Raw genomic sequence first — 61,314 nt, forward strand, 5'->3', positions numbered from 1 at the left:
GGGTGTCTGTTTAACAAATGCAGGTGGAATAGCACAAAATAAATCGAGAGATCGTCACAAGTACAATCATGACACTACCTATCACACACTCTTGGAGTAACAGTGTGGAAAATGTGGCAAAACACTTGACAAATGAAACACCAGATATCGCTAAAACAATGCAGCAACAATAGAATGACGTCACAGAAAGAAGACGTGAGAAGTTTTCCAACACATCGGTTTGGTCGATCCAAATTAAGTTCACACAAGAAGGCCTTTGCATCCTGAACTGCTGGTGAAAGTGGATGGGACTTGCAGGGCCAGCTAGAAAACACGTCTTTTTTCTATTCAGACATGTAGTCTGGGATCAGGGGTGACTTCTTTCCCGAGGAGCGTGACTGACAAGCATGTTAACTAATCAGAGAGAAGCCGGAGATGCAGCGGCGCTAATGGAATGTGGCGGATTTGCAGAAGCAGAGAGTAATATAACACATTAACACATTGAGTGCCCAAAATGTTTTTTTTTTTTATTACGAAACTAGACACTCTAATATACCTTATGTGTGATAAACTCGACACTTCTCTCTCGCTCTCTGGGGCACGTTTGACAAAGCAGAGCGGTTTCCCATAGAGAGATCGAAGCAGTTGAGATTTTAACGTTTCTCTGAGTTTTTAAATGGTCAATATCGGTTTGACCACAAAGGGCATTTGACACACAAGTTCTGTGGCAACTGCTGTGAATGTGACAATGGTCTGTTTCACTGTAAAGGGGCTAGATGCAAGTTGGCCATTTTATACTCACTACTGCCACCTCAGGTCATACGTGTAACTGCACCTTCTATATTAAGCTCGTGCATGACGGCAATTCGGACCCGAAGTGACACCTTTCTGAGTGACAGTGCAGGATTTTAGAGGCAGTTCTGGTGAACAAGTCTGGGCTCATTCTACACATTAGGACATGGCTGGAACATGTGGGGGAGGAAAATACATCATTTACATTTTTTTAAAGGGGGGGGGGGGTATTATGCAAAATCGACTTTTTCAAGCTTTACATCATGTTATTATGTCCCTCCCTCATTAAAAACATGCCTGAAGTGTTGCCTTGGCACATTCACGTATTTTTGAGTCATCTGTAAAAACTCTGATGGCGGCCATTTTAGGGATAGCTTTGCCTGAGTCCTCCTAGGAACGCCCCCACCTCCCGGAGACGCCTCCGAGCTTTCGTCACCAGCCGAGTAACCAACCACTGCTCCTCAGCAGAGCCCCCTCCCCACTGATGCCACAGACAGCGTGTGGAGGGGGCGTGTCTGAAAGGGTCAGAGGTTCTTAAAGAGACAGAGGCCTATTTCAAGACATTCACTACAGCCATTTTGAGAGAGACATTTTATACAAGGCAGTTATTCTAATTTACTGCATTTACAGACCAACAGAAGGTTTGGTCATCATTGTAGTGTGATATAGACTGGTGCTATGTGATTGAAAAAAGCATAATACCCCCTCTTTAAACTCTGTATAGTCCCTTTAAATGAAACATCGTGCTTTTAAATTGTATTTTATTTATTGTGTACAGCACTTTGGTCAACTTTGGTTGCTGTAAAGCGCTTTCGAAATAAAACTTGATTGATTGAATAATAATCCAGGTCTCTGTCTTTGCTGTAAAAGCCAAAGCGAGGTCGAATTTAGTTTTAAAAGTGCCCCGGAGCGTCTCCTTTTCCACCAAAGTAAAACTTTTTAGTTTCTCTAAACTACGCCAGACTACACTGTAAAAAGCCATCCATTAATAACTCTTGAAGGATTCTATTGTTACTTAAGCAGGTTGCGCAGTGTACTGCCATCTAGCTTAATGAGTAAAAGTGCTGGACCAAAGGGATGTAGATGTTTAAATAGCGATTCAGACGCTTTTTGCATCGAAGCAAGAATCGCGAGACGTAAAATTGCGATATTTTGCTGAATCGAAACACCCCTACTATAAACCATGGACTTTCATCTTCTGTTTCCTCCTTGTGTGAACATGTCGCACTAGCGCTCTGAAGCTAACAATAAGCTGCGATGTGGGCATCCCTCCTAATTAAGTCTAGACTCTAAACCAAAGCAGTACTTTCAAAGGTCATCTTTTGGCCTGCCGAGTAATTAAGACACTCCCATAAAAACCCATTAACCCCCCCCCCCCCCCAAGTCAATGCTAGTTTGCACGTACGTGACTGATTTAGCATTTTGGTGGGAACCAGTGGAAACATCGATAAAGGAAATCGTAAAGTTAAGCCATCTGCACGGTCCAATTACGGAGTGTTTTTTTTATTTTGGTTTCATCGCCATCTGGCCTCTCCTCCTCCTCCTCCTCCTCCTGCCACTCCCCTCAAGTCGCTCTCATTTAACAACAAAAGATATATGATTGTTATTCCGCCTGCTTTTCTGTTTCAATCTGATTAGGAAATGGGTCGGCTAATGTTCCCTGCATATAAATGACAGAAACAAGGCGGCAGTGTAGAGTTTGATTAATGAAGGAAAGAGAGATAAGTCTACAAGCGCCGGCTGGAATTGTTTTTAATCACTTAGCGTCTTCCTTATCGCTGCATGACAAATGGGATGAAGGACAAACTAGTAGGGTATGATTTTTTTTATATTTTTGTTGTTTTAAAAATCAGGAAAAGGTTACAGAACCATCTCTAAAAGTCTTGATGTTCATAAACCCACGGTTAAACAAAATTTCTGTAAATGGAGACAGTTTGGCTTCACAGTTGCTTCACTTCCAAGGAGTGGCCGTCCTGTAAAGACGACTCCAAGGGCACAGCGTAGAATACTTAATGAGGTAAGAAAGAACCCTAGAGTGTCAGCTGAAGACTTACAGGCACATGCCAACATCTCTGTTGACACATCGACAATATGTATACCACTAGCTGAGACCCGGCCTTCGGCCGGGCCTCGCTAGTCTCCACATTTGATAGTCTGAGATTATGAGTGATTACAAAGAAATGTCCAACCCGTCACACAGTTCAGCTGGAGACCAGTGGTTCCCAACCCAGTCCAAAAACTATGGCCACTACAAATGAGTAAAAGAATGAAGGCAAAAAAAAATTTCAAACAAACTGCAATTGGAGTGTTTGATGCACCCGTGCTCCTTTCTTATAAACTACGACAATATGTTCGCTAAACTCGGGGAACAGGATGCAAGAGACAGTGGAATAATTATGGATAAATATTAGGGGTTCAGCTGTAACGGTTTGGTTGACGGTGCAGGACCCGTGGTTTGGTGCATCACGGTGCAAGTGCAATCAAACAAATAATGAGTAGGTTTTGAACTGAAATAGCCTAATGATCGTTACTAGACAGTATTTATAACCTTACAATAAAATGGGCAATGCGTTCAAAGCTGCTTTAGAATAAAATGTACCTCTGGGCTCACAATACGTGAAAGCAAAATAGAAAACAAATGGTCCAGCAGCAAAGAAAAAAAAAAAAGAAAAAAAACTACGCAGTGCAGGCCATGCGCCCGTTAAGGTGTAGTGTCATTGTCGCTTTTACGCACACGGAGGATAAATCAGTCGTAGCAGCGCGTTTGATTAGAGGCTCGTGTTTGAGCAGGTTTTGGGCACGCACGCACACGCACACACATACACACACGCAGACACACGCACACATGGCCCTGTTTGGATGCGCGCGCACACATACATACACACACGTAGAGCACACACACACGCGCGCACACACACAGCGGCCTGTGTGGATGCGCGCACACGCACGGCAGTCAGATCTCGTGCACTCGCGTTTTTGTGACAGCGGGTTGTCCTCGGACAGCAGCACCGCCAACCACGCACACACTCACTACTGTCGCCAGGCTTCCTGGTGTTCCCAAACGGTCTCCCATCCCAGGTCTAACCAGGCACTTCCCTGCTTAGCATCGAAGGAACGGTCTCCCATCCCAGGTCTAACCAGGCACTTCCCTGCTTAGCATCGAAGGAACGGTCTCCCATCCCAGTTCTAACCAGGCACTTCCCTGCTTAGCTTCAAAGTCGGTATGGGAAATAAACATGGCGGCGCCCAGGCGGCGGCCATTGAGATAGCGTTTTCTATAATAGATTGGGAGAACACCACGGAGGAACCCGCTGCTGAAAAAACATTTCTACACGTTTGAAGTTGCAGTCGGATGCTCCACAGCAGCACTGGCAAAATATTCTGTCGAGTGATGAACTCAAAGTTGAATAGTTTGGGAGGAACACACAACGTCATGTGTGGAAGAAAAATAGAACAGCAACAACATCAAAACCCTATCCCTACTGTGAAGTCTGGAGCAGGAGATTCATGATGTGGGGCTGTTTTGTTGCCTCAGGGCCTGGACAATGTGCTATCATCCATGGAAAAAAAAAAATCACAAGCTAATCAACACGTTTTTTTAGAAAAGCTTGAGGCCATCTGTCCAACAGCTGAAGCTCAACAGAGGATGGAGCTGCAACAAGACAATGACCCAAAGCACAAAAGCAAATCCACTGGTTTCAGAAGAATAACGGCCCAGTCAAAGTCCTGACCTAAACCTCATTGAGATGCTGTGGCATGACCTCAACAAAGTCCTTCACACCAGACATCCCAGGAGTCTGCTGAACTGCAACAGTTTTATAAAGAGGAATCGTTCAAGATTCATCCTGGTCGTTTAGTAATCTTCAACTACAGGAAACGTCTGGATGAAGCTATCGCTGCCAAAGGATGGTCAACCAGCTATTGAATCTAAGGTGACCTCACTTATTCCACGCCGTCCTGTGAATGTTTACATGTTATGGCCAGTAAAAATATTATAACATGTAAATGTTTGGTTGGTATTAGTTAAATTTATTCATTCTTGTGATTTTAATAAAGATCAGACCACATTTTATGACCAATTTAGGCAGAAATGTAAGAGATTCCCAATGGTGTAATCACTTTTTCCTCCCACTGTAGCTACAACAACACAACAGCAATCGCTAGTTTAGCCAAAACGAAAGTACCGTTCAGCTGACTCCTTTTCAAGAACAATAGTCACAGGGTTGGCGGTTCAAACCCCACCTCCCGCAGCTGAATGAAGTTTCAAGTTTCAAGTGTAATGGTTTTGTATAGCCCAATATCACAACAGAAGTTGCCTCACATGGCTGCACCAACCATTAAGGCAATAAAACAGAGCAATAAATATGACAATTAAAAGTTCAGGTGAATCCAGGCAAATATAATGTCCAATAGCGACGAGCGGCGTGGGCGTCCCCCGTCCTTAGACTCTCCAGCACGGCAAGGAAAAACTCAAAAACCCGGCAGGAGAAAAGAGAAACCTTGGGGAGAACCACAGAATGAAGAAGGAAAGGTGACATATAAATTGAGACCATTTACTATATTTTGATTCGCTGGTTTTTAATGAAAAGCAAGACTCTTAATCCCCACTCAAGGCAATTAACAAAGAAATAGCTAAGCCGTAATTACTTCTGAGCTTTTTATGTTCTACAGCGCATCACTTCAAAGGTCAGGCAGCTTAAAGGTGGGATGTCTTGCATTCATACTGCTGAAATATTATTATGTCTTGCTTTAAGAAAATTATTTTGCACCTGAAGCCACGTAAGCTATAGCACGGGAGGGCATCCTGCTGCCCCCGCACCGGTATGCGGTCAACACAATGGACAGAAGTGGAGCAGACAGCAATAGTGTTTACACCTGTGCCAGTTATTATAAATGAATCTGAAGGAACCGCACAAACTCTCCATCATCTCCACAACGTTATGTTCGGATTTGGAGCTGTTAATGCATCTTTCTCACTCTGGAGTTCTTTCATTAGAAACAGCCGAGTGTTTTTGGACCCAGGAAGACAGAGCCATAGGAACAAAAAAGAAAAAAAAAAAGAAAAGTTGGTGTCCCTGAAGGCTGCTTTGTGGCAAATTGGCTTCTTAGAATCTGCACCCGCGAGTATATCGATCCAACACGCCGCGATGACAGCTCTCTCCGCACATTATTGACTTTTTGTGACACTTTTCAAAACCAGTGTGGCCTGCGTGTGCCAATAACTGCAGCTACTGTATGTGTCACTTTATTTTTAAACCACATTTGGCGGCGCATTCCAGGGCATACGTAGCAACTGGGGTAAAATACAGAAATATCAATGGAACTAACGATCACGTAAACACAGCACAAAAGTGTTAGCATTTAGCCTCTCCTCCTCTCCTCTATAGCTCTAAGCGAGGTGAAGATAGAAGCTACCAAGCTCTTCCACGTTTTCTCTATTTAGAGGGACTAGATGCAAGTTGGTCATTTTTATACTCACTACTGCCACCTCAGGTCATACGTGTAACTGCACCTTCTATATTGAGCTCGTGCATGAGGCAATTCGGACCCGAATTAACACCTTTTTGAGTGACAGTGCAGGATTTTAGAGGCAGTTGTGGTGAACAGGTCTGAGCTCATTCTACACATTAGGAGGAAAATAAATTTTTAACCTTCTTCATTTGAAAGCTAAGACTTACAGAACTCATCTATACAGATCTTCTTCCTTTTTCTGCATTTTCATCCTTGTTTTTGTCTCAATATTTGTTGCTATTTTTACACTTTCTTCAAGAAGCTTATAGATTTGGGAGAAAATGTGCTCAGTTCAGGTGGGGGGCTTGGAGGTTTGTAGAAACCGCAGCAAACAATATGATCGCTTCAATTTCCTGTAATAACCAAATGTGTCAAGCAAAACCATTCCTCGTATCGGGAGACAATACACAGGTTTTAAACCTGCATTTCTTCTTCTCTTGTCAGGCGTCGGCAATAAACAGTCAGCACTCAAGGATTTCCATTATTTACATGAACAGCTCTGAAATTACATGCGAGGAAACATAATGCAAAAGGTCGCACACGATGTCACGGTAAGAACGCCGCTAATTATGGCAAGAAACGTCCCTCTCAAAAGATTCCAATTACAAAACACGCGGTTCATGAGAAAGGATGTGATTGCCGCGTTTACAACCGAACACATCATTGTGAGAGCGCATATTCAAATTAAGCAACAAAAAAAAGGGCCGCTTTTCTCACAAGGACGGCGACTCCATCTCCCCAAGGAAAATCCCGGCAATCGCCTCTGAATCTTCGCTTTTGTTGCGAAGAAAATTAGTTCTCGTATCTCTCATCTCGTCCTCCGTGACCGGGGCTTAAGTCTTTTTTTTTTCCCTCCCTCCCCAAAATACATCGCTCTCCGTCCCTGCGTCACGGGATGGGAAAAGTTTTTTTCAAAAAGTGTCCCGGGATGAACTTCCAGGTCGGGTTATCGCTGCGCCGTCTTTGGGGTGGGATCTCCGGGATGCGCTCTCACACAGATAAGTGTATAATTAGATCCCGTCAGACGCTACACAGGCTGCACGGTCCAAACAGAGATACCCACCTATTTATGAAAACAGAGATTATTTTGACTTTGTGGGATCACGGTTTTCAAATTCTTTCTCACAAAACGCAGGGTTGAAAAAGAGAGTAAGGGAAGCACACGCTGTGACTCCACTGGGATGCAATAATCAGGCTGTTGTTGACTTGTGGACAATGCGTTGATTTAGGGTTGATTCTGTGATGTTTTGTTCAGTCGGATCGTCTCTAGATCTTCACTAGATCATAGAAATAAAAAGGAGAAGCTGCGTTCGATCCTAACGTACGCGGACAGTTAGCAAGCCGGCTAGTCCATAAAACTTTCTGTTTGTTTTGGTTTGTTAGCCTCTTCCTATAGCTGTTAGCATTTAGCCTCCAAACATCACAAATTATAGAAGATCTTACGTTTTCAGGGTTCAATTCCCACCTGATCTTTCTGTTTGGAGTTTGCATGTTCTCCCCGTGTCTGCGTGGGTTTCCTCCGGGTACTTCAGTTTCCCCTTCTACTAAAACATGCACAATAGGTTCCCCTCTGGGGCCAGGACTCCCCTGAAAAAGAGATTCTTAACCTCACTGGGACTTTCCTGGTTTAATAAAGGTAAAATAAAATAAAAATATGTTGCACCTGCGGACTTCGTATTATGTGCGGCAAACGCACGTTCAGATATCTCGTACGTCCTCCATACGTGTAAGGCGTTCATGAGAGTGCATTCATCGCACAAAAACTTATTCGCACCTCATTCAGAGGTGCCAGCGGCCATTTGTACAAAGTTTTTGCAATATGTCGAGGGGAAGAGGGAAGGCGAGGAGAGAACAGGGGCATTTCCTCCCTTCCCCTACACCCCTGCACTGCGGCCTGAGTGCGGGCGCCTTCCGAACGTCACTCATCAGAGAAATTGTAGCTGTTACTTTCAGACGCACTTTACCTCTCCCTCACAGACTGCACAGCCCCTAATGTTGCAAAAATCACAAGTTCGACTCATCATACTTTTAAATAAAAACAATTTTCCCTGATGAGTTTACAATGTTATTCAGATTCAAATATCTTGTATTTACATTATATCATTTAGCTTCTTCAAACTCACAAGTGAGAACTTTCCCTCATCCAATAAAATCATATTAAGTCTCCCTGTCGCTTTATTTGTCATCGTCTACATGACGATAAAGTTGTTCAAATGAACACTTAGGTGCTCCTAAATAAACGTGGATCTGAGGTTGTTTGGTGTGTTGCTCGTGGGACTGCTCTCCGGTGTAACACACACCTGTTAAGTCCGCATCGATGCAGATTGAGTGCTCTGTTTCGGACAGAACTCCACTCCGCGGGCACGAGCAAACTGAGTGTTCGGGTGAGGGAGGAGGGAGTGGTTTCGGGAAGGCCCCAGGTGTCAGAGAGGGAAGAGAGAAAAAGGCATTATGCCTGTTGAGACTCATTGCAGCAATTCAACAAAGGTGTTTGGATCCATGTGAATGCATGACATGTAGTCACCGTGGCATTCTCTCTCCAACTTAGTGACTAATCCATCTGTGCCTAGTTGTAGAGGCCAATTTACACACAGGTTTGGGTATCAAGCCAAGCTACGCTCTTCTATGTGTCCGAGAACAATCTCTTCAAATATGGAGTGATTGAAAAAAAGGCTTTGGGTGCCTTTTGTCTGTGACAAGTGGAATACAAACTAAATTCTTTTACTTTCATATTCTGCAGGTAACAAAAAGCTCTGCACGCATGCTATGCTAGCACAATTCCCATCCACAATTAAATGTTTATAATAAATCTAATTGGACTTTCAAAAGTATAACAAAACTTAAAGGGACTATAAGGAGTTTAAAAATGTTAAAATTAAGTATTTTCCTCACCCTACATGTTCCAGGCATGTCCTAATGTGTAGAATGAGCTCAGACCTGTTCACCACAACTGCCTCTAAAATCCTGTACAGTCACTCAAAAATGTGTCACTTCGGTCCGAATTGGCGTCATGCACGAGCTTAATATAGAAGGTGCAGTTACACATGTGACCTGAGGTGGCAGTAGTGAGAATAAAATGGTGAACTTGCTTCCAGCCCCTTTAAGCAGAGAGTGTTTCATAAACATTTGTTGAGATGAAGGAGCTATTTTAACATGTGTTAGCCGTCAGCCTCAAGGCTAGAACAATTACAGTTATAAAAGATTTTATATTCTGAGTAAAGTTTTTGAAAATGTTGTAAGTGATCATTGAACAGCTGCTTTCTGTTTATTTATTTCAGCGAGACACGGCTAGCTAACAGAGCCTCTTCTCCAGCATATTGGAGTGTGTGGTGGCAGAGTCGTACCCCTTTATGTACTTCACTCCTGAGACAACCATTCAAAAGGGATTATTACACTTTTTATCAGATTCAAAGCCCTGTTTCCTATGGGGTCACACAGAGTTCTCCTGCACTGTAGGCTTTTCACAGATGAGATTGTATAAGGATTTCTCACATATGCCTGGTTCTCTGTTCGCTCAGTGAACAGGGGCTCAATACAGCGCAGGCTTATGCCGAGGTGTGACAACCACGACTTTACGCACTGACGCCTCTTGACAGGTTGCTCGGTGACAGGATGATGTAACGTCCCCGTAGGGAAATGTTTGTGTATTTACTTATTGAATCGGGACAGCGCATATCAATGAACATCTGCAACGGTCGCGGGGTGAATGCGACAGAGGAGAGGGATTCAGGTGTGGTGAAGTTTGTTGTAAAGTAAAGGAGCGACAGAGGGTACATCACACTTTTACACTCAGTTACTCGGCCCTCAAGTAGTAGTAATTGTGTGGGTCACTTTTACTTTTACAAGAGGTAAATTACTCCGAAGCAACGTTACTCTTACTTGTACTCATATTTTTTGAACGCTGGTTAAGTAACATTTCCTAAAATCAATTCTCTCTGGCCTTCTCAGCGGTCAGTCTCTCCTGGCCATTGTGACCTTCAGCAGAGAAGCTGTAAAGCGATTAACAAGACAAGCCAAGAAAACTCTATTCTACTGTAGGAAATACAGTTTCTGCAGGAAAAGAGTGTGTCTGAGGAGCACGATTACTGTATGTCCAACTTCAAAGATCAATAGTAGAATAAAGCCTTAGGTGGGATAAAATGATTCACTTTTGTCACGATTCCATACGTCTATATAAAGATGCAGTTCAATACAAGTAATGAGTTGAACAAGTCACATCAAATATTATTTGACTAGATATGTTTAAAGGAACAGGCCAGGGTTTTTCCATACTGAGAGATGTTCCTACCTGAGCTTAGACGAGTTGATGTGTACCTGTCTGGTCTTTGTGCGCAGTCACGCCGAACAAACAAAGATGTTGTTAGCATTTGGCCTCTCCCAGTATATTCCTATAGCTCCAAACGGGGGTGAAGTTAGAAGCTACCGCGCTCTCCCACGGGCACAAAGACCAGACAGGTATGTATCAACTCGTCTAAGCTCAGGTAAGAACATATCTCAGTTTGGAAAAACGCTGGCCTGTTCCTTTAAGTGTAAAATATCCAGGTGCTGAGCTCTTTAGACCTTTGAAAATACTGTATTTAAGTTGAGTTTTTAGTTTAGTTGAGTTTATTTAAGCTGCTTACGTTCTTATTTTCTTCTAGAATTCACATCATCACACAGTAATGGAGGCTCAATAGGAGTATGAAGTGAGAAAGCTTATGTGCACCGACACCATATTCAATAGTCAGTAGGTTTCGCTTTAACACATGCAGCTGCACGCCTTCCCCATAGGGAGCACTCCTCATAAAAACATGTAAGCCTTTCACAAACAAAAAACAATACTTTGACATTTGATACAGCTTGTTCCCCCTGAGTTTACCAGATAAAGTGTTCACAACAATATTTTCATGTGATCGACTGTTTTCATGTAGACAAGCCGTGATCTGCAACCACAGAAGGCTGCAGCACTTTGGCAAGGACTGTTCCAACAGCTTGTGTGATTTTCTTGTGTTCATTGAAGGTGAAGCTGTCGGTGCCGACAATACTCGACAGCTTGTCCAGGTGATGCCGCCGGAGATGACCACTCGTGCTTCCAGTTTTATCTTTATTCACCATTATCTTCCCCCGGTCAGTAATTTATAGTCGATAAGCAAATCCAAAATCCTGCCACAGCTGATCTGTGCAAAGGTGGCACATTCAAACTTTGTTCTGTCGGTCTCGTTGCTCGCCTTGGCCATGACTCGTTTGCTCCAGAACAACAGCAGCTAACACACTCTCCGTGGAAGTGCCGCTGACACTTCAACAACAATGAAGTCTATCTTGTTTGTTTATCCCATTTTGGTGCATGGGTCGCTGAAGCAGGGCCGAGGCACACAGTGGTCAATGTTGAAGTTTTTTTCACTGAACAGTTTTATTTTCGGAGAACAAAATAGACCAAACTCACCCTTTGTGATGCTTATTTTCTGATGTCTTTTCAACAGTGAGCTGGAGGAATCCCGGAAATAACTACAACAAACAATTCATTCACAAAGCATGAAAGGCGACTGAGATTAAAGACGGGAGAAATATACAGGAGCCGACATTGCAAAACTTCAGGACCCGTTTTCTCATAATGAGGTTCTCTCTTTACAATCTCGCTTTATCTCTACTTTAGCGGCTCTTCCAAAATTTCCAGTCTTGTACTATGTTGAAGATATTTTTTCCATGAATCTCCATCCATCCATCCATCCATCCATTTTCTTCCGCTTTATCCGGGGCCGGGTCGCGGGGGCAGCAGTCTCAGCAGAGATGCCCAGACTTCCCGATCCACACACACCTCCTCCAGCTGTTCTGGGGGGACCCTGAGGCGACACCAGGCCAGCTCAGAGACATAGTCCCACCACCGTGTCCTGGGTCTTCCACGAGGCCTTGTCCCAATAGGACATGCCTGGCACACCTCCCGAGGAAGGCTGCCAGGAGGCATCCGAAACAGATGGTCTAGCCACCCCAGCTGGCTCCTTTCGACGTGAAGGAGCAGTGACTCTACTCCAAGCTCCCCCCGAGCTCTTCACCCGATCTTGAAGGGTGCACCACCACGAGGGACGAGATCGAACGCTTTCTCCAGATCCACAAAACACATGTGGACTGGTTGGGTGAACTCCCACAAACCCCCGAGCACCCGATAAATCCCCAAGAATCTGTGTTACTAATAAATCAACAAAATAAAACCACAAATTCAAACCTGGCCCTATCCATTATTTGCATTTTGTCGCTCAAAATATAGACAAGTTTTGTTCCTCTTATTTTTGTCGGTAATCTGCAGCAAACGTTTCAAACTGATATCTCCAAATTCATTCAGCTATAGATACCTTCATACACCTATAGATTCTACAGTGTTTCTGAGTGTAATGGAGTCCCTCTCTCAGATGGGAGCCGGTGTCTATCTATCCAACCAATTAGCAATAGATTATCGCTATTACGTTTCCACCATCTCAGTTTTACACAACAGGTTTATATATAGTTTCAGTTCACTGATCCACCAGCCACTGAAACCTCTCCTGAGCCTAAGACAATTTGTACAGGATGGTATTATGTTTTTCTCTGGGGATTGAGAGAGTGTTTCATAAGACTCGTTTATGGAGGCTGTGCACCATTATAAGGAAAACAGCGATGCTTTCTTCACTTGGCAAGGTGAACGTCACAGAATAGTTTGTGTTGGCAATGTTCTACAGTTTCGCTCGAATGTCCCGGTTCCATCACGGCGGATGATCTTGTGCAGATTTTTTATTCACGTTCGTCCCGACAGAGGACTCTCTAGCTCCCAGCGCTCGGGGCCGATTATGCAACGCTGTCACCAAGAGCCAAGGTTAGGAGCGGCTGATAAATCATGTCGCAGACGCCGGGCGCCCACTTTTCACTCACTTTGCAAAGTTTTGAAACTATTTCTCACAGGAGGAGTCGGAAAACTACTGGGTTGGAGGTGCGGCGTCTGGGAGAGTTTAAACGGTGACTTGCATGTCTGATTGAAGAAAGCAAAAAGACAGTCCGTTGAGTTCTAAACCATGACTCTGAGTCTGATCTACAACATGTGTGTAATAGTGTCCTAGAAACAAGGAGAGAAGAAGCAAGAAGAAGCTTCTAAACAGTGAAGCGAGACGTCCTCTACTCAGTCAACCCTCAATAACTAACATTTTAGTGCTGTTCCATTCTACATAAAGTAGTGGTTAAACCTGCTAAATGCACCCAGTTGAATGTTTCGCACATAGACTGTGAAAACATGGATGAAGCATTAGCTATTAGCTTCTGAAGCCTAATAAGAAATGGGGTCAAGGTCCAGAAGTTCCTTGCTGTAATGGACTTTCCAACTTTGAAACGTTTTGTCCCTTGTTAATACATCATTGAACCTTCTATCTTTCGCTATTTTTATTTTCACTCTTGCGTGAATGAGACCCTGCCCCTTATTTATTTTAGATTTCTGCGTAACCCAAGCTTTCCCATGGTCCTCACCACTGGTTCTGCTCCAATAAGCCTTATGATCCTATATTAATCAATCAAGTCCAAAAGGAACACGCCCCTGTTAGCCCTGCAGTGCTCAGAGAGAGGAAGTGGGAGCAGAGGGCAGCTCCTGCACTGAACAACAATCTCCACATCGTGTGCCTCAGATCGCTCTTCATTTTTTTGTCTATCCGCCTCATAATCACGGAGCAGCGAGGTCAACAAGCTAATCGTTTTTTGTGATCTAAAGATAAACCTTGAGGGTCGGACATGAGTGCCATGTGTTTTTGTTACAATATCTCAGCTCTGTATTCTCTATGACTCCAACGGCTCCTCTTACATTTGTAAAGTATAAATAAATAAATGGAAAAAAATGGAAAAAATAATAAATTGCACATAACCCATAATGCTTTGCACCTTGGGGGCCTTTGAGTGCGAGTGAAGCTACAGCCAAACAATGATGAAAAACAACTTCTGCTGGGCTCGTAATGGCTCCAACAATCAAAAACGTGATTCGGAACTACAAAGCTCTGCACACAAGGTTAACAAGAGCTTTTTTCTTCCCGATCAACTTTTCAAAATCAATAGATAAAAAGGTACAGACTTTCTTATATATTAGTCTCTTCGATGACAGCTCACACTGCCATATTGTTTACAGCAGCGAACCCCCCAAGGCGCAATGCATTATGGTATTGTGCAAGTAGCGAATATCAAAGATTGAGGAAAGCGCTTCTCTTTGGTCCTCATGACAGAGAGCTGACATTGCTGTAATACCACCCCCTGGTGGCCAGAGGTGAATCCTAAAGACACTTGGCAGGGCCTATGACCACACCTTTTCGCCCTTTTAAGGAACAGGCTTCGTAGACTGAGCAGCCATGTTTATTTCACAGGCCACACGGGAACATTACTATGAATGGGGCTGAATGGCTAATCATTGATTTCTTCATGTGTACTATACAGTCTCTACTGTATATAATAATAATAATAATAATAATAATAATGCATTGGTTTTATATAGCGCTTTTCTGGACACTCAAAGACGCTTTACATTGCACTATTCATTCACTCCATACTCGGTGGTGGTAAGCTACTATTGTAGCCACAGCTGCCCTGGGGTAGACTGACGGAAGCGAGGCAACCAGTCTGCGCCATCGGCCCCTCCGACCACCACCAACCACTCACTCACTCACGCATTACATTCGCCAGGCTTCCTGGTGTTCCCAAACGGTCTCCCATCCAAGTACCGACCAGGCCCTTCCCTGCTTAGCTTCCAAGGTCTGACGGGATTGGGCAGAGCATAGGGGGTATGGCCACAATACACAATATATGCCATACACTTTGTTATGCGGCCTACGAGGATTGGAGTTTTAATACCGTAGGACGTAGGTTTCAAAAGATTGTTTCAAAAGATGTTGTCTGGGGGTGGGGAGCCACACTATGCCTGTATTCCATTATTTTTGCACAGATGAAAGCAAAGGATTTCAAATTTCAAAACATTTCCTCAGAGTCTTTGATGTATTCAGCTCAGATTTCCTTTTCTTTTTTTAATGCAATGGGATGCTGAAAAATTCATGCCAGTATCTTGTTTCTGAAATTGCTGTTTCTTGCTCCTCTGCTCCCCCGTTCTCAGGGGGAAAGCACCGCCGCTGGGCCTGAATAATGACCGTCCACCGACCCCCGCCCCAGCTGCATTAAAGACACGCTCTGACCCAGTCATTTCACGAAGCCAGGCGGTTTACTCAGACACTATATCGGCTCCTCCCCAATTACATGCAATACAGGGAGAGACGAACCAAGAGAGAACACGATTGGACCATGAGGATAGACAGTGTGGAGAACATGCCAAATCAAAGCTAGCTTACACTGTTCATACAGTGAAGACTCAGGGTTATTTGTCACATGGGGCATAAACGATGGGACATTTGGTCGGTTAATAACTATTTGTTGCAATATGATAGAGAAAAGAAAGCGAGGTCTACTTCAAGGCAAGGGTTCAAGCTTTCATTTAATGCAGGTCTGACTCTTTGAGGTTTTCTGTTGATGAGCAGCAAACTCTAGGAAAAAAAGAATAAATAGCCCCGGTCTCCCCTATTTTGATGGACCAGGACAGAATTTAGGTGCACGGCTTTAGAGAAACGTTTCCTACAAAAACAGGATTCACTGCCGATACTCAACAATACCATGATTGTTTTCAACATGTCTGAATGTGGAAGGTCATGAAATGTGATTTGGCGGCACAGTGGTGGTTTGGGCCTCACATCAAGAAGGTCTGGGGTTTGATTTCTGTGAGTTTTTTATTTTGTTTGTAAAATTTTGACTAAAAGGTGATTTGACGAAATACACTTTTTGTGAAAATGTGATAAAATAAATATTTCTACAGTCACGGTTATGCTTTGGAGTCAGAGTGTGACATAAACAGATACTCCTTTCCATCTCATGTTGACCATTGAGGTTGACCGTAAACAACATGAACAAATTATAATACAATGTAACCTTCCTGCTTATTTTTTACACCACACTCTTATGGGGACAAAAATGTTTGTCAGGTAGGTAAAGGGCCTTTTAACCAGAGCCGGTGCTGGCCCTTCTGGGGCCCTAAGCAAAAATCCACAGTGGGGGCCCTGCAGTCACATCCCATGGTTTTTCGACGACGGTCAAAAACAGTTCCACTGTGCAGTAAAGCAGGGCAGAGGTGGAACATCACCTCAATTCAGGCCCTGCCCTCTCTGTGTGAGAACCACTAACCACTAAGCCACTGTGAGACTAGGATGTTGGACTACTATTAGTCTATTTCCCACACTTTTTAAAATGGTAAATGGCAAATGGTCCCATTCTCTCATCTCTGGTCCCTGAACCACAGTCTGAAACCTGGACCGTTATTCGGTTATTTCTTTCTGATCACTGAGAATTAGCCTTTGAGTATCCCAACTCATTTTATACAATGCACATTCAGAGAACTAGAGTTACTGTAAGTAACCGTGTGGATTCAACTCCTGTTTGAGACAAAAAGGTCACGTAGAACGGCTTCACTCTCATCTATTTGCCAAACTACTGTCCTGATTCTCCGCTAGAGACAATAAGAGGAGAGCGCTGTCAGAGAGCCTGTCCCCGCAGTGAAACAACACTGGAGTTTGACTGAGATACGGGGCCCATGCGTATAGGAAAAAACGGCTCTGCTTTTAACAAAACAAATTTGTTAATTGAATTCAGTTTACGTATGGCCGGTAAAGGGCAGGTGCACCAGCGCAACCAAGGAAAAATAGTCACACCCAGAAAAATGTTGGTCATAATCACGACCAAATTATGTGCACTCTTGAACTCGGACGTGACCTCTGGACGTGCAATCGAAGAGTGAAATCCCCTTGGGCCAAACCGGATCACTCACTCTATAGCTTTTCTTGTAAATGTGTCAGTGAGTATTAGTGACACCGGCTCTAACCGCTGAGCCATCAGTCCTGTTCCACACTTGAGTAACCTGGCGCTCCTCCCCGTGTGTTTTCATGTCCCTCTTATCAGTGGTGGACCTTGCTTGGGTCAGAGGTCAAGGCCCACTGACTGCGTGTCAACTGACTCTTCCAACGCTCTCCAGAACTGTTAACGTTACGACTCCATCGACTCCCCCGATCGCAGACGTGTCCCCTGTGCTTTTCTTACCATTACTTCCCCCTGTCGGAGTTTGCTTTGATTCTATTGTTGGCGGGGTGCGCTGTGGGAGGTAACAGCAGGGGGCGCAATGAATATTTAAATCTAATATTTTATCCGAGGCTACGTTTGGGATTTGTGAAATTAGATGATATCTACTTCTGGGTTCCAGCTGTGATAAAATGGCCGCATTGCTTATTTAAAGCGGAACGGTGCTGCAGGCAAAGCGGATAATACTTTGTTGTGTTAAGCCATCGGGGTTTTGACACAGAGAGGCTTTTCCTGGTGAAGTGGATTGAAGAAAGAGTTAATACAAAGTGGTCAAAAGGATATAAGCATGTGAAGTGAAACTGCTGGATATTTTGTTGAAGTTTATTTACCGTCAGTGCGGGACCCGGAGACATGAACTCTATGTAACTAAATGTTTACAGATTCTGTTCAAATGTGTCTAACGTGACTTAACAAAGTAAATACTTTTGGTGGGTGACCAAGAAAAGGCTGGAGAGCGACTGGTGTCTCCCGAGTTACTGGTTGGAGATCCCTGGTCCAGGATCAAGAGACAGAGGATTCCTTTTTTTTGTGAAGGCTTTATGGTCGGTTTACACGTGATGACGGCATGTCGTGAACGCCACAAATCTACACTGGGGATGGAGGATCACAAATGTGGATGGAATTTGATGATTTAGGGCAGAGGCTTCACCCACTGTAACAAACTGTTGTGAACAGTTACCACGTGTTATGATTTGGGTGTTGGGCATTGTCTCGTCCTGGGAGCCTGGGAACACCCATGCTGCTGTGTGCGCTCGAATCATTTCGAAGTCTGGGGACCATGGCCGAAATTTTGCATGTATTTGGAGACCAATCACAGAACGAGGAGGGACAGGACGATGCTATTCAACATACGGAAGCTTGTAGTTTATTTAGGGATCCAGCATGAGAGCAGCAGACGCGACGCCATCTTTCAATCAAGCTTTAGGCCGCCTTAAATAGTTAAGCTCGAAAGTTTACAGCATCATCGGACACAATTGATACGATTGGCTATGGCTACGAGCAGACGCATGATAGACTGGTAGATTGGTAGCGCCCAACATTTGACTATGGAGAATCGTAAACTACACCTCTCCTACGAGAAAATGAATTGGTCCCCAGAAGAAAAATCAGGCTATCGTCCTTGCAGGATTCTTATAAAAATCAAGAATCGGATGAATGTGGTGCCAATAAATATAGATAAATATAAATAAATCCGCCTCCTTTCTTGTCATTTACTAAGTTAATGTGGCAGTTTCATTTGTAAGAGAAACCAAAACTACACAAAGCTGCCTTCATTTAGGCCAGGGGTAGGCAAGTCTGCGTTGCAGAGGCCGATTTTCATCATTGCTCAAACACCCAAGGGCCGAACCTCAACATTATAGCCTAAAGTAAAGAACTATTTTCTGCAAATGGTAATGTTTTACATCAGTGGTTCCCAAGTGGCAGGGCTTTGGGACCTGCACCATTACCCTCGGATGATAAGCTAAATAAAACTGTAATTTGTCATATATCGTATAAAGTCTATTTAGTTCTATCTCATTTTTGTTGAACAAGCAGTAGTTATCCCATTAAGACTGAAATTATGATCAAAACATTCATTTTAACAGACACAGTGTTTCCATGCAGTTTCAGATGGAAAATATTGAATAAAAGTTCCCTATAGACTCGCGACCCACTGAAAATGGTTCTGTGACCCACCTTTGGGTCCCGACCCACCAGTGGAGAATCACTGTTTAACATTATGACCAAGTAGGATGTTCTGACTGGACATTTTTAATACTCACTATTTCTCGCATTTTTAGACTACTTTAACAGCTATTTCATCTCTTATTTGCACAATGATATTTCACATAATCATCTTGGGGGCCAGAGGTTCTGTGCTGGAGGGCCGGGTTTGATATCGCCTACCCCTGATTTAGGCCATATTGTTAAATAATATTGAAACATTGAGAAATCGTACACTGGTACATGCCTTTGCTTCTGATTTGTCCCACTTGTATACTGCATTGTGTTGCATTTTGTGAAACGTGTGAAATCAGCAGTTTTGCTATAACACTAAAAACATTGTATCTGGTTTGTCCAATGCAGTCCATATCAAATAAACAAATAATAATAGTTTAACCTGCGCCTCTGCTACACCCCGTCCTGCACGCTCCCTCCATCCCCCCCATCGGTACAACTTGGGTTTCTATAAATTCTGAGCTGGAAACGTGAGAGAAAACAGTGATTACGAATGCTGTGCGTATATGCTCTCACGATCAAATCAAGCCTAGGCGTAAATTCAACCTGGAAGACAGATTTCAGCGTCACCTGCCTCCAGCCGTTGATCACATCTGTGAGGGTCACACCTCCACCTCAGCCCGTCAGCGCAGAGCCACACGTCCGTCGCAGCCAATCATCGCCCTCGCACCAGCCACCACCCCTCCACCGCCTCTTCTATCCACGGCTTCACGCTGCTTCATCCTCCACCGGTCTCCCATACCACCACCAGTGTCCAGGGGAAGACATCCCTAATGCTAACTTACCCATCCATGGTAACTTTAATCATATGTCGATGTCTGCTGCCGGGGTATGATCATCAAAAATACATACAGTGCCTCTCGAAAGTATTCATACACCTTGAACTTTTGCACATCTTGTCATGTTTACAACCCTAAACATAAAGATTTTATTTAGATTTTTTTTACTGAACGTTCACACACAAGTAACAGACAACTGTGAAGTGAAAGCAAAATGATACATGATTCTGTTATTTTTCAAAAAATAGAAAAGTGAAAAGTGGGGCGTGCATAAGTATTCATACAGCATGAATGAATACTTTGTGGAACCCCCATTTGCTGTAATAACAGCACAAGTCTTCTGGGGTTTGACTCTACAAGATTTGCACATGTAGAGACTGACATTTTAGCCCATTCATCTTTACAAAACAGTCAGATTAGAAGAACGTTTGTGAACAGCAGTTTTCACATTATTCCACAGATTTTCAATAGGATTTAGGTCAGGACTTTGACTGGGCCATTCTAACACATTAATATGTTTTTATTGAAGCATTCCATTGTAGATTTATCTTTGTGTTTAGGGTCATTGTCCTGCACAGCATGATGCTCCCCCCCGTATATTTGACACTGGGGATGGTGCACTCAGGACCATGAGCAGTGTCAGATTTGCTCCATACATAACATTTTGCATCTGGGCCAAAAAGTAACAATTTTTCATCTGACCAAAGCTCCTTCTTCCACATGGAGCTGTGTCCTCCATATGACTTCTAGCAAACTTCAAACAGGATTTCTTATGGCCTCCTTTCAATAATGTCTTTCTTCTTCCACTTGTCCATGAAGGCCAGATTTGTGTAGATACGACTTATAGTTGTCCCATGTACAGATTCCCCCAGCTCAGCGGCAGGACTTCACAGCTCCTCCAGAGTTATATTGGGGCACTTGGTTGTATTTCTTACCAGTGTTCTCCTTGTTCGGTCTGTTAGTTTAGGTGGACGACCGTGTCTTGGTAAGTTGGCAGTGGTGCTTTACTCTTTCCATTTCTGAATGATGGATTGAACAGTTGCTCCAGGAGATGTTTAAATCTTGGGAAATCTTTGTATAACTTAACGCTGCTTTAAACTTCTCCACAGCTTTATTATCCCTGACCTCTCTGGTGTTCTCCTTGACCTTCATGATGTTGTTTAGTGACCAATACACTCCGACCACAGCTCTGAGGGCCTGAAAGAACAGCTGAAATTATACTGAGAGTAGATTACACACAGGTGGCCAAGGTGTGAACATTCTGCAGTCATTAGGAATGTTTTAAAGGCAATTTAATGCACTCAGAAAATGCTGTATGAATACTTATGCAAGCCCCACTTTTCACTTTTCTATTTTTTTGAAAAATAACGGAATCATGTATCATTTAGCTTTCACTTCACAGTTGTCGGTTACTTGTGTGTGAACGTTCAGTAAAAATCAGTAAAATCTTTATGTTTAGGGTTGTAAACATGACAAAATGTGCAAATGTTCAAGGTGTATGAATACTTTCGAGAGGCACTGTAGGTCAATAAATCTTTCCAGTGGCTGCTTTTGTCTCTGTTTGAGTCTATCCAGGTTGAATTATGAATCACCACTAATCATCACGAACAGGACACGCTCTGCCGCGACCTCCGCGAATCGAGAGGGAAGGAGGGTGAATCGTGACATTCATGAAAGATCCCTTGCCAGCCCAAAAACAGCCTCCACGAACATCACGAACCGACGCACTCTGTTGGGAACCCGATAAAAATGTTTCGAAGTAATGCTCCGAATGACGCAAAAATGCCATTCGTAATCCATCGTGCCTATGTGTATTAAACCCAGCTTTAAAAATGTGTGGAACTTTTTACTAATATGAAATTAAAGATTCATTTTTTGCCACAAAGCCTTTCCGCGCTGCCTCCCTCTAAATATGCTACATATCTATTGATCACTAGGAAAATAAGTCTCCAAATCCAAATGTCCGACCCGTTCATAATTGCTATTTGGGAACATCTTGTTTTGCAGCCTGAAAGCAGCCCTTGTCAGTGCAGAGGAATAATCTAATGAAGTGCTCCACTGCTTGATCTATGCGGCACAAAACATGATTCTTTCTCTTTTTGACGCTAATTGCCTTGAGCTGCTCCCAAGATGAATACAACGCAATGTCTTTTTAAGAAAGACTCAATGTGACGCTGCTTTATTGCTTCCCATGAGGCACAGAGGTTATAATCACTCACTGGCCATAGGAAACCCTTCATACATCACATGAAAGTTATAAAGGGCTTATAGATGACTTACATATAAAGGGGCTAGATGCAAGTTCGACATTTTTAAACTCTATATAGTCCCTTTAAAGGGATATTTCAGGATTTTTGACATAGGGCCTCATTTCCTAGTTATCCAGAGTGTTGCTGATTTCTGGAGATATTTTTTTTCTTTTATTCATGCAGTTCTTATATTTGAAGAGCTTAGTGGCGCTAGGCTAGTGCAAGGCTAGTACATTTCTATGGTATCAGCTAGCCTGCATTAAAAACAGGGTGACCCGCTCCACAGAGCACCTGAGGCAAATCACTTATAACACCAGACTAAGGATATAAATGTCTGTGTCGATAGAATCATTATAACTATTTTGCATTTAAAAAAACTTATATTTAAGCAGCATCAGCTTCGTGGTTGTATAAGCTACACAGCGGTGGAGTGATCTGTGAGAAAATAGTCCCTCAAAATACGGTAATTCATGTGATGCAAGGTTATATTCCAAAAATTATTCTATCGACACAGACATTTATATGGTTAGTCTGGTGTTATAAGTGATTTGCCTCAGGTGCTCTGTGGAGCGGGTCAGACTGTTTTTAATGCAGGCTAGCTGATACTATAGAAATGCACTAGCCTTGCACTAGCCTAGCGCCACTCAGCTCTTCAAATATAAGAACTGCATGAATTTAAGAAAAAAATATCTCCAGAAATCAACAACCCTCTGGATAACTAGGAAATGAGGCCCTATGTCAAAAATCCTGAAATATCCCTTTAAGTTAAAAGCTCGATTATTTGGCTTCTTGGTGACACTTTACAATAAGCCGCACAGATAATGCATTTACACACAAGTTGCCGTCACTTCCGGACTACAAGTCATTACTTTTTTCATAGGCTTACGCTCATGTTCTCAAAAATGCGCCTGGGTCCAAAAACACGGCTATTTCTGATGAAAAGACTCGGCCGATGGAGAGCTGAGGCGGTTCCGTTCGGACTCATCTGCACAATAACTCCCTATCACTGTCATCCTCTGGCTCTGTTCGCGGTGTTTGAAGCACAGCAGGATGCCCTCCCGCGCTACTGCCAACGTGGCTTCAGGTGCGAAAGAAATGTGATTAATTCTCACACGGCTGAAATAGCCTCAGGCGATTCACCACGAACCCAGTTCCCTGGAATCTCCGTGTGCTCAGACTGGGACGAGGAGGGCGGCTCGAAACACGGACACACTCAGTTTCAGTCAGACTGGGCACACACAGTTTGAACAAATTGTACACAAGGTAATACTATAATGAAGATGGAAATGACAACAGGGAATGAGCAAGATCACGGAGTATATTGTGTGTATTAATGTGGCATTTTAAAGGTACACTGCGTAACATTTTGGACTATACTGTTGCCATCAACATAAAACAGGCTCCTAATGACTAATGACCAGCTCAACACAGAAAGTGCTATTTTTGCAGTGGGTAATCAAAGAATGGATTTGGATGAGGACCTAACCTGTTTAAATGTTAAATTCTTTAGTCACATCTCCATGGAGACGAACTGGAGACGTACCCGTAAAGTTACAATGTGTAAGGAGAGCTGAGCCGCTCACAGCAGAAGCACATGTTTGTTTGTACATTTTTAAATGATGAAAATATCTGTCATAAAATAAATGCTTGTATTTCAATTTTATTTATTTGGCAAAATTCTACGCGGTGTAGCTTTAACATAAAACCAGTGACAATGTTTGGCATTGGAAACCTTCTGAAAAAAATATATTGTGATTGCCTTTTTTCTTGCTTTGTGACATCATACATGAAACAAGACCATTGTTGTAGTTGTGCTTCGTTTTTGTTAATTATATGAACAGTTCAAACAATGGTTTGTAAGGTTGGTCTGTGTTAATTCAGCCGCATTGAAATGTAACAAGTTCTCTTCTGTCAATGAGACTAATCTCAATACGACGTTGCTAAATGTATGATTAATAAAGTAATTTGCTATAGGCTAAAGTTATTTCATGAAAGGATGCAGGTACATGTGCACTGTGTGTATGTAAAGGCTGCTCACGGTTCATTATGTAGCTTATCTTTGTTGCTTCGTAATTAGAATTCTCCCTTTTGGGAATGTGCAGCGCAGAGCTTCAGTCATGTAATCTTATGTAAGGTAAATGCCATCATGAGTGCACGTAATCCATGTTTTGCTGCTGTTCTTTGTTGTTTTGTTCCTTTTGTGTTATGTCCTTTTTTTTATTGTATTGTGTAATGAAAATGTTGTCTTGCTTTGAGTTGGGGGTGGTCACTCATTGGCTTCTTGCTTCATTCCACTCCTTTCAAAGAACTGGTCACCGTTTTTTCCACACTGAGATATGTTCTTACCTGAGCTTAGACGAGTTGATGCGTACCTGTCTGGTCGTTGTGCGTGTCCTCAGTCACGCAAAAAGACCAAAGATATTGTTAGCATTTGGCCTGTCCCAGCATATTCCTATGGCTCCAAACGGGGGTGAAGTTAGAAGCAATGGGCACGCACAACGACCAGACAGGTACAAATCAACTCGTCTAAGCTCAGGTAAGAACATATCTCAGTATGGAAAAACGGTGGCCTGTTCCTTTAAATAAACAACGAACCTAAACACGGGTAGACACAATGGACGTTACCAAGTTTCTGTGATCAACACTATCCACGAGGCACCAAAGCTGAGCCCTGCCTGGAGTGTGACACTTCCGCCCTGGTCTGTGTGTGCTGCTGTAAAGCGTGTCAGGATGTGCAAACTCTGCTCCTCGGCTGTTTGTGCGCAGCCTAAACACGGCGGATAAAGTGCGACTTCCCAAAATGCTCTCCGGCTTTCCCCTCGGCCGCTGTGGGTCTCCGGGTTCGCCCCACTCCATCCCTCAAGCAGATGCGCGCAAATATTAGAGCACTTTTCATCAAATCAAAAGTGTCTTGAGGACGACGGGCCGAAGCGCACATTTACATAAACGCTACGCCTCGAATGTTTGGAGAAGCAGACTCGAAACAAATCACATCCCGTGTTGATTCAAAACGGGAGACAGAGTTTTACAGCGAACATGGGACAAGTCTGTATTTGAATAACTGAAATGAGTGGTTACGCACAAACGGAATCAAGGCTGTCAACTTGGAGAAACAGGAATTGGAAAGCTATGCATGGGAGAGAGCTATAAAGCCTACTACAGCCCCAATCGTTTGTGTGTGCAAAATATCTGGACTCGTATCCAAAAAAGACCGAGCTCTCATTGCAGTACATTCATCTACAAACTGGCTATTGCCATCAGATCTGGCAGCCCAAAGTGTGAGGCTCATTCTGCTTTCTCATTGGATAATTGTCCTAAGAACAAAAATCAGAAAAGTGAAGCATGGGGGCATCGGTAGTTGTTGCACATCTGCTCGGGACTGCAACGGAACTCAGTTGGCAGCTCTCACTATAGATCACATGTGTCAAGGTCAAGGTGTGGCCCGCGAGATGATTTAACGTGGCCCTTCGAGGAGCATGAATTCCTGATCATGTAAAAAAAAAAGTTTGTCTCTAGCTCATTCCTGTGCAGAGTTTTGGATTTTTAACTAAATAACCAGTTTGCTCACTCCAGCCACTGGGGGGCAGCTTAAATTAAAAAAAGGAAAGCAGAGGACGCTGACATAATAAGAGATGAGGATATAAACAGCATAATTCAGCCACGCGGTAAATGGTCACTCCTCCTGGAACTACCACCTTAACGTGGTGGAGGGGTTTGAGCGACCGAATGATCCTAGGAGCTCTGTTGTCGGGGGCTTCGTGCCCCTGGTAGGGTCTCCCATGGCAAACAGGTCATAGGTGACGGGTCAGAAAAGAGCGGTTCAGAAGCTCCTTATGAGAGCCCAACAGGCCCGGTTAGAATCATGAGGTCGTCATTCTGTGGACCCACCACCTGCAGGAGGAGCCATAGGGGCTGGTGCAATGTGATTTGGGCAGCTCCAACAGCTGCCCCTACAGCCCGGCAACGGACAAGTGGAAGAAAATGGATGGATGGATGGATGGATGGATGGATGGATGGATGGATGGTTCGTCTACCCCAGGGCAGCTGTGGCTTAGTTACTGCCATCAAGTGTGGAGTGAATGAATAATGATTTAACTTGAGAAACATATTTATGAGGCCACTGTCCTTTATACTACATGCGGCCCGCGACCCGCTGTGGGGCCTGAATTTCGGCCCTCGACCCAAACGAGTGCTACACCCCTGCTATAGATGATTGATGTGGTCCATGAAAATAACCACATGAACTGCCTGTCTGCATACACTCCACATACTGCAAATATTGGGTAAAATTTGAGCCAAAATGAAGTGAGTGACAAAATGATTAGCTCAAATTTTCAAATAGAAACTAATATGATGTCAACTATTCTAAATTAAATGAGTTGTTCTTGCTTTGTCATTTAGGGAATAAAAATGAATAAATAGTTTTGTGACTCTTGACGACTTTAGCTTGGTTTGAAACAGAACAAAATGTCTCTTTTGACGTTGAACGGCTCAGAGCCTGTGTGAGAGTGCTGTGGATTAAACCCACTCCAAGGCCACACATGCCAACACACATGTGCAGTCTACTGGCTCCTGATCGCACACACTGTTGAGCGTCACCGACACACCACAGCAGCACGAGAAGCAGTTCCCAGCTACAGCCCAAATGTGGTCCTTGGCGGCAGAACGCTACCCATCAACAAGCCGGAACAAGAACTGCCCCGGGCATTTTGCACAGCACTGGCATAGCTCTGTACCGGTCACTCAAACAGGCTAGACTCCTATATGGCCAGCATGCTTGGATCCACCAGTGTGAGACGCGTGCCCAGACTGTGGTGCCTCACTACACTGCATTCCAAATTATTAAGCAAATTGTATTTCAGTGTCAAAAAGGGAAAAAAATCAAGTTTTTCAATGAAACTCATGGATGGTATTGAGTCTCAGGGCTCTTGAATCACTGACATGAATCTCAGACGCCTGGGATGATTCGTTTTCAGGTTAAGCCCAGTTAAGGGAAAAACTACTGAAAAAGGATGTTCCACTTTATTAAGCAGATCATCAATTTCAAGTAATATGGGAAAGAAAAAAGGGTCTCTCTGCTGATGAAAAGCATGAAATAGTTGAATGCCTTGGACTAGGTACGAAAACCCTTTGATATTTCACGAAAGATAAAGCGTAATCATTGTACTGTTAAGAGATTTGTGGATGATTCAGAGCAGACACGGGTTTGTGCAGACAAAGGCGCAATATGGCCGGTTTCAGCCAGACAAACACTTCAGTCTCCCGAACATCAAGGTGTAGGACCCTCCAGAGGCTGCAGTTGTGCATAAACCTCCCCTAAACGGTTAATTGAAGCTCATGAACAGAAACGGCTGCAGTGGCTCAAGAATACATGAAGACTAATTTTCAAACTGTTCACTGATGAGGCCATGTGACCCTGGATGGTTAACTCAATGGAGTAGTGGATGGTTGGTGAATGGCCACAATGTCCCAACTAGGCTGTGACGTCAGTAAGGAGGGGGCGGAGTCATGTTTGGGTCAGAATCATGGTGAGAGAGCTGGTCGGCCCCTTTAGGCTCCCTGAAAGTGTGAAAATGACCTTTGAAAATTATGTAGAGTTTCTGACTGACCACTGTCTTCTATGCTACAAAAAGAAGAGCCGTGTTTTCCCGAACAAGATCCTCTTCATGCATGACAACGCACCATTTCCTGCTGTAAAGAATACCTCTGCATCACTGGCTGCTATGGGCATAACAGGAGAGAAACTCATGATGTGGACCCCCTCCTCCCCTGACCTCAAACCTGTTTAGAACCTTTGGAGCCTCAACAAAAAAACAACCTCTATGAGGGTGGGAGGCAGTTTTCATGCAAACAGCAGCTCTGGGAGGCTATTCTAACATCCTGCAAACAAATCCAAGCAGAAACTCTGCAAAAACTCACAAGTTTAATGGATTTAAGAATTTTGAAGCTGCTATCACACAAGGGCTCCTATGGTAAAATACAACTTGACCTGTTAAGATGTTTTTGATTGAAATAGCTTTTGATTTCAGTAAGTATGACCTCCTAATGCTACAAATACAACAAATGACCATTTTCAGTTAATTAGAACCTTTAAAATGTATTGAAGCAATGACTGCCAAAACATCAAATACTGACCCATTAGAAGAGCTGGTTTGTAGCCGAGCACTTCCACAAACTAATCTTGGACAATTTAGGGGCTGATTTCTACATATTTCTACAGAATTAAAGTTTGTTATACAGGCAGGATTGAATAAGTGTGGAAAAGTGACTACTTGTAGTGGTTCATTTCAAAACCATTTAAACCCAACTGTATTACATAGATTAAAGGTAGGGTACGTATGTAGCATGCACGTTTACTGTTGCAATGAAAATGAAGGAGTCACAGTACCTTGCACATGTCTAGATGTATTGCCTACTGGTGAGATTCTTAGGATCTGGCAGGGCTTTCTCATTGGACAATTGGAAGTGGGTGGGCTTTAAAACAAAAAATGTAAACATAAACAACTTTTATATCAGGTCAAACGTGTTTTTAATGATGAAAGACATTCTTACATTCCCTGCCAACATGATATTGTTTTCACTGTGATTTGTCAACCATGTTTAAATAATCCTCTACCAGTTAAAGACTAGAAAATTATGCTGACTTTCATTTGACAGTTTAGAGAAATGTCATTTGCATAATAATTTAACGCAGTGTACACAACCCACGGCATCTCTTCAACTGTCACTGAACTGAATGTGAAGGCCCTATATAGATCCAGTTCCTTGGTTTGGACAACTAATAAACAGCTATTGAATGTGTGAACATGTGAACTGTAGACTGTTTTCTGTCAAACCAATGTCAGATTTGAACATGTTTGCCTCACATCATGGGGGACAAAGACACCGGGCCATGTTTGTGAAATATGTACAAAAAACTCTTGCATACGACTCGATGCGACCTCGATTGTCCCACTCCAAAAGCTACAATCCCAATCTGGTGAAATGTGCACTCCAATGAGGACACTTCCAGCCGCCCGCGCACATGGTGATGACCCTCCAAAACTCCACATGGGCAACAAACAAAGGTTGCTCCAATCTCAGCGTGTCTTATCACAAAGACATCCATCTCGCGGCGGAACACAGCTGCCTGGACGGTATTATTAGAAAGCACTTTGGGCGGACTGTGCGGCGTGGGACCATTTTCTCATGGAGGAGGTCGTGGAAGATGCCCAACACGTGTTGAGGCCGGTTGTATAAAGCAGATGGGAGCGCGAGGGAACGGGAATAGATGGAGCTGCGGGAGGTGATTGTTATCTGAATGGGCTTTTGAGGGAGAGAAGATTGGAAAGTCGTAGCGGAGGACGGTCCTGATGGGATGAAATCGACATTCATTCACTTGGCATTGCTTTGGAGGTAAGTGTTTTGAGCTGGGGGGGGGGGGGGGGACAAAGGTTGGGAATCTACAAGACCAAATTGAGACATATCACACGGAATCAGCTGTAAACCATGTTATAACACTAAAATGCCGTGGGGGAAAAAACAGATTTTATTGTGTCATAGATGGAAGACGAAGCTGTCACATTTGCGAGACACTGCAGGTGAATAGAGGGAAACATTGAATTTAGACACATCAATTTGAAACTTTTACTTTAGATGACTGAGGTTCAAATACAAGTTCGAATTCATTGTTTTATTTTGTTGAAATATTATATATTATTTACAAAGATTTACTTCTTGCTTAGTTGTTTTTTTTTCGACTTTCGTGCTGCACATGGATACCAAACGTCATGAAATGTCAATATTTGTGAATGTGTAAGCGTGGGAAAGTTGAGAAAAAGTCAGAAAAAAAGCATCATAAAGGGTGAGTTTAGTCTTTTTTCACTTTGACAATAACACATTGAGCGCCGCGCTGCAGAGTGCCAACAATCCAGACCATTTTTCATTTGTAGCACCACAGCGTATTCTATGTTATAGCTATGGACACATGCTATGGCTCGTTTGAAAGGCGAGACTCTAAGCTCTCCGTAGGTGAAAACAGTTTAATTCTACGTGCCTCGGTTCCTGACAAATCTAGGCTAAACAGAGGCTAGTTTTGATAAAAATCACTGATTTTTTTCTTGGAACTGAGATATTGCGTGTTTTATGCAACACTCTTTCTGATTAACTCCTCTCTCCTTCTCTCTGGGCGGACACTAACGTTATGGGAAGAGGCAAATGCCTGAATATCTCCGTTTCAAGCCAATTTTCAACGACAACATTGTTGACACGTTTTGAAACATCGCGTGTTACCGATCGCTTTTTACCGCGTGTGCATTTAAACAGCCTGGTTCTTGGATTGAAGACTTTAACAGGATGTTTCTCAGCCGTCCTTGGACCGATTTTAATGATGATGCATTGGTTTTATATAGCGCTTTTCTGGACACTCAAAGACGCTTTACATTGCATTATTCATTCACTCCATACTCGGTGGTGGTAAGCTACTATTGTAGCCACAGCTGCCCTGGGGTAGACTGACGGAAGCGAGGCAACCAGTCTGCGCCATCGGCCCCTCCGACCACCACCAACCACTCACTCACTCACTACATTCGCTAGGCTTCCTGGTGTTACTAAACGGTCTCCCATCCAAGTACCGACCAGGCCCTTCCCTGCTTAGCTTCCAAGGTCTGACGGGATTGGGCATCGCAAAGGCGGTATGACCACAACCATTTAAAAAACTCAGAGAAACGTTCACATCTCAACTGTTTCGATCTTTCCATGAGAAGCCGCTCTGCTTTGTCAAACCCAGAGAGAAGTGTCGGCTCTTCAGCTTCACTGCGCAACACCATGAAAAAAAGAGAGAGAAAAGACACACCATAAAATATATGAATTGTCCAGTTGCGACTTTTTTACAAGTTTTTATCATCATTTATTTCACTTATGTTCATCACAGAGCTCCCAAATCCACACATAAGGTGTATTAGAGTGTCTAGTTTTGTACAGGAGAAAACGAGGTAAGAATCATTCAAACATCATTGGAAGTGTTCTAAAGAGTTGTGCGCTCAAAGTGTGTTCATCGATTTGCTAGCATGCAGTGAGAGCTTGTTTTGTCCAGCCCAGTTATTCACTCCAAAAGAAAGTCTGAAGCCTCACTTTAAAGTGATATTCAGAAAACCTTATACAAGCGCTTTATAAAGGTCACTGCAGCTGGAGCACTTTCACACCGAGAGATTGATTTGGGAGAACAGGCCAAAACAGTTAAAGTCCAATTTCCATTCGATCCTTTTATAGCACTTCATTGGATATTCTCAGGTATTTGCTGGATTTTCCAAAACATTTCTCGGATCCTTTACCCCCAAAAAATCGAACGAAATGGGAACGCATTAGCCCAGTTTACAAAGGGGGCAAAGCTGTTTTATCTGAAACGGTGCAGCATTGACAGCTCTTTGTTTGGAGTTTGGACTTTAAACTTTGACGAACAAAATTGAAACTATTTCTCAACATTTGTCCAGCATTCGTTTGTTCAAGCTGAGGCTTAACCTGACACGTTTGTGTCTCGATTTATATTTATAACAGAGACGTCAATTGATTATCACTCTGAAAGTCATGAAATATCATTAATCAGTTCATCAATAGTTCTCTGTCGACAGGAGACACTCTTATGCATTTGCTCACATTTACAAGTTCAAAAATCTACGTGAAAAGCTCAGCTGCTTAAGAACAGTACTTTTTACTTCTACTACTACTTTTTACTCGTCAGCAAAATAATTGTTGCATTTTTTCCTTTGTGAGTAAATATTCTAATGCACCTTATTCTTTAGAATTATTTTGTTTTTGTTTTTTCGTATTTTCAGCCATTTTCTTGGAATTTTCTTTGTTTTTATCACAATTTTCACCTGATCTTTTGCTTTGTTTCACACAAGTAATGTTGTGATAATAAATCAGCTTTATCATTCAAACAGTTACTCACAGTACTCAAGTCATTATTATTATTATTATTATTATTATTAAGGACGTAAAAACATGGTCCATTGAGTAAGAAAATTAAATCATAATAAAAATGCAATACAATCTATGTACATTTGACAGAATATCAGACAAATAGACAGGATCTCCAGTTTAGCTTCCCGATGGCCCTGTGTACAAAACTGTTCCTCAGCCGACTGGAACTGACCCGTAGATTCCGCAAACCATATTGCGGGCATATATATTCGGAAGTTTAGGAAGCCCGGCACTATATGGGCACTCGAGCACCAGATCATCTGCATCCATTAAGTGGTTACAAAGACAATATCAAACAAAGCATCCCGTTTTACAGTTATTTAGCTGCACAGGCAAGTCATCATTGTAGAAGATGGGTGTAGGACCCTGACGAACCATGGCGGATCTGGCGGACATTTTCTCCAAGTGCTTTTTTACTCTGACTTGACAATTGTTTGGGACACTACTTTATGACAACGATTTCCAAGTAAATACTTTGGCTACTCTACCCACCCTTTCAGGTAACATGTGCTGGAGATATGATGTGATTAGTTTGCCAATAGTCCACAGTGGCTGAATCATCTATTGATTAACCTCTTAACCCCCTCTTGAACCCTGCACATTTTCTCCAGTTTTGGCTTAAATATCCCACTTTAAAGCTTCTTGAAAAAAGTAGGATATCAGCCTGTGTCACAAAAAAGGATGAAAATGCAAAACGGCAACATAAAAGCAATGAAAAAGCTACGAAAATGTTTGTTTATATACTTGATTGGCCCTGTAGAGAAATTCATCCAGGAGCAGTGGGACCCATCTCCATGTGGAGCCAGGCTGGTGGTCAGAACAACCTGGCTGAAGGATTCACCTATTGTACATGTTTTTAGTGGTGTTTTTAGAGTACCCGGAGGAAACCTACACAGACAGGGAGAACATGCAAACTCCACATAGAAAAGCCCCGTCCTGGTGGGAATCGAACCCGGGACCTGTGTGATGAAAAGAAAAATGGAAATAGATGAATTGAAATGAGTTTTGTCTCAGCTTGAAAGCTAAAACACATCCCTCCCGTCCCTCTTTATCTACGCCATTGCCTAAAAAGAATTGCACCATGGCGACAGTTCTTCTTTGCGCAACCAGTGGGAGAAAATCACTGGCGCGCAAAGTCCAACTTCATGTAGTATCATCCCTCCCTCCCTCTCCATTCTCGCTCGGTTCGCTTCGGTCTGGTCCCCCCGCTGATCCCTCTGTCACCGACACCCGCGGACCCGTCCTGGCAGCGTGACTCAAAAAAAACGTGTGGATGTGCCGGCTTGGGGACACCGACGCACGGCGCGCATAGGCTGACGTACTCCCTGTCACCCCCCCACACACTCACACGCAGACTCTCTCTCTCTCTCTCTTTCACTGTCTCTCTCTCTTTTCATCTATCCAACACGTCTCTGCTCCCACTCCGCGCGCGCTTCACTCCGCTCCACCACGCGCTCTCCTGCTCTCCACAAGTCGGATTTACGCGCGGATGCTTTGGGGGAAAAATCATTTAAAAAAAAGAAGAAGGGGAGAGAAAAAAATGCCTTGAGAGACTTGGCTACACGGTCGTGAACGCGTACAGGGAGCCTTTGGTGAACGTCGTGCGTAAAAAAAAAGAAAAGAAAAGAAAAGAAAAAATAGAGAGAGAGAGAGAGAGAGAGAAAAGAAAACTGCGAGCAGCAGGTGGATGGATGGGTAGATGGATGGAGAGGGATGCGCACAGGCAGCTGGTTCTCCACTCCACTGAGGGATGACAAGCGGCGATGGATTTGACGCACGGATGAAGTAAGTACGCGCGTAAAGGGGAGATTGGAGTTTGTTGGAGTTGGGATGTGGGGATGTCGTGTGTGCGTAACAAAGATTTTAGCCTTAAAATTTGGTGGCGTGATTTGGCATATGAAGTGGTGGTTGCACTGGTTAAGGGGAGGCAAAATGTTTTCGGTCTTCATGTTGGGCCACATTGGTCCCTGAACAGTAACCCGACAGTATCTCTACGTCAGCTCCTACAGACTCCAAACTAAACAGGATTGAACTGACCAATCTTTTGAAAATTGAAGAAGGATTATTATCTTAACGTTTAATTCCTAGCCTGATTTATTGAAGTTTTAATTTTAAAATACAAGGCAGAAGTTATATTTTTCCATTTTTTTCAAACAAAACACAGTTTAGTTTCAAACTAAACAAGAAATCCAAAACACCCTCTGAAAATGTCAACGAAATAAAACAATAAATTTGAATTTGGCTTAAAAAATTGGGAATTTGGCATTTTTAGGCTTAAAATGCCTTCTTTTTGTATGAAAGCATAAAATGACTGAAAACTTGCAATACATTTTCCTCTCATATTCATGCCAGTAATCCACAGCAGAAGTTTCAAATTGATATCTTTAAATTTAAGGATTTTCCCTACTCACCTGCAATGTCTCCCCTTAAGTGCATTTTAGATATTTTTGGCTGAGTGTCATTTTAGAAGTTACCGATACTACGTTTAGCATTGTCCTTATCTCATTTGGAAGAAATTTCAAGAGATAGAGCTGAGGTTCTCAAACTGTGGGCCTCTTCATTCCCCCATAGCTTAACTTTAAAAATCATGCTCAATAAGGCCAATCCATGTGAATATATTACAAAAATGGGGCTTTCAACAAGGCTTTTCCACCAGCTCTGAGAACAATGTGGGGAAAATGAGCGGCTTATCAGTACACGTCAGTAACCAAACTTAAAAACCGACCCACGTCTGGCTGCTTAACTCAGTCGAGCCTAGATGGCACTCGACTGCCTCTGGGGTGCACCTCAACGCCCGACAAGAGGCCGGTTTTTTGCAGTTTTGTTTTTTAGCAAACAGCATTTGTCTCCACTTTGATCAATTTGAGAGTTTATTGCCTCAAAATTGCGTCAACGATTTCCCAATAGACCAGAGTCCGGCGGCAGAAACGTGATCTGCACTTTGCACTGGACGACCCGTGTGTGCCACTGCTCTGTAAAGGAAAGAAAGGTGTGTTGTTGTTTTTTTACAAGACGGTCAAGTGACTTTTAAAAGAATCTTGGCACGTGATGAATTTGCTTTGACTTAAGAAACATCTTTTCATTTTGTTTTTTTTGTTTTTTTTACATAATGTCATATTGAAGTGGTTCTCAAACTGTGGTCTGTGTGCAGAGGGGCAAGTAGGTTCGGAGCAGAGTCAAACTCCTCATTTTGAACACATGAAGGTATGTGTTTTTCTTTACTGAGGTAGAGATTATCCAGTACTAAGAAAACCGCAGTCCAGAGAGTGTCTTGAAGGGTGCTCCGTCACAGCTTTGTCTTAGTTAGTGCCTGAAGGTGTGTGATGATGGTCGGAGAGGCTTTAGGCGCAGATTGGTGGTCATCTAGCAAGCCTAGCAACACCATCCCGACTGTGAAATACGGGGGTGGCAGCATCATGCTGTGGGGCTGTTTTGCTGCGGGAGGGACTGGTGCACTTCACTAAATAGATGACATCATGAAGAAAGAACTCTATGAGGAAAGATTGGAGCTCAAGACATCAGCCAGGAAGTTAAAGCTTGGGCACAGATGGGTGTCTTTTATATCATGTATGTAAACATCTGGTTCCCAATGTAAGTTCTTCTAGTGTTGGTACACAGAACATCTGCAGACAAAAGGCTGGTTCCTGACCTATAATGGGGTCAGCGTTTGACAGAGTATTGTAGTGTTCAGCTATATAAATGTTGCAAATAATGTGCCAAAAATGAGCCTTTAAAAGCTCTATGTTTTTGCATTTCTTAGAGCAAGACACATTGCTTCTAAAATACCACACCATAATAGTTTCACATTGAACATTTTGATTTTTTTGTAGAATTATCTGCTGTTCCCAGCCCACTTCGGGCTGTTCTAAATGAGTGTAATTTGCACTCTTGTGTTCTAAAACGGTGAATGTGCTGCCAGTCATGGACAATGAACTACAATTTGATCACACAGCGATCATTCATACCCCCATCTCGCCTTCCTCAAGGAGGAGGAGGAGTTTTTCGAGTTCTTCGGGGCCTGTCAATCAAAGCCAAAAGCTCAAACTTGAATAATTCAGTGAACAAAACCCAGCATGGTTAAAAATACGATACTCCCCACAGAGATGTCACAGTATGATATTCTATCTTTGGATAGAATAATATTCTTCGGAGAAAGTTGTTTTTAGGAGATGTAAAGTCTCCATTGGTTTCAATATTAACACATTGAGTGCCGCGCTGTAGAGTGCCAACAATCCAGACCGTTTTTTCATGATTTTTGTAGCACCACAGCATATTCTATGTTATAGCTACGGACACATGCTATGACTCTAAGCTCTCCGTAGATGAAAACAGTTTAATTCTATGTGCCTCGGTTCCTGAGAAATCCTAAGATAAACAGAGGCCAGTTTTGATCAAAATTACAGTTTATTTTTTCTAGATTCTGAGATAACGGGGGTTCAATGCATCTCTCTCCTTTCTGATTAACTCCTCTCTCCAACTCCCTCCTCCTCTCTCCTCTCTGGACTGACAATAATGTTATGTGAAGAGGCAAATGCAAATACTCGCTTCAAGTCAATTTGTCAACGACAACATTGTTGACACGTTTTGAAACACCGCGTGTTATCGATCATTTTTTATCGCGTGTGCATTTAAACAGCCCGGTTCTCAGACTGAAGTCTTAACCCGGATGTTTCTCAGTCGTCTTTGGACCAATTTTGATTTAAAAACTCAGAGAAAAAAAATCGATATTTCCATGTGAAGCTGCTCTGCTTTGTCAAACGCACACCAGAGAGCGAGAGAGAAATGTCAGGTTTACAGCTGTTCGCAACGCAACACCACGCCCCCTGACTAAAAAGATAAGATAAGATAAGGGCGACAGTGGCGCAGACGGTAGAGCGGGTCGTCTCATGATCGGAAGGTCGGGGGTTCGAATCCCACCTCCTGGAAGTGTACACTGTCGTTGTGTCCTTGGGCAAGACACTTCACCCACATTGCCCCCAGTGTCTGCGTACATTGGTGTATGAATGGGTGAGTGGATCCTCGCTGTAAAGCGCTTTGAGTGCCTAATGTAGGTGGAAAAGCGCTATATAAGTTGAGACCATTTACCATTTACCATAAGATGATACTTTATTGATCTCACAGATGGAGAAATTGCATTCGATGAGAGAGCATCCGGCAGAAGCACCCATTCAGTGCGCACCACTCTTTTTCCACTCTTTTTTGTCTTTGGTGAAAGATCGTTGTGTCACGGTCGCCATCTTCACTGTTTTGGTCACAGGAGGAGCACTACAACAACAACAACAATAATACATATGAAATGACCAGATTGTGACACAAGTTTTTGATCATCATTTATGTCACAGATGTTCATCACAGAGCTCCCAAAACCACATTAGAGTGTCTAGTTTCGTGATAAAAAAAACAAAAACACATTTTTCCGTTTTTGGCACTCAATGTGTTAAAAAGCTTCTTCTGGAGTCGCCTCTAGCCACAGGTGGGTGATATCGAAGCAATGTGAGTACCTCGCCATGAGGACCAAAGAGAAGTGCTTTCCTCGCCCATTGAGCCCAATCCACATCAGCAGCTCATTTTGGACTGCAAGTAAGGGCGGAGTTGGTTTATATCTACTTTAACCTCTTAACCTCCACCTCGACTGAGCACATTTTCTATAGTTTGGCTTTACCCAATTTAAAGGCTTCTTAAAAAAAGTGAAACAAAACCGGTGACAAAAAGTGATGGAGAAAGCAAGAAAATGCAACAGAAATACGATGGAAAAAAGGAAAAATCTTACCTCAGTTTAGTCTTATAGCTTTCAATAAGGGCATTGCACTGGCCTGGGCTGTAAGCTCCTGACAAGAAGCTTTTAGATTTGAGTAATGCTGGACTAGAGAAAAGGCACTCGATTAAGGCGGGGGTTAAGAGGTTAATTCCCGCTGTTTACAAATGTCGATAGAGTGTGAAAAAGATGAGGACGGACGCACTGGTGTGACTGAGGGAAATGTTGGGCTCAAATAAATCAAATCAAATCAAAACCTGTCACAGTCGACCAACGTCGTGGCACTCTGGAGCCCGGTGGTGTGAAGCAAACCTACTACAGTAGAGCTGTGCATACACAAACAAGACACTAGTGATTCACCTAAAAAAATGTCATCATGTATCAAAGGAGACAGCTTATGCTAATGTGGGTTTACATGACAACCGTTTTATAGAATCTCATTAGACTTTAAGTGAGGCACAATGAGAGGTCTTTATGAAACAGCAGGGGCCCAATGCTTGGAAAAAGGAGAAATCTTATGTAATCCGTTCATTATTTAACATGTTGCATGATAATGAAGGGATGAATGCAGATTAGTTGCCTTCATTCATAATGAGTTTTCCCTGGCACGTGTGCACCGTCTTGCCTCTTGATTTCACATGTTTTCCAAGTTATCACTCCTTTTTCATCACACAAAAATCAGCATCATGCAACCATTTCTACGAGAAGTTGAAGCTAATATCAGCAAATGTCGTGCATATGGTCCCTGATCCGAACCTGGGACCATCTGGTGTGTGGTTGTAGCGTGTGTCATCGCGATGTTGAAGGAGAGTTGTTGTCGTTATCTTATTTTCTCGATGTCTCTCCCGAACATGCTCTAATTCACGCCTTGTCACGCTCGCAGAAGCACTCTTTCGCCTCGAGTGCGCCCAGTGACTCACTCGCTTCTGGGGGAATAGAGCTTGCGTTTTAGGTGTCTAAGTAGTTTCTTTATTGCCTCGCCAGACAGAGACATTTACTCTGCGATGTTAAGCGATATAGAATGAATCTCTATCCTCCAGGATGCACAGCCGCTGCAAGTGTCTGCTTCATTGTGTGCACCTCTATACGTCAAGCGGGTCAGCTCACATGCGTACTTAAGAGATTTTCTATCTTCAGTTTTTTCGTGAAAACAGGAGGTAGAAAATAGGACAAGTTTTGCCTGCAAAGAAATAAATGAGTGTTAATGCACCAAATGTCCTAAGCTTTGGTTTTGTTTTGCTTTTTAAAAGGATTTTCAGATATTTAGATTTATTTGATATTTTATTGAGCTTGATCTTGATTAATTTCTGGTATGACATCAGTGCCACCCATCACCATAGGATGACAAGCTGCAACTTAAATGAGAATTAAATCTGTTATATATCAGTGGTTCTCAAATGCAATGGCGTCGAGAGCATAGACAAAAGATAGAAGATATAACCGGTGGTCCATTCAGTCTCATGCATAGTGGTCTGTAAATTCACATGGCTGCTCAAAGGCCTCCTGCAAAGCCTGCTCCTGAAAAGGGCAAAAAGGCGGGAAGCCCCAGGGCGGACTGGCTACGATCCTCCGCAAAGCTCCAAAGTCAGTCAATCATAGATTTAGGCTTCCACTTGTCATTGCTGATGTACAAAATCCACGGTGGTAAAAAAGAGAGAAGGGCTTTCCTCGCCCACTGGTCGAGACCCACAATCACAATGGGATGACAAGCAACGACCCACGTACAGAAATATGAGGTCAAATATTGTCTTTTCCTATAATATTATTGTTGAACAAGCATTAAATAAGCCATACATACAGTAAATATTAAAAGAAATGTTCAGTGGGAAAGGCACAAGACCCATTTTTGGGTCGCAACCCGCCAATTGAGAACCACTGTTATAATATAAAGTAGTACAAATTTCCATAAACCATTATTGACTTAGAATTGGACAAATCCATGCATCCATTTTCTTCCACTTGTCTGTTGCCGGGTCAGGGGGGGCAGCCGTTAGAGCTGCCGGAATCACATTACACCAGCCCCTATGGCTCCTCCTGCAGGGGGTGGGTCCACAGAAGGACGGCCTCATGGTTCTAACTGGGCCTGTTGGTCTCTCATAAGGGGCTTCTGAACCGCTCTTTGTCTGACCTGTTTGCCATGGGAGACCATACCAGGGGCACGAAGCCCCCGACAACAGAGCTCCAGGATCATCAGGTCCTCAAACCCCTCCACCACGTTAAGGTGGCCGTTCCAAGAGTGGACACATATAAATTATATTCATAAAATAATATATTAAGTCAATTTTAGCCCCATATCCATTAGAATTGACTTAAAGATATTATTTCGGGACCTAGGCATTGACATTTGACGTTTTGTAATTTGAAAGTAACATGAAATACATGAAATGCATTTTTTTATTATGGCGTGGTTTACAACAACTTCGCTTCATGACGTGATAAACACACTTTGAACCGATATAATGTGGGATTATGGGCTTTAAAAAATGTGGAGGACAGTTTGGGGTTTTAACAGTGATGTTGTTGTATCCCGGGAGTACAGAGCGAAGCACTGACACTGTAGAAGACGAAACGGCTCAATCAAACAGGACTCTACACCGTGCGAATGTAGTGAGATACTACACCAGGTATGCTTTTGACGATGGAATAACGTAATGACATGGTTTAAAGCTCAAAAAAGTCTATTTTGCACGATAAACGAGCCTATACAGCGCCAGGCAAACTGCTAAACTCTTTTAATTACAGATGAGAGAAGTTTGTTTGTTGAGTTTGCTTAGAGTGATGCTGGATTCGAGAGTCTTCAACGTTTGAGTGACGTGAGTTTACATCTGTGATTGGTGGTTTTGGGATCGGCTGTGAGCAAAGTCCCAGACGCTTCGGCTTTTGAACAGAAAGTAGGAATCGCGGCATGACAAAGTGCCCTTCATGGACCAAAATCTGGAAGCACATTTCCATACGGGGGCAGTGAAGTCAAAGAAATGGTCTAAACATGATAAGGCATGAAACAAAATGAACCACACAACACCCTTTATGTACAGTACAGCCACATGCCTCAGTAAATCGATTTTGCTCACACGTTTCTCCTATCAAGCATGCTTTTGTCTAATTAATGACACACAGTTTGCGGTCTAACTAGGAACGGCATGAGCGCTCGCCACTGGGCCTGCGATGTAATTAAGAGGTCGCAGGTCTCGGCGTAGCAGCGGGGCGGCGGTGGGGGATATTTCTCGCCCTCGGTTATCGACAAAGACGAGGAATGAGCACTCGGCGGCAGAACGACGGCTCCCCGCGGACCTGCCAACGCCCGCCCCGAAATTAATGCCGCGGTCGTGCAACATAACAGCCGTGTTTTCCCGCTTAAAACGTCTCATATAATTGCGTTGTTTTGCTGCTTTTAATTGCTACTTCTCAGACCTCCCGTTGCTGGAAAACTCTCCAACCTAGCATTAGCATTATGAGGGGGGCTTTTCACCCTTCGGCACACGGGATTGGAGCGGCGTAATGGGGTTCAAGCTGTTCTCTGTTGGCGCGGGCCCGTGGAGACCAGTTTGTGTAGGTGCGCCGTGTTGGACTGTCAAAGAGGCAATGGGAGCTGTGCGGGCTTGTGCTTAAAGGCTTGGATTGAGAAGCCCTTATCCTGACGCGGGCTTAAGAGTTTTGCGTCATGTGGTGTCGGGGATGTTTGAAGCGAGTCCATTTGGGGGGGCAGTAGAACAAAAACGTACAGTGTAGTTTCATCAGCTGAAGGGTAGTCGCTTCAGAGCTGGATGAGTACGCGTTTCCTCTAGTTTTCACGCCGTGAAAGTCGGGGCGGACCAACCGAAGAAATGTGCTGATTTAGACTCTCCGATGACAAATGCACTATCATTTGTCCCCACAAGTTTTCTGCTAATTTGATAAAGTGCTGACCTTTTTTTTTGCCTTGAAATGCACAAGAGAAGGAAAGGGTATTTATTCTATTTATGAGTTTATTTGACAGGGACAGTCAGTATTCGCTGCAGAGCTAGTTCTCAACTGTTGCCCCTGGGAATAGTGTATAGTGCCAACAGTTATAAAACATTTAGAAAAGTTTACAAGTTAAGGTTACATACACACGACCTGTTGTTTATTTAACATCAGTTATTATAGGTGGCCATAGCGCCTTTGCGGTCCCATCAGACCTTGGAAGCTCCGCAGGGAAGGGCCTGGTCGGTACTTGGATGGGAGACCATTTGGTAACACGAGGAAGCCTGGGCGAATGTAGAGAGTAAGTGGTCGGAGGGGCCGATGGCGCAGACTGGTTGCCTCACTTCCGTCAGTCTACCCCAGAGCAGCTGTGGCTACAACAGTAGCTTACCACCACCAAGGATGGAGTGAATGACTAATGCAATGTAAAGCGTGTTTGAGTGTCCAGAAAAGCGCTATATAAAACCAACGCATCATTATTACTAGAAGAGCAGCTGTTGGAATGGTCCTGATCTAATGAGCACATTGTTGATTTGATTTGAACCAGTGTTTTCAATGAGTCTTGAAGGTGTCACAGCCCCGGCTGAAAGAATAGTCTGCTCAAAGGTAGTATATGTACTTTCACAGTTTCCTTTACCCATCAACCAAGTTTTATGAATTCAGTTTCATGAATTCCCTTCATTCCCATGGTGTGAGTCCATGGAGTATTTGATATGCAGAGCAAGCAGATTGAAAGAATTTCAAATTTTCAAAATGCAACAGAGGCGGTGCGTCTAAAAGTGGTTTCATTTGTGAGAGACCGTTCTCTCTATGCAAGAACACCAGGGCATTTCACATAATTATGTAAATTATATATTATGTTAAAACAGCTCTAAATGTTATTCTATTTTCCCTTCATTGCGTAATAAAACCACATTTAATAGTGTTCCAAATATTGCAGATTAAAAACTTTTCTACAACCTTCACTCATCACCTATAAAATATTTATAAAGCTATTCTAAACATTTGTTAATCATTCATAAGCACATACGCATATTCCACAGTGCTGCCACTCGTTCTGCCACATTATGCAACAAGTCATCGGAAAATCAAGAGAAAAAAAGGTTTTGCAAAAAGCACGTTACTACATTATGTGGTTTGATTATATATTGACTTAAATCTATTGTGAACTGTTTTTACGTGGTATCACGAATGGCCGCCTCTGATAGAAAAGGGGCAGACCATTAATGCAGCTCACAGAATGTTGAGTGTGAATGAGCAGCGACTCTACAACGAGCTCGAGTCCGTGAGGGGACTGATCCGGTGACCAAGTCCGTGCAAACCATTTTTGTCCTAAAAAGGATTCGACGAAGACGTTTATTATTCCGGTCAGCACATTCGCGGTGACGGTTCATTCTGTCTTTCTTATGTGTTCCCCTGCTTTGCTGCGTTGCTTCCCGTAGCCTTTGCTAGAGGCGTGAATCTGAAGTGTGCTGCGGCGCTCTCCACTTGTTTTGCCTGACAGTAGGGACACTGCGTGCACTGAAGCCTTTTCCAACACGCCCGATAAGAAATCCCTCTCATCCCACACACGTTTCCTAATCTCAATAATAACCTCCCTGACGGACGACCCTGACATTTTTAAACCCATGTGGATTTGTCACTCTTGCAAGAACTCGTACTCTTGATTGGAGCTCGAAAATGGCATACACAGTAAATTAGACAGTAAACTTTCATCAGCCTGTCCCTCTGTGTCATCGGTCCGAGGCGGCGACCGGGCCGGCGACGAGCGGTTTTTGATCCTCGGCTCACCTCAGGCCGAGCTGTTTGTCTCTCTGATCAGTTAAATAAACATGGGGCTCAGAGGCAGGCTGCCCGATCTGCGGCGTAGGTGTAGCTTTGCATGTATGCAAACATGACACCGGGCACGCACTGACCTCCACGGAGGATTTAGGCTGGACTCAAAAGCTAATCTGTAAAATACACAGTGCAGACACGAGCAAAAACACGACCTAACCTGTTTCATTCTTAGATTTTTTTTGGGTCAGGTCTTTAAGCGAAAAAAGAAAAGAAAGAAAAATGACTGGAAGAAGCACACAAAAAGTTACTCGTATTGGCTTTTGCTATGAGATCTTGAAAAACTGCCATTGTTAAGCTCCTCTATGCCAGCACTTGTAGCTAAGGCAGACAATAGCCATCTGTACTTGCGTGTTTAGCATTGAAAACATTTATCTTCTCATCCAAGAGGCGGCTGCACTGGTTGGACTGTCTCAGTTTTATTAGGGCCAGACAAGGCAACTGCATATAGGAGGCAGACTGACTTTTATGTCTTCATTTCTGTTCATTAATGGGCTTCTTCTTCTTCTCTAAAATGGGCTCATTTTCTCTCCTCTCTCAAACCAAAGTGGCTGAGACTTGATCTCAATCACGGGCACAATCGTGTTAATGAAACACACCCAGATAAAGACAACAGCCTGTGAAAAAGCTGATTCCTCTCAAGAACAGATGAGGGTCGTTTCCTGTGGACTGCCACTCACACGATGGGCTTGAACTATTATCGTGCTAATTACGATCAATGAATTACTGGGAATAAGGCCGTTTAGCTTGTTACTTGCCGACTGAAGTTAGGTTTGGGTCGGGGGTTAGGGTTGTGATTAGTTTAGTTTTAGGAACGGCAAATGTGATGTAAGTTGTGTTCCACTCACACAGATCTTGCACATATTTTTTGGAAACTATAAGGTCTTGGCTTTCACATGAGTTCTCACACTGGCATAAAGGTTGTCACAATGGTTGCAGTGCTTTATGACCGCGACACATTGCTCTCCATAGCTGCAGTGCCTCCATATACGGGCGGCAAAACAAGCTAGTTTTTCATTGGACAGCATTGCACTTTACACACAATTTAAGCAACTGTAAAGCCTGGTTTCTATTTTTTTTAAACTTTCTACAGTAAGATATTGGTCCTGTTTTAATGCTGGTGTCGCAGCCGAGGCTTTACTTCAATCAAAATTGAGTTACTTTAAAGGAGGGGTATTATGCAAAATCGATTTTGTCAAGCATTACATCATATTATGTCATTCCCTCATTAAAAACATGCCTGAAGTGTTGCCTTGGCACATTCACGTATTTTTGAGTAATCTGTTAAAACTCTGATGGCGGCCATTTTAGGGATAGGTTTGCCTGAGTCCTCCTAGGAACGCCCCCACCTCCTGGAGACGCCTCCGAGCTTTCGTCACCAGCCGAGTAACCAACCACTGCTCCTCAGCAGAACCCCCTCCCCACTGATGCCACAGACAGCGTGTGGAGGGGGCGTGTCTGAAAGGGTCAGAGGTTCTTATAGAGACAGAGGCCTATTTCAAGACTTTCACTACAGCCATTTTGAGAGAACAATTTTATACAAGGCAGTTATTCTAATTTACTGCATTTACAGACCAACAGAAGGTTTGTCCAACTTGTGCGCTGGGTTGGCACTTACTTTAACCAAGCGACCGGCAGATCGAAGCGACCGCAACCAAACTGAAGGAAGGGGAGGAAGGAACTGGATCCATCAATTACAGCGCTCCACACATGATTCGCCCGACACAGCGTCACGCAAGGAGGCATGCGGCGAAAGCGTGGTCAGTTGCAGCTTGGTTCCTTAGTTAACCAGCGGAAGTGTGCACCACCACACTGGGTTAATTACAATTAAAGAAACCAGGCTGGCTTTCGTAAGGAACATTGTACTTTGATTGACAGGTCGGAGTGTATTATTTATTATGTCTACGGGCTGTACACTCTCCTGTCAATACGTTTTGGATACGCACCTCACCCTAAGCAGGCAGAAAAGAGGCTAACAGAACAGTTCTCTCTCGTTTTCTTGTTTCTGGCAGACCAAGTTTAGAGTCGCGCATCAACACCACCAGTCAAAACATTTATAATTTAAACATCGTCAGGGGTCGGTAGCCTGGTGGAGCTAATGGCAATGCATAGCAACATGTATGCTAACTCCCTGGGGTATAACAACTGCATTCTGTCCGTTTTCTATGCCTATGGGACGTTAGCCGTGTCTTGTAAAAACTGAACGTGGCAGAAAACATTCATGAATAACTGCATGGAGTTGATGATTGAGATTTTTGTTGGTGAAATCGTGCGGACTTTTAAACCACTAAATTGTCCGAAATACCAAAATATTCTTGGCTTTGGCTCGCGTTGGCTTTGTTTGTACATTCATAATTGGCATAATGGGTGTTCTTATTTATTTTTTGTCAAAACAGGCAAGACGAGGCAGCTTGCAGATTCATCAAGACTGGTGTGTTTTGGACAATTGGAATGTGAAATTGCTGCGTGCGCGAAAGGAACGTGTGAAGAAAAAGGTTTGGCATCGCTGAATGTGTTCGTTCATTAAAGAAGAGCGGGGAAAAGCAATGAAGACAAATTTGGGGACTTAAAGTTTGAGAAACGCCAGGGCTAAACTTCATTCACACTTACACGTGCCAATGACAATGCTTCTGTGGTGCGATCGTGACTGCCAGACTCTGCTGCAAAATCATCACCAACTGTCCTGTCCTACTCAACTGACGGTTGCTTGCTGGGACAAAGAAAGTTCACAGGTTCGATTCCAGGTCAGTGTCTGGCCTTTTTGCGCTGAGTTTTTTGAGTTTTTCCAGTTCCCAACATCAACGTCAAAAACAGTAACAGTATGCGAAACCTCCAACTAACTAACTAACACATGTTCAGCGCTTTTTACCCTGTTTCAGTGTTGTTCTCTCATCGCTGGAGGTGTATTTTGACTCACTTGCGCGCCCTCCCATCCCTCCGGGTATAGATAACGGCATCTCGTCATAGAAGGGGGCGTGGCCTTGCCGAGGGGGAAAATGGAATCTTTTGGGAAACACAAATTTGTTTTGTTTTTTAATTTTCTGGTGGAATATGAACTTATTTATCACACATGAATAAAGTCAAGTGTAAATCGGGCCCATATGGATATTTTCTCACAGCGGATTGTTTTGTAGAAGTGAAAAAACAGCAGTTGTAGCTCGCGCTAGCCAACCGTTAGCATTAGCCCGATGCTAACATGTAGCATTATGTTAGCATTCTCCGTTATTTATGTATTTATGGGCTGTTGAACCACTTTGCTCCTCTCCAAATGTATATTTTCTCTAATTATTCAAAAACTACTGTAACAAATGCTGAATTATGAACAGAGTTTCTATACTAAATAATGATACAAAGACATGGGGCGGAGCAAAGTGGTTCAACAGCCCATAAATACATGAATAACGGAGAATGCTAACTTGATGCTACATGTTAGCATTGGGCTAATGCTAACGGTTAGCTAGCGCTAGCTACAACTGCCGTTTTTTCACTTCTACTGAACAATCTGCTGTGAGAAAATATCCATATGTGCCCGATTTACACCTGACTTTATTTGTGTGTGATAAATAAGTTCATATTCCACCAGAAAATGGCAAAAAAAGAGTGAAAAATTGTGTTTCTCTAAAGATTCTATTTTCCCCCTCGGCGAAGCCACGCCCCCTTCTATGACGAGATGCCGTCTGTATCTATACAAACCTTTTTCACACACACACTCAAACTTTTACCCCACCGTCTACGCACACACCCCTACACACACACAACTACATATATATAAGGCTAGGTACAGATGGAAAGTGTGGAAGCCCCATTTGAGGAGCCGTCTGCACCGGGAGCAGTGTTCCAGCACAGCTACAGGGCACTGACCCAGGGGATCCCAGAGGAGGCGAGGCAGAACCATCACACCTCCACCTGAGCACCCCCACAGCCACAGCCTGTCACTGCTCCCGATCGAGAGGGCCCCACTGGGAGAGCCTAAAAATATAACAAACCATCTAAAAACCCTCATAAGAGTTTAAAATCCCGAAGTAAAGGCAATTAATGAAGCTAGAAATAAACATTTAGCCCTGAGCTCCTCCTCAGGTGGTTCCAGAGGCGAGGGCCGTAATATTGGAAAGACGCCTCGCCTTGAGCCTTTTTGTTGAATTTAGGAATAACTAGGAGACCCCTGCCGGAGGAGCGAAGGGGCCGTGAAGGTTCGTAAGGTGAAAGCAGTTCTGAAAGATAAGAAGGACCAAGACCATTAAGACATTTAAAAACCATTAAAAGAACTTTAAAATCGATCCTGAAACACACGGGGAGCCAATGCAGCGATTCTAAAACCGGTGTAATGTGGTCCCGCCTCCTGGTCTTCGTCAGGACACGAGCTGCTGAATTTTTGTAAAAGTTGTAGACCTGAGATCCTCTTTTTGGGAAGACCAGAAAGCAGGGCATTACAGTAGTCCATACGATATCGAGAGAATGGGGCGGACTCCGGCTATGTTCTTTAGATGGTCAAAATGTACTGTATGTGCCAATCCAGAGCGTCCCAAACATGCTCAATGGGTTCAAAAAATTCAAAAAATGTAAAATGCACCTGTGTTCATTGTCCATTTCAACAACCTGATCAACTTTAGGGAGATGTGCTGCAAATGGCAAAGGAGGTACATGGTTTTCTGATCTGAATCTTAGAGAGCTTGCAATTTCTCACAGGGACCGCAAAGTTTACCAAGGCAGCGGATTTCTAAGCATCTCATATATCTCCTATAATGTTGAGGAATACGCAATATACTATTTACTTTGTCAGGCTGGAACTTATTTCATTTTTCCTCCTCCGGCTGCTAGGCGATTTCCTTACACTGTATTTACTCTCGGCATCGGCGCTGCCGCTGAGATGAAGAGGACTATACATCTTTTAAATGATCTAACCTTATCAGATTCATGTGCACTGATAACTGCACTTCCCATCGGCCATAACCTGGTTCAGTGAAATTCTATTGGTATTTACGTTTCCACCAAGAGCCTAATGCAGTAAACAATGTTAGTAGATTTGTTTCAAACGCCTTCCAAATGGTTTCACTCTGAGGCAAAAATAGGAACGAGGTGCAAACTGGCTGAAATTGTACTACAGCTCTATCTCTGCGAAGGTTTTGGAAAAAAAGGACTCTGTTTTTGTTGTTCACAGGACCTGTTCCGTTTAGTTCCACATCCAATATCTTCTTACTAAAGCACCATCAATTCTGTGATCATTCCATTGACTCAAAATGGTTTTGTGTTTAGTTTCTTCTTACCTATTCTTCTTTCTTTGTTTCTAGGTCTACTGGAAGTGACGGTTCCTGCACAATGGATTTAAAGACGTTTTGATTCACGCCCCAAACAACTCAACCTTCCCTAAAACCGCTCAAAACGTTTCACCCCCAGATCCGATTTGTCGACAACGATATAATTTATCGTGCTCCAGAAGTCCGCGGTCCACTCCCAACTTTTGCGCAGAGCCATGGCGGTCGAACAGTGGACGGTGAACTTCCCCACCAGCCCCCCGAACATCTCCATCCCCGAACCCTTCATGTACGACGGCTACTTCCCGGACAACGACTCCGACTACAACATGACCGAGAGGGTGACCATCCACCAGGACACCACCAGCTCGGTCGTGATCACCTTCATCTACTTCGTGGTGTGCACCATCGGACTGTGCGGCAACGCGCTGGTCATCTACGTCATTCTGCGCTACGCCAAGATGAAGACGGTGACCAACATTTACATCCTGAACCTGGCAGTGGCGGACGTGCTGTGCATGATGAGCCTGCCGTTCATCGCCCTGCAGCTGGCCCTGGTGCACTGGCCCTTCGGAGAGGCCCTGTGCCGGGTCATCATGAGCGTAGGTGGGTGCCAGAGCTTCTTGGTTTCCGTCGCATGACTTTTTCTTGCCTTGGACGCAAATTTTGTGTGTTTTCACAATTTAAAACATTTATAACATTTGTTTTGAATTCCTAAAAGCCGACTAAATTTCGACTAAATTTAAGACGAATTTAGTCGACTTTGCTTTGATAATATTCATTATAATCATATTTAATCTTGTTCCTCTGCTTCATGGAGCTGCTCCACATGAACAAAGCTCAGAGCTGATCCTTTGGCAGAGAATTTACATGATCTGAGGCTCTTTCAGACGGTCCATAGAAGTTTGGATGATTTTAGTCTCTCCTTTTCATTTTTATTTAGTCTGATTTTAGTCGACTAAAATATCTGGACATTTTAGTCATAGTTTTAGTCTCATGAAAAACTTTAAATTTAGTTTTAGTCCAATTTTAGTCGGCAAAAATATCACTTTGACTAAAATTAAGACTAAATATTTTAGTCGACGAAATTAACACTGGTACTTAATAATAATGGGCTCTATGCACGCGAATGGAACGTGACTCCAAGCAGAGCCACCTTATCCAACGGGCTAGCAGGGGCTGGAGCCCAGGGGCCTACCATAGTCTAGGGCAGGGGTAGGCAACATCAGGCCCGGGGGCCAAATCCGGCCCTCCAGCACAGCACCTCTGGCCCTCAAGATGATTTTGAGAAACATTATTACACAAATCAGAGAGTACTTTTAACATTATTAGAGTTAAGAAGGAGAAATAATGGTAGAAATGAGGTCAGATATTATGTACAACACTGGCATTTGAAAGACGTGCACTAGAAAAAGAACTTTTTAAGGAAGAAATGACATAATTCAAGCCATTTTCAGTCATTTATCTCATTTAAGATGGTCATTTTTCCAGTGCTTTACTTTGGGCTAATAATCAGCGGCTTTGGCCCTCAGTCTATATACAATAAAGAAAATCGGCTCTCCGCCAAGAGAACTTGCCTACCCCTGGTCGAGGGCCTATCAGAATTAAGGGACAAAAGGTGATTTGTTGATTTTCATGTCAATCACTTCACTTTGCGGCATGACTAACTGTATGCAATGATTGTGCTGCGCTGCTATGTGTGTACCCTACCTGGCCCAGAGGGATACATGTAGGAGTAGCAGGGTTAGGGTTCTGGTGGGATTTAGGGTTAGGGTTATAGGTTAGAGTTAGGGTTAGGTTTGGGGTTTGCGCTGAGGGAGGGTGGGGGCCTACACTTCTGTTAAAGCCCCGCGGCCTATGAGTACATTAAGGTGTTCCTGACTCCGAGTGCGATCTCCGGACACCGCGGTCCTTCCTCTCGCTATTCTCCCAATAAGGATCAGCGATGTCTTGCACAAATCAACGCATTGTCCAAGAAAACATCACCGACAGTGAGATACTGATCTGAAGTCACTGGCTACGTGTTAAAAACTGGAAAATTCCTACCTCCAAATGTTTTGATGACCAGGAAGTTTCCTCTGGTGAATTCTTTGCTTCTGACGCACATGATGCTCTGACCGTCCATCAGTAACTCACTGCCTTAAGCTATTTATTTTTTCAGACAAGACGCTGCTACTAACTCATAGGGAAATAAAGCCAACGAGTGTGTCCTGTCCACATTGTTATTGGAAAATCAAAAGAAAGTAACTTATTTAAACAAGAATTAAATGTAGTGTGGCTCCTTTAAGAGTTCTGTCAACTAAAGCATTAATTATAAGGCTTCAGGTTACAATTACTATACATGGGTTTCAGTCACATCAATGTTATCCGGTTATCAGCAACATTTTGGGGACACTTCACCATTCAAAAGGCAGAATATTTAGTTTTGAATGTCTTAATTCATATAGTATAATTCATAGTCCTATAGTCCTCATTTTACATCAGTGCCAAACCGATCCATAGATCTGCTTGATAAACTTCTCATATTTTTCTTTTTGCTACAGTAATACTGCCTCCTCGCTTTAATGTGTAAAACAGGTCAAAACTATGGCAAGGTCTGACCATCGCTAAACTTAAAGTATTCTGCACTTGGGCAAGAAGTCGGAACAAAGTCATTCAATTGAATCGCGTTCAAAGTTTATAGAATTGCACATGAGGGGGCCCGCTATAACAGTTTCCATACATTTTTTCTTGCTAGATCATACACATTACGCTCCTATTTCAAATGTATAGCTTCTTCCCCCAGTTCCATTTACTTGATGTGACCATTTGAAGTCAGACACGCGGCGCAGAAATCCTTCTTAAATTCCTACCTGCCAGAAATAGCTTGATGGAGACTGAATGCTGAAAATGACTGTTATCTGTAATAGAATAGAAGGACGGATTTTTGTGAGCCGGCATAGCTATGAGTCTATGCCACAATACATTTATAAAAACGCATTTCAGATTGTCGAATGTCACTTTCAGCTACACTTTGATAAACTTAAGCCTTATACTTAGACTCACTATGAAACTATAACTATAAAAGTAACACATTATCCTCCACGAGGCACACCGCAGTGCACCCGCTGCTGCAGACTGCCACACTGCAGCATTAATGTGGTTCTTGGAAACTTGGGGAAATTGTTTTCCATGTTAAAAGATGCATACGAACGCTTCAATCAATCAATCAAAGTTTATTTATATAGCACTTTACAGCAACACCAGGAGGACCAAAGTGCTTCACAGAAAGATAAAACACATTTAAAAACACCAAATAATTGCAACCTCGACACAATTCAGTGCTCAAGTATTAAAAGCAAGTTTGAAAAGATGTGTCTTTAATCTGGACTTAAAAAGGGACAGGTCCGTGAGAACACGCAGACTGAGGGGCAGGCTGTTCCACAGTTTAGGCGCGGCAACAACAAAGGAACGATCGCCCAACTGTTTGTACCGGGACCTGGGCACGTCCAGAACCATCTGATTGGCAGACCGGAGAGCTCTGCTGGGGCGATGTACGGTCAACAACTCAGACAAATAAAAAGGAGCGAGACCATGGAGGGCTTTAAAAACAAGCGTTAACATTTTAAAATCAATCCGAAAACGGACCGGGAGCCAGTGCAGGGAGGAGAGGACGGGAGTGATGTGGCTGTGTCTGGATGAACCGGTGAGAAGACGGGCTGCTGCATTCTGCACTAACTGCAACCGGTGGAGTGACGACTGTGGGAGGCCAGAGTATAGAGCGTTGCAATAGTCCAACCGAGAACTGATAAATGCGTGGGTCGCCTTCTCCAGGTCTTGGCGTGAGAGAAAAGGCTTCACCTTGGACAAAAGGCGCAGCTGGAAAAAGCTGGCCTTGACCACAGCATTTATCTGTTGAACGCTTGACAGAAAAAGAACTAAATTGGGTCAAAAGCCTTTGTTCAGTCGTCTCTCCTGACATGACCTGCAGAAAATCAGGGGATTTGTGAGATAAAGTAGGATCTCTTTGATTAAACGTTGCTGCTTTTACGGGTTTACTGTGATCTGTTATCGTATGTGTGATAACGTGCTCTAAAATCTTTTCTGGTTAGCTCTGTTAAACATTAATAATACACAGACGGCATGTTTGGAATGGCCCATTATGGTCATGTTTCAGGCAATCAGAGGGGGAGAACAAAGAAGAGAAAAAATTAAAATGATTTGGGAGGGAGCAGGGTCTGATGGGGTTCAGTTGTTTGTTTCGGGAGGAGGAGGAGCTTGGAGGAGCAAGACATTGACATGGGTGGAAGGAACTTACAATAGATGGGCTCCACAACATGGCTCCTGGTCTCTGTGCTGGTTAGGTGCTAAGACCCCAGCAACCACACGCCGTCCCAGCGGCCGACTCACCCTCAGACTGACTTGGACCCCAGGTGGACGAGACGAAACAGAACAATGAGAGCAAGCAATGTTACAATGAGTATTATTTAGAGCTATGCAACTAAAAACAAACATCTACATTGATAATATACTTAAGCATTAATGTGAACAAGGGTGACACTTTATTTTACATTTTACTAAATTTAGTACAATGTAATAGGCTTTGTAACAATGTGTAATAAGTTGTACCTATGGGGTAGATACACAATGGAATAATGTGTATTTGTAGTTTGTAGGTACATAATGTAATAAAAACTCTAACCCTAACCTTAAGTCCTAACCCCAAGGGCCTCATGTCCTATTACATTATGTACTTACAAAGTACTAATACACATTATTCCATTTTGTATGTACTACATAGGTACAAGTTATTACTGATTGTTACAGAGCACAGTACATTGTACTAAATTTAGTTTGGTACAATGTATCAAGGTAGTGTAAAATAAAGTGATACCCAAAGGTGCACAGGTGTTTTATAATGTAAGTCCCGCCCCTAATAACTGCCCACTTAAAAAGACATGGCCATTGGCCCACTGCAAATAAGGAAACACCCACAGAGAGACACATCATGACCTGTTACACATTTTTCCACCATTACTTTAACAAACACTGAGTTATAAATATATTTTTCTACTAAATAAAGATAGACACAGAGGAGCAGCCAGGGGCCGGAGGGTGTCCGGTTTGGGAGCCTCAGGATCTCATCTCTGCTGTTTGCGGATGATGTTGTTCTGATGGCTCCAACGAACCAGGACCTTCAGCACGCTCTGGGGCGGTGTGCAGCCGAGTGTGTAGCGGCCGGGATGAGGATCAGCACCTCCAAATCCGAGGCCATGGTTCTCCACCGGAAAAGGGTGGCTTCCCCTCTTCAGGTCGGTGGGGAGTCCTTACCTCAAGTGGAGGAGTTCAAATATCTCGTGGTCTTGTTCACGAGTGAGGGACGGATGGAGCATGAGATGGACAGACGGATCGGTGCGGCGTCAGCAGTGATCGCTGTATCGGTCGCTGTATCGGTCTGTCGTGGTGAAGAGGGAGCTGAGTCGGGGCAAAGCTCTCGATTTACCGATCGATCTACGTTCCCACCCTCACCTATGGTCATGAGATTTGGGTCGTGACCGAAAGGACAAGATCGCGAATACAAGCGGCCGAAATGAGTTTCCTTCGCAGGGTGGCTGGGCGCACCCTCCGAGATCGGGTGAGGAGCTCAGTTACCCGGGAGGAGCTCGGAGTAGAGTCGCTGCTCCTCCACGTCGAAAGGAGCCAGCTGAGGTGGCTCGGGCATCTGTTCCGGATGCCTCCTGGTCGCGTCCCGTGGGAGGTGTTCCAGGCATGTCCTAGTGGGACAAGGCCCTGGTGGGACTATGTCTCCGAGCTGGCCTGGTGTCGCCTCGGGGTCCCCCCAGAACAGCTGGACGAGGTGTGTGTGGATCGGGAAGTCTGGGCATCTCTGCTGAGACTGCTGCCCCCGCGACCCGGCCCCGGATAAAGCGGAAAAAATGGATGGATGGATGGATGGACAGAGGAGCAGAGTGGTTCAACAGCCAATAAAGCCAACTTTTTTTTTTTTAAAGGACAATGCTAAGCAGGAAGTTGGCAAAGCTAATGTTTTACTTAGTTAGCTAATGACTGACGTTATATGTGATAAATATGTTCATAGTCCGCCAGAAAACAGCAAAAAATTGTGAAAAATTGTGACTCATGAGAAGCTTTTTACCCCCTCGGCTGGGCCACGCCCCCTGGTATGATGCAGTGACGTCTGTATCTACAGCCCAAAGAACATGAACACAAAATAAGCCTGCAGAAAGACGAACACTCAAGCATCACATGAAGCCAGCACAGTTTCCGTATTAAATGTATTTCCTAATCTATAAACGGAAAAAATTGTGTTAATTGAATCTTCACAAATCTATATGAAAGAAATCTGTTATTTCCACTCCCGATAATGTTTTCGCCGCCTTCCATCTCCACATGAAACTTTAACACGGAAATCTAATATTCCCTCATCTCACAGTGGGCCGCCGTATCTCCTGGTGTGTGGCTTTTTCATTAATGCATTACCCCTGCGCTCTAACTCAGTCTCCTCTTCCTCCCGACTCCCAGACTCCCTGAACCAGTTCACCAGCATCTTCTGCCTCATGGTGATGAGCATCGACCGCTACCTGGCAGTGGTCCACCCGATAAAGTCGACCAAATGGAGGAAGCCTCGGGTCGCCAAGCTCATAAACCTCACCGTGTGGGGGGTGTCTCTGCTGGTGATCCTGCCCACCATGATCTTCAGCGGCCTGGATAACGTCCCTGTGTGCGGCATCGTCTGGCCGGAGCCGCAAGACGTCTACTACACGGCCTTCATAGTCTACACCTTCTTCATCGGTTTCTTCATGCCCCTGGCGGTCATCTGTATGTGCTACCTGCTCATTATAATCAAGGTGAGGGGGTGAAAGGGAAGTGCATTAACAGTAGATGGATGTAGCTGACCTTCACGTGTCTGGAGTTAATGGGAATCCGATAGGTCAGTTTGTTCTCAGGCCTGAACGGGAAAGAGAAATGCAAACACTAAAAACGTGCTTCACTCCATTACTCTACTATACTGTATAGTTCCAGAAATAATTGTTTACTTTGGCAGTAAGTCTTTGTAGGTTATTTCTAGCCTTTTACAAACATGCATGTGTTCCTGGATCCCACACGTTACACGGGGGTTGCGCGCCAGATCAGTGACATATGGTAATGTCTCTGTTTAGCTTTGAATTATTGGCCACCGCGCTGTTAAATCGTCATCTCTCGTAGCAAACGCATTCGCTCCTTGTTGACACGCAGTCAGTACGACTTAGAGCAGGAGAACAGAAGTCTGCAATTCAGCCATTGTTTGTAAAGGGCTACAATTTGTTTGGAGTTTAAATGAAAGGCTACGCTCGACAATAACAGCTGGGAAGGGAAACGACAGATATAGATCAAGCTTTATTGGTAAAATCCACCATTTTGTCTACAGCAGGTAGTAATAGAACTCCGAAGAACTATCCATATATTTTACATGAGCCAAAATGATCAACAAGAGACCCGGGAATGACTTTAAACCAGGGGTCCCCAACTAAATCAACTTGAGGCTTACGAACTTTTCTTTCGTAACTTTCGTCATTGCTCTTGAAAATGTTAAAACAAGAGCACAGGTTGTATATTTACACAACTGAGCACAGAGCTGACTAAAGCCTGTGGAGTTCCGGATCTGGACCCAGGTCCACCAGTTGGGGACCCCTGCTTTAAAAGAACAGGCTACCGTTTTTCCATACTGTGATATGTTCTTACCTGAGCTTAGACGAGTTGATATGTACCTGTCTGGTCTTTGTGCCCGTGGAAGAGCGTGGTCGCTTCCAACTTCACCCCCGTTTGGAGCTATAGGAATATACTGGGAGAGGCCAAATGCTAACAACATCTTTTGTCGACCAGGTACGCATCAACTCGTCTAAGCTCAGGTAAGAACATATCTCAGTATGTGAAAACGGTGGCTGGTGTTCCTTTTAACATTTTTCAAATCAAAGTAAAGGGAACATTTCATGGGCAGAAGGTCAGATTTCCAACAAATTCTGGAAGAAAACGTAACACCATCTGCGAAAAAGGCGACGTCAAAATGCAAATGGCTTCTACAAATGGGTAATGATCCTAAACACACCTTCAAATCCACAGTGGATCAAGAGGTGCAGTCTGAAGGTCTTGCCATGGCCTTCACAGTCGTCTGACCTAAACATGATTGAAGATCTGTGGATGAACCTCCAAAGAGCAGCGTGCGCAAGGCGGCCAAGAAATCTCTCTGCTCTGGAAGACCTCTTAAGGAAGAACGGGCAAAAATTCCTCAACCTAGAATTGAAAGACTGTTGGCCGTAGTACATCTAACAGACTATATTGTCCAAACACCTGAATTTGAACAATAATTTCAGTATTTTAAATTTTTAAATCTACATTTGTTTATTATACCGAATGTGTTCTTTTCCAGGTCAAATCATCCGGAATGCGCGTGGGCTCCACCAAGCGCAAACGCTCCGAGCGCAAAGTCACCCGCATGGTGTCCATCGTGGTGGCCGTCTTCGTCCTCTGCTGGCTCCCGTTCTACATCTTCAACGTCACCTCGGTCTCCAGCTCCATCAAGCCCACCCCGGTCGTCAAGAGCACCTTCGACTGCGTGGTGGTGCTGGGCTACGCCAACAGCTGCGCCAACCCCGTCCTGTACGCCTTCTTGTCAGACAACTTCAAGAAGAGCTTCCAGAACGTCCTGTGCCTCAAGAAGGTGGCCGGGCTGGACGAGATGGAGCGCAGCGACAGCAGGGCCGACCGGAGCAGGATGGTGCACGACGCGGTGATCATCGGCGCTAACTTGGAGACCCACAACGCGTCGCTGCTAAACGGGGAGCTGCAGACTAGCATTTGAATCGACGCGAACGGGGCTCGACGAGCTGTTGGAGGAGCTATGATGTAGTGATTGCTACTGGGGGCAAAGTCCATACGAAAATCAACAGTTCAATCGTTGACAATTCAATCAAGGGAGCTACAAAAGGTTCACAGAGTACGTGTCAATATTGGGCGAGTGACGCAACATTGCAGAAAACTTTGCATCACAAGGCCTTGAGTGAAATGTAGTGATTTTCAATAGTGTGTGAGAAGCTAACGCGGGACTCAAGCGCCGATGTTTTCTTGCAAGTTTGCGGCGTAGAGAAGTCACGCCGGAATGTAGCAGAATTCACCTTTATACGGATTCTATTGGATTTGGGAGAATTTCACTGAAGTGGAAGAGCATTAGGGAAACTGCAGAACTTTCCACACTCTGGAAATGTCCAAAGGTATTTTAAGAGAGCTCGGACGGCTCACTGGACAAAGGCCAAGGAAAGCAAATCTTGATGAAGGGAGCTAGTCATTTATAGATAGCAAACATGAAGGACGCAGCAAAGAGCTCCAGCAATTGCAATATTGTTGAAAGAAAGTAGGGCTGACCTTGAGCACATCGAAATCTGTACATATTTTACTCAACAATACTATACCTACTAAGTGTTATTTTCAATACTTTAATATTGTAGCTTGTGGAGAGACATGCTGTATGAAGCCTTTTCAGGGCCCTGAATTGACATCAGCGCCCGTGGACAATATGAACAGAGAAAGCTTTAAAAAACAAAAAAAAACAAAAAAAACGTTTACTGTGTTTACGATGATTGGATCTTTTTAAGATCCAAAATGACAGCATAAAGTCTAAAAACAAATGTCTTTGGATGCAATTATTACTGAAGGGTGCACTCTCATGCTACACTGTGGTCTTAAATGGTGCAGCAAAGGCAGCCATTATATTTAAAAATCACATGGTACATGCTGTACCCTGCCAGTATTAACAGCATCCGTTCTAATAAGGAGAAAGCACACGCTGTTCCCAGAGTTCGACGAATGCTGCGATGAAGCGGTATTATTTTTAGACAGAAAAAAAATAATAGAGAAATTTTTTTTGTACAATGGAAGGCTAAGTCCTTAACAGATCTATAAATTTACTTCAAAATTACAGGGAAAACTTTGTAGAACAGACGCTCATGTAGACTTCTATTTTTTGTCCAAATGAAGGGAAGTATTTCTAAATAAATACAATTTATTAAATCAATAACTTATAAACAGTATAAGAGTGATTATGTAGAGTTCGTATCATCGTCTAACATGTTTTGTGATATATACTGTATAGTGATTGGATATTCCGTATTGTTGGTTTAAAGTCCATCAAGTCACATAAGATACACTATATTGTCCAAATTTGGTAATTGTATTTAATTTTTCCATGCTTCTGGGGTTAAATACTGATCTTAGGCTAAGTGTTTTGGTCATAAGTACCTGTAGTAGTCGTCGTATGGTGTGTGTCATTAAATAATATTTCTCCATATTTTCAAAGGCCCTAAATCCACTTTGTTGAGCCGTCATCGCCCACATGTCCAAACAGGTTTCTTGCTCAAGTCTATCACTAACAACATCCATCTGGCACTATAGAAGAACCTACTTTTCAGACCTCTTTCATCTCCAATTTTGTGAGCGACTGGACTAACGTTAAGCTGACAGTCCCCTCAATAATTTACACATTTTACCCCCCTCTGACAGACAGACCTATAGCATCTTTTTCTTCTCCACGCATCTACATTTGTGGACAGTTGCCCGGGCGGCGTCAGCTGTGTGCCGTGTTCAAAGCGCTTTGGAGCTGTGCGCGAGTCGGGAGTATCAGAAGGTTTCCTGATGGACTGCAGTTGCAAAGGCACGTTGGCTGTGACACATCACACGTTCCCCACCTTGCATTTTGTACACCAAAAAAAAACCTGCCTTCACTCTATGTTTTTGACGACCGTAGAGACAGACCCAGAAGTTTCTCCGACTAGAAAAATCAGACGTGTTTATTTGCAGTCATATATGCATGTTCCCTCTTATGGATAGAAAGCACCACGTGGAAAGTTCTGACCTATTAGTGTGGAGAAAAGTTGAAGAAGGATGCCCCGTCTTTTCACAATTTTTGAAAATCCTTTCTGGGTCTGCAAATCCACAAAGCAGCCACTAATCAAACAGGCAGCAGCTCAATGGCAGCAATACCTCATCGGTATAATATAGTGCACCCACGGCTTAGACCAGAAAAATATAGCTAATTCAATGCGGCAAAAACTAATCAAGAGTGTGAAAGTAGCCTAAAAAGGTCCCCCGCCAGATTCAAGGTACAGTAGTTAGCGCCTTGGAGCTGTGGAGATCTTTGCCGCACCCCTAATTGGTTTTGCTCACTCTCCTGAATGCCTCCTGCTTGTATAAGATTCACAGCTAAGCCCGGTGAGATCACACTGTCCACTGAGCAGATATAAAGGACGTGTTGGAACATTGAAATGCCCCAGGTCCACAAGTTCAAGCCACAGAGCGATAAACCAAGCCCTTGGGCCAACTGTGTAAATGGATTAGTTCAAGCATTTTCATCAATATGCTAATATCTTCTAAGGCTTTGCATGTCAAGGTAAAGGAAACATCTAAAACACTTGGTCTGAGTAAGAAAAACAACACATTCAAGCAAAAGTGCGTAACAAGACGCTTCATTTTTGGACACATTAAAAGAAACTTTTTTGCGCTGCTATAACTTTGTTCACTCGTCAAAAATATACCTGGTGAGAAATCCCGTTTGCTTTGGTCATCTCATCTTCTAAAACTAAAGCGCTCCCATCTGCATTTCCTGGATTTTTGGTGTAATAGATTGAACATCGATCTATCACTGGACCCATTCCGGGCCACTTTGCACTTGTTAGCATGCCGTTATCAAAAATGGAGGCTTGGATCTTACAACATTTGAGAGCCTTGATTGAGCAGTCTTTATGGTAAATGGATTCAACTTATAACATTATCATAAGTAAATAAACAAAAAAGACTGACAGAAAAAATGTTGTGAACCAGGACGCCTTTTTATGCGTTTACATTGTGGCATCTGTTAGCATGAAAGGCTAGTCAACATTGGTAAAGTTTAAGTTCTTTACAAAACAGATAAAAGAACATCGCGTCTATGTAGCTACTTTTCCTGATCAGAAAAAAATCAATAGCAAACTTTCTAAAGCTTTAAAAGGCTGAAAGAAATGTTTGGAAAGTTTTTGAAAGCTCATAAGCTACATTAGCTTGGACAAGTTAGCTTCATTTGGTTGTTGTTTATTCTCTCAGGCTAGCATGAGTCATCCAATTAGCCTCTTGTACTATTGTACTACTGGCAGTAAATGTGTGAGAATTACTGTAATTATCACCCTACATTCACCGTTTGCCAACACACGTTTTTGTTTCTTAGTTTTTTTGCTAACCTCTGAAAGCTAATAGGCTACTAAATGGAAAAAGAAAAAAAAACATGTTCTGAAAAGGATAGGAAGACTGAATCTGAAGACAAATTAGCTTCCAAGTTTGCCAAATTTGTCAATTATTCTCTTAGGCTAGCATGAATAACAGAATTAGCCTGTTAT

At 43.4% G+C, this 61,314-nt stretch overlaps 1 protein-coding gene across 1 annotated transcript; it reads left to right on the forward strand.

The window, feature by feature from the left end:
- The first annotated feature begins 49,018 nt into the window (after positions 1-49,018).
- Positions 49,019-58,530, forward strand: LOC306979140 (somatostatin receptor type 2-like). The gene is made up of 3 exons (XM_079577988.1): positions 49,019-49,525; positions 55,439-55,764; positions 57,324-58,530. The coding sequence occupies exons 1-3, from the start codon at positions 49,138-49,140 to the stop codon at positions 57,753-57,755; spliced, it is 1,146 nt and encodes a 381-aa protein (XP_079434114.1). The 5' UTR covers positions 49,019-49,137; the 3' UTR covers positions 57,756-58,530.
- The last annotated feature ends 2,784 nt before the right edge of the window (positions 58,531-61,314 follow it).

This window comes from Gobius niger, assembly GCF_951799975.1.
Source record: "Gobius niger genome assembly, chromosome: 19".
NCBI classification, from domain to species: domain Eukaryota; kingdom Metazoa; phylum Chordata; class Actinopteri; order Gobiiformes; family Gobiidae; genus Gobius; species Gobius niger.

Bases quoted from the DNA above. Each gene is read 5' to 3' on its own strand.
- LOC306979140 (XM_079577988.1), top strand. From the start codon at position 49,138: ATGGCGGTCGAACAGTGGACGGTGAACTTCCCCACCAGCCCCCCGAAC. The intron at 49,526-55,438 runs GTGGGTGCCAGA...CCCGACTCCCAG, and splicing joins CCGGGTCATCATGAGCGTAG to ACTCCCTGAACCAGTTCACC. The intron at 55,765-57,323 runs GTGAGGGGGTGA...GTTCTTTTCCAG, and splicing joins ACCTGCTCATTATAATCAAG to GTCAAATCATCCGGAATGCG.